The 67503-nt window shown below is 36.7% G+C and overlaps 1 protein-coding gene and 2 long non-coding RNA genes across 3 annotated transcripts in view; 2 read left to right on the top strand and 1 right to left on the bottom strand.

Annotated features, from left to right (window-relative positions):
• The first annotated feature begins 25352 nt into the window (after nucleotides 1–25352).
• LOC148064522 (uncharacterized) lies at nucleotides 25353–26356 on the top strand. The gene is made up of 5 exons (XR_015713455.1): nucleotides 25353–25468; nucleotides 25571–25643; nucleotides 25723–25807; nucleotides 25892–26055; nucleotides 26125–26356. It is a non-coding gene; the product is annotated as an uncharacterized LOC148064522 (long non-coding RNA).
• Nucleotides 26357–28826: 2470 nt separating this feature from the next.
• LOC148064521 (uncharacterized) lies at nucleotides 28827–29575 on the bottom strand. The gene is made up of 3 exons (XR_015713392.1): nucleotides 29460–29575; nucleotides 29016–29103; nucleotides 28827–28918 (listed from the first exon to the last, which is right to left on the bottom strand). It is a non-coding gene; the product is annotated as an uncharacterized LOC148064521 (long non-coding RNA).
• Nucleotides 29576–61452: 31877 nt separating this feature from the next.
• Nucleotides 61453–67503, top strand: part of LOC148064520 (NACHT, LRR and PYD domains-containing protein 3-like) — a 16946-nt gene continuing 10895 nt past the window's right edge. The window contains exons 1-7 of the mRNA XM_087808538.1: nucleotides 61453–61553; nucleotides 63504–63582; nucleotides 63654–63791; nucleotides 63875–63988; nucleotides 64182–64254; nucleotides 64535–64754; nucleotides 64877–66671. Of these exons, the coding sequence (XP_087664664.1) occupies nucleotides 61517–61553; nucleotides 63504–63582; nucleotides 63654–63791; nucleotides 63875–63988; nucleotides 64182–64254; nucleotides 64535–64754; nucleotides 64877–66671 (2456 nt within the window). The 5' untranslated portion in view covers nucleotides 61453–61516. The remainder of the gene's footprint in view (nucleotides 61554–63503; nucleotides 63583–63653; nucleotides 63792–63874; nucleotides 63989–64181; nucleotides 64255–64534; nucleotides 64755–64876; nucleotides 66672–67503) is intronic.

The following is a 67503-nucleotide window of genomic DNA, read 5'->3' as shown; positions in this document are numbered from 1 at the left end:
TATGCTTGACTGGTAGGGCAGCAGTTATACGTTACTGTCTAGTTGGTTTTCAAAGGACATTAACACCGTCACTGCTGTAGGACTAGAAGATGTTTTCCCAACACCTGTTATGATTATTTTTTCATCTTGAGCATAACCAAAGTCTATATATCCTATTTACAATATATTTACCTGTTATACCTCTGGGTCAAGTTGACCCAATCTGTTTCCTTCTTCCATCCACAATAAGTTTTCCTTCCCTTTATCACAGACCTACGTTTTTTCTTTTTTTTATCCGATTGATCTGTTCCCTACCTCTAGTCTGTCCTCCCTTTTCCCTTCTTTCCTTCCTTCAGATAAAGTTGATTAGCAAAGAACAGTTTATCAGGTAAAAAATAAAAAAAATCTCATATATATGCATATCTATCTATATATGAATTTATATATGCATATATATTCATATACTTACAGGTACATTTTCTGCCAGCAGTAGAAGGATGAGACGTCTTCGCTGCTGATAGCGGCGTAAATAACTCTTGAATATTTCGTTATTCATATTTTTCTTCATTTCTTTTTCTCCCAAAGTTTCAAAACGTGCTGCCAGCAGGTGTCGATATCGTTCCAACAGCTGATTGCAATCATCGTTAATTAGTAGAAGAAGAAGAAGCTGTCGCGTCATTTCCTGCTAGTGTGTAGCAGCAGAGTTTGATTTGAGACATACTACTACCTTTACAGGTGAAGACAATAACTAATCAGCAGGAGAACACAAGACAGGTGAAGACAATAACTAATCAGCAGGAGAACACAAGACAGGTGAAGACAATAACTAATCAGCAGGAGAACACAAGACAGGTGAAGACAATAACTAATCAGCAGGAGAACACAAGACAGGTGAAGACAATAACTAATCAGCAGGAGAACACAAGACCAGGTTAAGACAATAACTAATCAGCAGGAGAACACAAGACAGGTGAAGACAATAACTAATCAGCAGGAGAAAACAAGACAGGTGAAGACAATAACAATCAGCAGGAGAACACAAGACCAGGTGAAGACAATAACTAATCAGCAGGAGAACACAAGACCAGGTGAAGACAATTACAGTCAGCAGGAGAACACAAGACAGGTGAAGACAATAACGAATCAGCAGGAGAACACAAGACAGGTGAAGACAATAACTAATCAGCAGGAGAACACGAGACAGGTGAAGACAATAACTAATCAGCAGGAGAACACAAGACATATGAAGACAATAACTAATCAGCAGGAGAACACAAGACAGGTGAAGACAATAACAATCAGCAGGAGAACACAAGACAGGTGAAGACAATAACAATCAGCAGGAGAACACAAGACAGGTGAAGACAATAACAAATCAGCAGGAGAACACAAGACAGGTGAAGACAATAACTAATCAGCAGGTTAAGGGACCGGAAACGAAACTCAAAGACACAGAAGGGAGCAGGTTTCAAAATAAAAACAGGAAACACCAAGAAAGACACGAGACATAACAAAAGTATTAAATGATTGAATATTAAAAAAGAAACCTTTAAATAAAGTATTAAATGTTAAAAAATAAACTTTTAAATAAAGTATTAAATGATTGAATATTAAAAAATAAACCTTTAAATAAAGTATTAAATGATTCAATATTAAAAAACAAATCTTTAAATAAAGTATTAAATGATTGAAAATGAATAAATAAACTTTCTCTCCAGCGCTCCCAAGTCCTTCCTGCAGTCCGTGTCCGGCTGCACTGTGGCGGTGCCGGCACCAGAGGGCGCCACAGGCACAGTGGCGTATTGTCCTGACGGAGGCGAGAAGGACGTGAGGAACAGTGTGGAGGCTGCAGTCAAAGTTCAACCAGGGTGAGAGGACTCTATGACGTCATCCTCTTCATCTCCTTTTCTTTTTCTTCTTCTTCGTTCCATTTCTCTTCTTTATCATTCTTCATTTTTCTTTTATTCTTGCTTCTCTTTTCTTATCATTCTTTCTTGTCATTTCTTCTTCATCACTTCTTTATTTGTTCTTAAATGACCTCCTTTACTTCGTCTTCCTTCTCGTTCTCTCTCGCTCCGTCACGTTCGTTTCTCTCCGTCACAGCTGGATGAAGTGCGTCGGTGTGTTTGTTCGCACAAACAATGTCGGACTCCGTAGTGTTCTCTGGATTCTTCCCAACATGATGATATGTTTAGTCGCTATTCATCATTTAATGGCTGGTTGTCGCAGTGCTGCCCCGCAAATGGGGTTGGCTTTGTTAACAACTGGAAAACCTTCTGGGGAAAACCTGGTCTGCTTAGGAGAGACTGATCCATCCCACGTTGGAAGGAGCATCTCTCTTGTCTAGCAGTGTTGAGAGTTTTAGTGTAACGTGACTCAGAGCACAGATCAGAAGAACTGCATCTTCACCCTCTTCTGCTCCTACAACAGCCACCTGCCTTTCACCGCATAGAGAGGGTCAATCTGACCCGCTTAGTAAAAACAAGAAGAAATGTCAGTAGAAGAGCTGTTAAAGAAAATTCAAATAAATCTGAATCAAATAAATACTTGCACTACCATTGTAGAGGAGAATTAAGTGTGGATTGTTGAATATCCGATCCTCAAAAGCTGCACTAATTAATGAACTCATGTCAGATAAAACCATTGACTTATTCTGCTTAAACCTGGCTGTCTATAGATGATTATGATTATCTGATTTCTCTGATCTTGAAAAGACTTATGAGACTTCATTCCTATGATCCACCTTTGGACCCCCCACACTGCACTAAGAACTATGTCTGGGATGATGATGAACGTGATGATGAAGACAAATGGCACGATCTGGTCGCAAACATGAACTTGACTCTTGTGATGACATTTTTGTGGTCCTGATGGTGTGGCTGCTGAACTAACTACTGAACAAGGTTCTCTATGCTCTCTGACACTTCTGTCCCTCGTGTTGCTCTTGCTGTGGTTGCTGGTGGAGAAGCTAGGTTCTATATGTTTATATGTTATTGTTAATAACAAGCACTAAATCAAAGTAAAGAAAACATTTCACCGACCATTGGCGTCTTTGGACTGAAGCCATTGTTGTGAACTTGGAGCGTCTTCTCTCTCTGACTGACTGACTGACTGAGACCCTCCATTACCTCACAGTTCACAGGTGCTGCTCATTAGTGACAATGACTGAAGCAGCTGCTGCTGGTGCACTCTGGGAAATGTGGTTCTTTCACACACTGAGATCCAGCTGAACGATTGAATATTAAAAAATTAACCTTTAAATAAAGTATTAAATGATTGAATATTAAAAAATAAACCTTTAAATAAAGTATTAAATGATTGAATATTAAAAAATAAACCTTTAAATAAAGTATTGAATGATTGAATATTTATAAATAAACCTTTAGATAAATAAAGTATTAAATGATTGAATATTTATAAATAAACCTTTAAATAAAGTATTAACTGATTGAATATTAAAAAATAAACCTTTAAATAAATAAAGTATTAAATGATTGAATATTAAAAAATAAACCCTTAAATAAATAAAGTATTAAATGATTGAATATTAAAAAAAGAAACCTTTAAATAAAGTATTAAATGAGTCAATATTAAAAAATAAACCTTTAATAAAAAAAAGTATTAAATGATTGAATATTAAAAAATAACCTTTAAATAAATAAAGTATTAACTGATTGAATATTTAAAAAATAAACCTTTAAATAAATAAAGTATTAAATGATTCAATATTAAAAAATAACCTTTAAATAAATAAAGTATTAACTGATTGAATATTTAAAAAATAAACCTTTAAATAAATAAAGTATTAAATGATTCAATATTAAAAATTAAACCTTTATTAAAAAAAATTATTAAATGATTGAATATTAAAAAATAAACCTTTAAATAAAGTATTAAATGATTGAGTATTAAAAAATTAACCTTTAAATAAATAAAGTATTAAATGATTGAATATTAAAAAATAAACCTTTAAATAAATAAAGTATTAAATGATTGAATATTAAAAAATAACCTTTAAATAAATAAAGTATTAACTGATTGAATATTTAAAAAATAAACCTTTAAATAAATAAAGTATTAAATGATTCAATATTAAAAATTAAACCTTTATTAAAAAAAAGTATTAAATGATTGAATATTAAACAAATAACCTTTAAATAAAGTATTAAATGAATAAATATTAAAAAATAAACCTTTAAATAAAGTATTAAATGATTGAATATTAAAAAATAAACCTTTAAATAAAGTATTAAATGATTGAATATTAAAAAATGTAACTTTAAATAAATAAAGTATTAAATGATTGAATATTAAAAAATAAACCTTTAAATAAAGTATTAAATGATTGAATATTAAAAAATAAACCTTTAAATAAAGTATTAAATGATTGAAAATTAAAAAAATAAACCTTTAAATAAAGTATTAAATGATTGAATATTTATAAATAAACCTTTAAATAAATAAAGTATTAAATGATTGAATATTAAAAAAAATAAACCTTTAAATAAAGTATTAAATGATTGAATATTAAAAAATTAACCTTTAATAAAAAAAGGATTAAATGATTGAATATTAAAAATGAAACCTTTAAATAAATAAAGTATTAAATGATTCAATATTAAAAAAATTAACCTTTAATAAAAAAAAAGTATTAAATGATTGAATATTAAAAAATAAACCTTTAAATAAAGTATTAAATGATTGAATATTAAAAAATAAACCTTTCAATAAAAAAGTATTAAATGATTGAATATTAAAAATGAAACCTTTAAATAAAGTATTAACTGATTGAATATTTAAAAAATAAACCTTTAAATAAAGTATAAAATGATTGAATATTTAAAAAATAAACCTTTAAATAAATAAAGTATTAAATGATTAAATATTAAAAAATTAACCTTTATATGAATAAATTATTAAATGATTCAATATTAAAAAATAAACCTTTAAATAAATAAAGTATTAAATTATTGAATATTAAAAAATAAACCTTTAAATAAATAAAGTATTAAATGATTCAATATTAAAAATTAAACCTTTAATAAAAAAAAGTATTAAATGATTGAATATTAAAAAATAAACCTTTAAATAAAGTATTAAATGATTGAATATTAAAAATAAACCTTTAATAAAAAAAGTATTAAATAATAATAATAATAATAATAATAATAATAATCTCTATGATTGAATATTAAAAATGAAACCTTTAAATAAAGTATTAAATGATTGAATATTAAAAAAATAACCTTTAAATAAAGTATTAAATGATTGAATATTAAAAAAATAACCTTTAAATAAAGTATTAAATGATTGAATATTTATAAATAAACCTTTAAATAAAGTATTAACTGATTGAATATTAAAAAATAAACCTTTAAATAAATAAAGTATTAAATGATTGAATGTTAAAAAATAAACCCTTAAATAAATAAAGTATTAAATGATTGAATAATAAAAAAAGAAACCTTTAAATAAAGTATTAAATGAGTCAATATTAAAAGATAAACCTTTAATAAAAAAAGTATTAAATGATTGAATATTAAAAAATAACCTTTAAATAAATAAAGTATGAACTGATTGAATATTTAAAAAATAAACCTTTAAATAAATAAAGTATTAAATGATTCAATATTAAAAATTAAACCTTTATTAAAAAAAAGTATTAAATGATTGAATATTAAACAAATAACCTTTAAATAAAGTATTAAATGAATAAATATTAAAAAATAAACCTTTAAATAAAGTATTAAATGATTGAATATTAAAAAATTAACCTTTAAATAAATAAAGTATTAAATGATTCAATATTAAAAAATTAACCTTTATATGAATAAATTATTAAATGATTCAATATTAAAAAATAAACCTTTAAATAAATAAAGTATTAAATGATTGATTATTAAAAAATAAACCTTTAAATAAATAAAGTATTAAATGATTCAATATTAAAAATTAAACCTTTAATAAAAAAAAGTATTAAATGATTGAATATTAAAAAAAAAAAAACTTTAAATAAAGTATTAAATTATTCAATATTAAAAAATAAACCTTTAATAAAAAAAAGTATTAAATGATTGAATATTAAAAAAAAATCTTTAAATAAAGTATTAAATGATTGAATATTAAAAAAAAAAAATCTTTAAATAAAGTATTTAATTATTCAATATTAAAAAATAAACCTTTAATAAAAAAAGTATTAAATGATTGAATATTAAAAAAAAAAATCTTTAAATAAAGTATTAAATTATTCAATATTAAAAAATAAACCTTTAAATAAAGTATTAAATGATTGAATATTAAAAAAAATAAACCTTTAAATAAAGTCATAAATGATTGAATATTAAAAAAAATAAACCTTTAAATAAAGTATCAAATTATTGAATATTAAAAAATAAACCTTTAAATAAAGTATTAAATGATTGAATATTAAAAAAAATAAACCTTTAAATAAAGTAATAAATGATTGAATATAAAAAAAAAATAAACCTTTAAATAAAGTATTAAATGATTGAATATTAAAAAATAAACCTTTAAATAAAGTATTAAATGATTGAATATTAAAAAATAAATCTTTAAATAAATAAAGTATTAAATTATTGAATATTAAAAAAAATAACCTTTAAATAAAGTATTAAATGATTGAATATTAAAAAAATAACCTTTAAATAAAGTATTAAATGATTGAATATTTATAAATAAACCTTTAGATAAATAAAGTATTAAATGACTGAATATTTATAAATAAACCTTTAAATAAAGTATTAACTGATTGAATATTAAAAAATAAACCTTTAAATAAATATAGTATTAAATGATTGAATGTTAAAAAATAAACCTTTAATAAAAAAAAGTATTAAATGATTCAATATTAAAAATTAAACTTTTAAATATAGTATTAAATGACTAAGTATTAAAAAAAAAAAACTTTAAATAAAGTATTAAATGATTAAATATTTAAAAATAAACCTTTAAATAAATAAAGTATTAAATGAGTCAATATTAAAAAATAAACCTTTAATAAAAAAAGTATTAAATGATTCAATATTAAAAAATAAACCTTTAATAAAAAAAGTATTAAATTATTGAATATTAAAAAAAATAACCTTTAAATAAAGTATTAAATGATTGAATATTAAAAAAATAAACCTTTAAATAAAGTATTAAATGATTGAATATTTATAAATAAACCTTTAGATAAATAAAGTATTAAATGATTGAATATTTATAAATAAACCTTTAAATAAAGTATTAACTGATTGAATATTAAAAAATAAACCTTTAAATAAATATAGTATTAAATGATTGAATGTTAAAAAATAAACCTTTAATAAAAAAAAGTATTAAATGATTCAATATTAAAAATTAAACTTTTAAATATAGTATTAAATGATTCAATATTAAAAAATAAACCTTTAATAAAAAAAGTATTAAATGATTGAATATTAAAAATGAAACTTTTAAATAAAGTATTAAATGATTGAATATTTAAAAATAAACCTTTAAATAAAGTATTAAATGATTGAATATTAAAAAATAAATCTTTAAATAAATAAAGTATTAAATGATTGAATATTAAAAAATAAACCTTTAAATAAAGTATTAAATGATTGAATATTAAAAAATAAATCTTTAAATAAATAAAGTATTAAATGATTGAATATTAAAAAATAAACCTTTAATAAAAAAAGTATTAAATGATTGAATATTAAAAAATTAACCTTTATTTAAATAAAGTATTAAATGATTCAATATTAAAAAATAAACCTTTAATAAAACAAGTATTAAATGATTGAATATTGGACTTCCGGTTTTGATGCAGAGCTAAGCGGTCGTGATTTATTTCGACCCTCTCAATTTTGCAAATAACACTCAACTGCACTTTTCTCCGTCTACGACCACTGTTTTTTGTTTTCATTGCTTTGCTGAAATTTGTTATGGCTCCAAAACCAACAAAGAATCACCCGAAATCGGATGCAAAGGACTGTAGCCAACAAGCTAAGTTCGGAGCTAATGAAGACGACATGGCGACGCACACACTTCTGGCAACGGACACCGTTCTGGCAGCGATACGTGAGCTGAAAAGTGACTTTACAGCTAAACTTGATAGTGTGCTCAGTGTATTAAAAGGGATACAAAACGAATTAAAGTCCGTAACCGAACGTGTCGCCGCAGCTGAGGAAAGAATCGGTAATAACCACGACGACATTGCTTCCCTGATGTCCCTGAACGCAGCACAGAAAGTTACCATCGAGGCGCTAACGATAAAGTTGGACGCCCTGGAGAACCGAAGCCGCCGCTCAAACTTGCGACTGTTGGGATAACCCGAGAAAAAAGAAGGAGCGGATTTTTGTTTCTGGAGAGGTGGCTTCCTGACGTGCTTGGGGCCGAGAACTTTCCCCGGACTCTAAGCATCGACGGCGCGCACCGGGTCGGGAGGAGCGACGGCGAGCAGGAGCGACCCCGGGCTGTGATCGTCAAGTTCACTAACTTCGCGGATAAACAACGGGGGATGAAGGCGGCCAGGACGAGGGGAGCACTCTTTCTGGAGCAGGATCATGTTTTTAAAGAAGGAGCTGAGTTCTCTTTCCATCCCTGATCTGAGATACGGAGTCATACACCCGGCCACATTCCTCATCACTGTCTCCGGTAAACGTCACTCATTCAACAGCAGCGCTGCGGTGGAGCAGTTTATCCAGGGACTGAAACAGCGACGGGCCGAGCCAGCGGATGATTGACGGATGACGTAAGACAACAGTGACGTAAACGATTGACAATAACGTGCTGATCATATTCATAACGTGTCGTAGACGCAAATGATCGTGTTTATTATAAAACAAGAAAGTTGAGTTAATGTATTTTTGTTATAATGGGAGGGGCGGGAGCTCACGAGTGGTTAAGTGACTTGTTCCTATGTCGAGTGAGGGTCTCGGAGGAGCAGGGATGCATCATAGCTGGGCCCTTTTGTGGCCCCTGGGGATTCATAAGTTGGGTGGGGATAGATGGTGCTGCTGTTCTGTAGGCACTCGTTTAAGTTTAGGTTTTATTTACCTTTTTTCTTGTGTTTTTCGTTTTTGCAGCCTTATAAAGTACGACCTCTGCTGTCCACTTAAAATACCTGTAATTTATACATGACTTCAAATGTATTGTTTACCTCGTGGAATGTGAGAGGACTTAATCAATATAAAACATTCCAACAGGTGATGAAAGTTATCAAACAATCCAAAGCTAAGGTGGTGTTTCTTCAGGAGACTCACTTGACTCCAGACGATGTAAACCGAGTGAGAAAAAACTGGCCTGGTCAGGTGTTCTCTTCTTCCTTTAGTTCCCAGGCACGGGGAGTGATGACACTGGTCCACAAATCAATACCTTTTAAATTAATTCATTTTACAGAAGATAAATTCGGAAGGTTTCTCATTATTCAATGTGAAATTCTATCAACAAAATGTAATCTTGTTAATATATATGGAACCAACAATGATAACCCAGAATTTTACAGACATATTTTTCTGTCAGTAGCCCCCCTGCCTGGTCAACTGATCATCGGTGGGGACTTCAATTGTACATTACATCCAGAACTAGATAGATCTACTGGAGTTGACACATCACATCCACAAACACCAAAGGAATTGTTGCAATCTTTAAAAGATTTTAACTTGGTTGACATCTGGCGGAATCTACACCCAGATCAGAGGGTTTTCTCATGTTACTCTGGCACCTACAGGACCTTTTCCAGAATAGATTTGTTTCTACTGTCTGCTGATTTACTTTCAAGAGTTACAAAATGCTGGTATGATAGTATAATTATTTCTGATCATGCCCCTGTATCCTTCAACCTGGAATTTCCAAACATATTATATCACTACCCCAGATGGCGATTACAGTCAGCATGGTTAAAAGATCCAGAGTTTGTTGAGTTGATCGGGAAACAGATTGATACTTATTTTGAGCACAACACGCATCAAACATCAGCATCTGTGAGATGGGAGGCCTTCAAGGCTTTCTTGAGAGGACAAATGATTCGTTTTACGAGTCACAAAAACAAAATAAATCGACAAGAAATGGAGGAGCTGGAAAAATTAATAAAAGAGATTGAAATGCAGGTTTTTCAAAATAGTGACCAACAATTACTCTTGGAATTGCAAAAACTTAAGTCTCGATATAATTTTCTATCAGCAAATGCGGCAACAAAGAGTCTAATGAGACTAAGGCAGTCGTACTATGAACGGGGGGAAAAGGCTGGAAAAATGCTAGCATGGCGCATAAAACAGCAACAATCAGAGAGAGCAATAAACTGCATCAAATCAAGTGAAGGAATAACTGTTGACCCAAAAGAAATAAATAATACCTTTTTACACTTTTATCAGAATTTATACTCTTCCCAATATAACGAGATGGCTCCAAACTTGCAAAAGGAATTTTTAGATTTGCTTGACTTTTCTCAAATTGATGACAAATTTAAAGATGTGTTACAATCTGACATAAAAATCCAAGAATTAAATGAAGCGGTTACTAACTTGACAGGCGGAAAGACCCCAGGACCTGATGCAATTCCAATTGATATTTACAAAATATTTAGGGATCAATTATTGAAACCTCTATTAGATATGTATCAAGAAGCATTTCTCACTGGAACTTTATCACCCACTCTGAATACAACAACAATCACATTATTGTTAAAACCAGGGAAGAGTTCATCTGAATGTGCTTCTTATTAGTGATGGCGAGATGAAGCCTCATGAAGCACTGAAGCCTCCCAGCCGAGTAGTTCATCTTTGGAGCAAAGCCTCGTGAGGCTTCATTTGCACGACCATGCCATCATGTGGACAATTGGGAGCATTGCATATTTGTGCGCAAATGATTCTGATATTAAAAAATGTGCTTGACAACCTTGTTTTTTTTAAAATAATTATTCATTTTTATTTAAATGGTCGTCTCCAAGCTCTCATGCAGGCCCTATAATGCCTCAGCATTGATGAAGTGTTGTTGTTGTATCCAATTTCCTGGGAACACAACAGACACTTCACCTTTTCAAAATGAAAAAAAAAAAGATGGATATAAGTACAAGGCATGTCCAATGGAAACTATATATATATATACACCCATTATTATCTTATATATATATATATATATATATATATATATATATACTGTATATGTGTATATATAAAATATAATAATGGGTCTGTGTGTATATATACAGTATATATATATATATATATATATATATATATACTGTATATAGTATATATAATAATGGGTGTGTGTATGTGTCTGTGAGAATATATTAATCACAGGCTGTGATTCAAAACCTATATTCCAACATCATTATACCTTTCTAGGAGAGATCTGCTCAAAATGCTGCCACACGGGGGAAAAACGAGGGAAAAACGCCTTTTTCTCGCCGGTTCCATGATACTAGTAGTAAACCAAAGTTTGCTATAGTCAACAATCCGCCAATCCAAGAGATGTTTCATTTCCATTGCGTTTCGAGGCCACTTTTATTCTGAGTTTCGCGGGAAGTTCACGAGCGATTACCGAAACGGTCACGTGACTCGTTCAAGCAGCGCTGCTCGAACCAGTCACGTGACGGTTCGGTTCGCGAGGCCTCGAACGTCATCACTACGTCACCACCTACGTAACCAACACACGCCTCGATACACGCTTCATGAAAAAATTCCTGGATTACTCGACACACGCTTCGAAGCCTCGACACAGTCGGTAACATCACTACTTCTTATAGACCATCTCCCTGCTTAATAATGACATAAAAATGTTAAGCAAGGTTCTTGCAATGAGGTTGGAACTTAATTTAGGCAAAGTTATACATATTGATCAAAATGGATTTGTACAGGGAAGGCAGGGATTTCATAATATTCGACGAGTGTATAATATTGTCTACGAAAAATCGGGATGCAATGATAACGCAATAATATCTTTAGACGCGGAGAAAGCTTTCGACAGGATAGAATGGCGATATCTCTTTGATGTGATGGAAAGATTTTCAATTGGCAGGAATTTTCTCAAGTGGGTCAAACTATTGTATTCAAATCCTCAAGCTGAAATTTTGACAAATGGTCTCATTTCTTCCCCTTTTTATCTCAAGCGAGGTACAAGACAGGGTTGTCCATTATCTCCATTGTTATTCACTCTAGCACTTGAGCCAATTGCAATGGCTATCCGTAAACACACAAATATCATTGGTATAACAGTTGGAGATATGGAACATAAAATTGCTCTGTATGCAGATGATGTAATTCTGTTTTGTTCCAACTTAACAGAGACGGTACCAAATATACTAGAGTTGATTGCAAAGTTTTTTCGGGATACAAAATGAACAACACTAAGTCGGAAATAATGTTCTTAACAGAACAAGAGAGACTAAATCCACCAATATCAATCCCTTTTTCAACAGCAAAGGAGAGTTTTTCTTATCTAGGTGTTAAAATTCCTCCTACTATTAAAGATATAGTTCCAACAAATTACAACCCACTATTAGAATCAATCACAGAACTTATAAATAGATGGACAAAACTGCCCATATCAACCATTGGTCGTGTTAACATTTTGAAAATGACCATTCTCCCCAAAATATTGTACTTTTTCCAATCAATTCCCTTGTCTCCATCTCAATCCTTCTTTCAGGCACTGAAGAAAATCTTTACAAACTTTATATGGAATAAACGAAGACCAAGAATAAGACTCTCGCTTTTGTATCTGCCATACGACAGAGGTGGACTTCAAGTCCCAAACCTTAACATATATTTTTGGGCTGCGCAGGTTAGAGCTGTAATGTTTTACTTTGAAACAAACCCTCCAGCCTGGGTTGCAATGGAGTCCCAAACGCTCAAAATTCCCATTCATTTATACATTTACTCGGCAGCAAAGAAAACACTTTTAAAACAGACCAAAAACCCATTTTTGAGAAACTCAACTGACATATGGTACCGCACACAAACACATTTGGGGGAAGCTACAGCACTGTCACAGTTTTCACCAATATATGGTAATGATGACTTCCATCCAGGAAGGGAAGACCCAGGCTTCAGAGTCTGGGCCATAAAAGGAATAAGTACAATTTCAGATTTATATAAGGATCATCAACTAATGTCATTTGAAGAGCTCCGCCTAAAATATAACATTCCCAAAAAACATTTTTTCAAATTTCTTCAAATTAGAAGCTATATTAAATCCAAGCAAAGCTCTGGCCTGGCTCTTCCTGCCCTGTCTGTTCTGGAGGAGGTTATTGTAAAGCATTCACATCCCAAAGGTCAAATATCTCTTTTGTATAAACTTTGTGTGGATGGGTGCAAGGAGTCATCAGTGACTACCTTACAAGCCTGGAGAATGGATTTAAATGAAGATGTAACCGAAGATGAATGGAGGCAGGCTTGCACTTCAGCTCAAACCCAATCAGTGAATTCAAACTCCAAGTTGCTTCAATATAAATGGTTAACTAGACAATACATATCACCTGCTAAACTACACCGCTTTCATCCAAATATTCCAGACACCTGTATAAAATGCAATGAGCATAAGGGGTCACTATTTCACTGCATGTGTCCAAAGGTGCTTTCTTTTTGGAAGAAGGTTGTAGAATTGAGTGGACAAATGACTGGGAAGGATATTCCATTGAACCCAAAACTCTGTATTTTGAATGTCTATCCTGCTGATTTTGTGACCTCGAGAAACATGAAGACGTTACTTAACATTTGTTTTCTTGAAGCAAAGCGATGCATTGCCCTTTCCTGGAAAAATGTTGTTGCTTGCAGTATCTCCTGATGGCTGAAAGGATTGACTTTCTATGTAGCCTTGGAGGAAATAAGTTTTTGTGTGAAAGGTAAACTGGACAAATTTTGGAAAATATGGAAAATGTTCTATATCTTTTCGGAAAGTTTCAACATTGAAAATTTGATTTGACTGTAATATCACAAGATAGAGGTGTACTGGACTGGCTGCTTTTGTTTTATTTTTTCTTATTATTTTATCTTTGTTTTCACGCATGTTTGTCTTTTTTCTGTGTATATATTATTTTGTTTTGTTTTTGTTTTTTGTTTTCTTATTTCTTCTTCTGTGACTGCATCTTGTAAAGTTTGAATAAACAGAAAAAAAAAAAAAAAAAAGATTGAATATTAAAAAATAAACCTTTAAATAAAGTATTAAATTATTGAATATAAAAAAAAATAACCTTTAAATAAAGTATTAAATGATTGAATATTTAAAAATAAACCTTTAAATAAATAAAGTATTAACTGATTGAATATTAAACAAATAAACCTTTAAATAAAGTATTAAATGATTGAATATTAAAAAAATAACCTTTATATGAATTAATTATTAAATGATTCAATATTAAAAAATAAACCTTTAATAAAAAAAAGTATTAAATGATTGAATATTAAAAATTAAACCTTTAATAAAATAAGTATTAAATGATTGAATATTAAAAATTAAACCTTTAATAAAAAAAAGTTTTAAATGATTGAATATTTAAAAAATTACCTTTAAATAAAGTATTAAATTATTGAATATTAAAAAATAAACCTTTAAATAAATAAAGTATTAAATTATTGAATATTAAAAAATAAACCTTTAAATAAAGTAATAAATGATTGAATATTAAAAAAAATAAACCTTTAAATAAAGTATTAAATGATTGAATATTAAAAAATAAACCTTTAAATAAAGTATTAAGTGATTGAATATTAAAAAAATAAACCTTTAAATAAAGTATTAAATGATTGAATATTTATAAATAAACCTTTAAATAAATAAAGTATTAAATGATTGAATATTAAAAAAATAAACCTTTAAATAAAGTATTAAATGATTGAATATTAAAAAATTAACCTTTAATAAAAAAAGGATTAAATGATTGAATATTAAAAATTAAACCTTTAAATAAAGTATTGAATGATTCAAAATAAAAAAAAAAAAACTTTAAAGTATTAAATTATTGAATATTAAAAAATTAACCTTTAAATAAAGTATTAAATGATTGAATATTTAAAAATAAACCTTTAAATAAATAAAGTATTAACTGATTGAATATTAAACAAATAAACCTTTAAATAAATAAAGTATTAAATGATTCAATATTTAAAAAAATAACCTTTATATAAATACTGTATTAAATAATTGAATATTAAAAAATAAACCTTTGGGGCGCTGCTGAGCATAGCAATGGACTAGACAAGTTTTTTGGAGCTCCACAGAACGAATCAATAAAAGTAATTTTTTCAGGGCACTTTTTGGAAAATATTCGAATTTTACCTTTGCTAAGCCATATACCTTAAAAATGGAAACTGCGAAATGGCTGGTAAATCAAGCAAAGGTAGGCAAACAACGACTCAAGCCACGAGGCCTTCGACTTTAGCCTCGAGCTCCATTGAAGTAGCTTTCCTGAAAGAGTGTCTCGACACCCGACGCGTCACCGAGTCGCTCAAGATGGAGCTACTATCTTCGGTGCGCAAGGATTTAGCTTCTTCAAACAGAAGCTCGAGCAGTGTTGGAGAGTGAGATGGCGGTGATTCGAGCGGATATTGTTGCAGCGCGAGCGCAGCTCAAAGAATACAGGTCCACGACCTCTGAACTCTCCGCCATGAAAGCTACGTGGAGTGGACGGGGTTCGGTTCGGATTTGCTTATCCTGCGCGCTTCAGAATCACGTACAAGAACGTGTAGAAATCCTTCTACTGCTGCAGAGGCGCGAGTATGTCAACAAAAACATCAGTGGAGACACGTGACGCGTGAAGACACTCCGGTGAGACAGTGATTTAACAACATTATAGCAACTGATTCAACTTTTTCTACACGTTTAATACAAGTGAATGTTATTTTGATGTTCTCCTTTATCCTTGTTGATGCTGGTTATTTAAATACCAATCATGTGAGTCCTTCTTATTGTCATTAGATGTTTATGATAAATAATACTATAATTGAAGTGAGCCTTACTTGTATTAACTTCTGTTGGAGCAACTTTAGCTTCCTGAGCATGTTAGTGCAGATACCTTTTACGGTAGGTTGTGCGATCTCTCCTTTTTTTTTGGAGAAGATTGTCACGTGTGTGTGTGTGTGTGTGTTGTTCTCTTTTGTTCAAGAGCATTATGTGTTGTTGTTGTTTTTGTTTGTTTTGTTTACTCCATACAGTTACTGTATACTGTATACTGTATTTACACCCATGTTAAAATATGAGTCACAACCCACTGTCTTTAGGTTCAACACCTTTTATAAGCTGGAACGTAAAAGGAGTGAACATCCTATTGAGCGTAACAAGGTTCTTACACACCTGAAGTCATTAAGTGGAGAGATAATGTTCTTACAAGAGACACACTTACGTCCAGAAGAACACTCAAAGTTAAAGAGGGGATGATAGAACATGTTTATCACTCTAATTATGGGGATAGGTCAAGAGGAGCTGCCATACTTATTAGAAAAGGAGTCTGTTTTCAACTCACCAATGTCACATCTGATAACAAGGGAAGATATGTCATAGTCGTGGGTAGATTGTCTGGAACTGAGGTGGCACTAGTTAATGTTTATGGCCCTAACTGATCCTCACTTCTTCTCTAGACTAATAGCAACTATTCCAGATCCTAACAAATATAACATCATTTTAGGAGGTGACTTTAATCTCGTACCTGAGCCAACGTTAGATCCTCCACTGAACTTCAAAATAATTTATCAAAATCAGCAAATACAGTAAATCTCATTAAACAATCTTATGCACTTACTGACCCCTGGAGGAAATTAAACCTCACTACCAAACAATATTCTTTTTTTTTCACATGTCCACCAATCGTTTTCGAGGATAGACTTTTTTCTGATAGACAACAGAATTTTGCCGTGTGTAATAAAATGCCAATACCACAGTATTGTGATTTCCCATCATGCACCAGTCCAACTGGACATAGCATTTCCAGACAGTGCACCAGTCCAACTGGACATAGCATTTCCAGACAGTGCATCAGTTCAACTGGACATAGCATTTCCAGACAGTGCACCAGTTCAACTGGACATAGCATTTCCAGACAGTGCACCAGTTCAACTGGACATAGCATTTCCAGACAGTGTACCAGTCCAACTGGACATAGCATTTCCAGACAGTGTACCAGTTCAACTGGACATAGCATTTCCAGACAGTGCACCAGTCCAACTGGACATAGCATTTCCAGACAGTGCACCAGTTCAACTGGACATAGCATTTCCAGACAGTGTACCAGTCCAACTGGACATAGCATTTCCAGACAGTGTACCAGTTCAACTGGACATAGCATTTCCAGACAGTGCACCAGTCCAACTGGACATAGCATTTCCAGACAGTGCACCAGTCCAACTGGACATAGCATTTCCAGACAGTGTACCAGTTCAACTGGACATAGCATTTCCAGACAGTGCACCAGTCCAACTGGACATAGCATTTCCAGACAGTGCACCAGTCCAACTGGACATAGCATTTCCAGACAGTGCACCAGTTCAACGCACATGGCGTCTTGACCCGCTCTTATTGTCAAGCAAAAACTTTCAACATTTTCTCTCGGATCAAATTGATTTCTTTCTTGACATCAATATTACTCCCGGAATGTCCTACACTTCAATCTGGGAGGCACTCAAAGCTTATCTAAGGGGACAAATTATTTCATTTTCAGCAAATGTCAAGAAAGAAAGAACTAAACGCCTCAATGAGATACAGCAGAAATTATTACAATTAGATAAAAAATGTGCATCTCAGCCTAATCCATCCTTATTCAATGAAAGACAATTATTACAAGCCGAATACAATCATTTAACCACTGTCCAAATTGAGAGACTCCTCCTGAAAACAAAACAAACCTACTATGAACACAGTGACAAAGTGGCTCGACTACTGTCACCAAATCAAACAAACGGCAGCAAATCGTATAATTTCTGAAATGAATACAGCTGAGGGTTTGACATCCGTACATCCACAAACTATTAATGACCAGAAAATGTTATAGCAACCTTTATACCTCTGAGACTTCTGCAACATCATTGGAGATTGAGGACTTTTTATAAAATATATGCAAATTCCCCAAATTAATAAACAAGAACAATCTGTTATAGACTCCAGAATAACAACAGAGGAAATAACTCTAGCTATAAACTCAATGCAAAGCGTAAAAGCACCTGGTCCAGATGGATTCCCCACTGAATTTTATAAAATGTTTTCAATAAACTTTCACCTATTTTAAGTAAATTATTTGAAGAAACACTTGTAACTTTCAAACTACCACCAACAATGAATCAGGCAACTATTACAGTTATACCTAAAAAAGGAAAAGATCCGCGAGAATGTGGCTCGTACCTTACCTTACCTTACCCTACCTTACCTTACCTTACCTTACCGGCCCATAAGCCTTCTCTGCTGCGACTATAAAATTCACACTAAAGTTCTGTCTCGTCGTCTGGAAACAGTGACCAAAATAATCCACCCTGACCAGACTGGTTTTGCTCCAGGTAGGCAATCTTTCTTTAACATGCGACGTTGACTTAATATTTTATATAATTCCCATTCCACTGAAATGCCAGAAGTCGTTATCTCACTTGACGCTGAAAAAGCATTTGATCGGTGGAGTGGAAATACTTATTTACAGTGTTGGGAAAATTTGGTTTTGGTTCGAACTTTATATCTTGGATCAAAATAATATATTCCACACCAGTGGCTGCAGTACACACTAACTCAATAACATCAACGTATTTTAAACTTTACAGAGGAACAAGACAGGGTTGTTGTCTCACCTTTTCTTTTTGATTTAGCTATTGAGCCTCTGGCTCTGAGGAAAGAGGAGGAAATCTTGTTGAGGAACAAGAAATTCATAAATGTTCACTATATGCTGATGACCGTTTCTTCTATTTGTCTAATCCAGTAGTTTCAATACCTGGAGTTATTGAAATATTAAAAATATTTGGTCACATTTCAGGTTACAAATTAAATTTTTCAAAAAGTGCTGTATTTCCAATCAATGATCTGGCAAAATCAATCGACTATAATATCTTCCCCTTTCAGTTAACAAACAAATGTACCTACTTGGGTTTAAAGATTACACATGTATACCAAGATTTCTTCCACAATCACTTCAAAACTCTGTTTGAACCAAAAATGACCTTTTAAGGTGGAGCCACTTACCAATCTCATTAGCAGGAAGGGTGAACACTATAAAGATGACTGTTCTTCCCCGTTTCCTCTATTTCTTTCAAATGATTCCTTATTATTTACCCAAATCTGTTTTTAAGGAACTTGACAGTTTAATTTCTGCATTTATATGGAACCGATCTGTGCCAAGAATGAAAAAATGTTTTCTGGAAATTCCAAGGTTGGAGGGAGGACTTGGTCTTCCTAACTTTATGTTCTATTACTGGGGAGCAAATGTGTGCAAATTTGCATTTTGTGTTGGTGCATGGTGGGAAAAACGGATGGAGATGGACACTGGTTTCCAGGTCTGGCACAGTAGTGGACTGGTATTTCTAAAAGACTTGATCAAAAGAATAATTTTCTAACATTTGAGTATTTACAACAAAAACACAATCTGCATAAAAGTAATTTCTTCAGATATCTCCAAGTCAGGAGTTTTGCCAATAAATATCTTAAATTTCCACTTGTGCAATCCAACAACACATGCAATGAGATTCTTTCCTTAAATCCACACATAAAAGGTAATATTTCCAAAATATATAGGATCATGCAAAATGTCAAACCTCTGTCATGGGACAAAACTAAGCCTGGGAACAAGGTTTAAACATTAAATGATCTGCAAGTTTCTGGCAGTGTAGCTTAGAGTGTATCCATTCGTCATCTTACTGCATAAAGCAACGTCTCATACAATTTAAAGTGTTACATCGTTTGCATTATTCAAATGAGAGACTTGCTAAAATCTACCCAGACGTCAGTCCACATTGTTTAATATGTTCTCACAGACCAGCTACTTTGGGTCATATGTTCTGGCATTGTCCATCACTCAAAGGTTTCTGGAGTAGAATATTTGAATGTATTTCCCACATGTGTAAAAAAGTAATAACACCTTCTCCACACATGTGTATATTTGGAGTACCTCCACCTGACCTCTCTGTAAATACAGCACATGCAAACGCAAATGCATTTTCCTCACTGATGGCAGCAGACGTGTTCTTCTGCAGTGGAAGTCAGACAAGCCACCATCATTTAAGAGTTGGATTCAAGAATTTCTCTCTATGTTGCAGTTAGAGAAAATAAAATACAGTCGGTCAAATTGTCTGGAGAAGTTCCATGAAACCTGGTCTCCGTTCATGCAGCTGAACCTTACATAATACTTTAACAGTTTGGGTTATATTTTTATTTTTACCACCATATGTATGGAGAATTGTTTTTTCTTTTTTTTTTTTCTTTTTTTTTTGTCTGTTTGTATCAATGTATACTATTATGCATCATTGTTCCTTTTTTGAGTTGATTTGTTTTATGTGTGTGTATATATATATACAAGAATGTTTTCACCATTGTTATATTTTATTCATCTGTCTTTGTCAAGCCCTGATTGTTAAGAGGTGGGTGGGGGTCTGGATCTCTGAGACCGCGGGGTGGTTTTCTACGGGGGTGGAGGGTGGGATCTTCCTTTGTCTTTGTATTATACCTTTTATTTTACTTATTTTGTGTGTGTGTTTCAATATGTATGTCTTAATATCTGAAAATCAATAAAAAGATGTTTAAAAAATTAAAAAAAAATAAAAAAAATACACATGTAAAAACATTACCTAGAGATACACATGTATAAACATTACCTAGAGATACACATGTATAAACATTACTTAGAGATACACATGTATAAACATTACCTAGAGATACACATGTAAAAACATTAACTAGAGATACACATGTATAAACATTACTTAGAGATACACATGTATAAACATTACCTAGAGATACACATGTAAAAACATTACGTAGAGATACACATGTATAAACATTACGTAGAGATACACATGTATAAACATTACCTAGAGATACACATGTAAAAACATTACCTAGAGATACACATGTAAAAACATTACCTAGAGATACACATGTATAAACATTACTTAGAGATACACATGTATAAACATTACCTAGAGATACACATGTAAAAACATTACTTAGAGATACACATGTAAAAACATTACTTAGAGATACACATGTAAAAACATTAACTAGAGATACACATGTAAAAACATTACTTAGAGATACACATGTAAAAACATTACTTAGAGATACACATGTAAAAACATTAACTAGAGATACACATGTAAAAACATTACTTAGAGATACACATGTAAAAACATTAACTAGAGATACACATGTAAAACATTACCTAGAGTTACACATGTAAAAACATTACTTAGAGATACACATGTAAAACATTACCTAGAGTTACACATGTAAAAACATTAACTAGAGATACACATGTAAAACATTACCTAGAGTTACACATGTATAAACATTACCTAGAGATACACATGTAAAACATTACCTAGAGATACACATGTAAAACATTACCTAGAGATACACATGTATAAACATTACCTAGAGATACACATGTATAAACATTACCTAGAGATACACATGTAAAAACATTACCTAGAGATACACATGTATAAACATTACCTAGAAATACACATATACGTAAAAACATTACTTAGAGGTACACATGTAAAAACATTACTTAGAGATACACATGTATAAACATTACCTAGAGATACACATGTAAAAACATTACATAGAGATACACATGTAAAACAAGACCTAGAGATACACATGTAAAAACATTACCTAGAGATACACATGTAAAACATTACCTAGAGATACACATGTAAAACATTACCTAGAGATACACATGTAAAAACATGTACCTAGAGATACACATGTTAAAAGCATTACCTAGAGATACACATGTAAAAACATTACCTAGAGATACACATGTATAAACATTACCTAGAGATACACATGTATAAACATTACCTAGAGATACACATGTAAAAACATTACCTAGAGATACACATGTAAAAACATTACTTAGAGATACACATGTAAAAACATTACCTAGAGATACACATGTATAAACATTACCTAGAGATACACATGTATAAACATTACCTAGAGATACACATGTAAAACATTACCTAGAGATACACATGTAAAAACATGTACCTAGAGATACACATGTTAAAACATTACCTAGAGATACACATGTATAAACATTACATAGAGATACACATGTAAAACATTACCTAGAGATACACATGTAAAACATTACCTAGAGATACACATGTAAAAACATGTACCTAGAGATACACATGTTAAAAACATTACCTAGAGATACACATGTAAAAACATTACCTAGAGATACACATGTATAAACATTACCTAGAGATACACATGTATAAACATTACCTAGAGATACACATGTAAAAACATTACCTAGAGATACACATGTAAAAACATTACTTAGAGATACACATGTAAAAACATTACCTAGAGATACACATGTATAAACATTACCTAGAGATACACATGTATAAACATTACCTAGAGATACACATGTAAAAGCATTACCTAGAGATACACATGTATAAACATTACCTAGAGATACATATGTTAAACATTACCTAGAGATACACATGTATAAACATAACCTAGAGATACACATGTAAAAACATTACCTAGAGATACACATATAAAAACATTACTTAGAGATACACATGTAAAAACATTACTTAGAGATACACATGTATAAACATTACCTAGAGATACACATGTAAAAACATTACATAGAGATACACATGTAAAACAAGACCTAGAGATACACATGTAAAACATTACCTAGAGATACACATGTAAAACATTACCTAGAGATACACATGTAAAAACATGTACCTAGAGATACACATGTTAAAAACATTACCTAGAGATACACATGTAAAAACATTACCTAGAGATACACATGTAAAACATTACCTAGAGATACACATGTATAAACATTACCTAGAGATACACATGTAAAAACATTAACTAGAGATACACATGTAAAACATTACCTATAGATACACATGTAAAAACATTACCTAGAGATACACATGTATAAACCTTACCTAGAGATACACATGTATAAACATTACCTAGAGATACACATGTAAAAACATTACCTAGAGATACCAACACGTCCTCACACCCAAGGCGTCAACCGTGCTACGCCGTGCAATGTCCCCCTGGCGTCACTAAGGTAACGTTACAGGGGGGACAAAAACGTCGGTATATGCCTACCCCGGTCACCCAGTAATATACAGAGCACCCCCTGACGTCGAATTCAAACAACCCTGATTACATTTGACGCGTCGCCCACCTCTTCGTTGCCATGGTAACGTGACGTGACGTGTCGCTCTTCTCCTTTAGCTACCGTAATTCTACAACTATGAAGCGCACTTGAAATGTTTAATGTCAACAGTGCGACTCTAACCCCGATTGTGCTTTACGACCTCAAACCACTTTAAGGAGGTACAGAGTGAATATAAATCGGTAAAAATGCTTAATTTTAATTTTTTGAAGCTTGGATTGTTCACGCATCGCGGAAGTCAAGAGGCTCTCGCGGATTAATACATGCTTAAAAGGTCCTGTAAAAGTAAGTAAGTAAGTAAGTAATATTTATTTATATAGCGCTTTTCGAGACCAGGGTCACAAAGCGCTTAAACAATCAAAACAATACTCAAAAAAGTACATACTTTAAAGATCAAGATAATACTGAGAACAACACAGGAGTTCGAGAAATTCAAGGAAAAGCCTGAACAAATAGAAACGTCTTAAGATGTTTCTTAAAGGAGTCAGTAGACTCCATCAAGCGCAAAGAGAGAGAAGATCGTTCCAAAGCTTAGGAGCAACAGCCTGAAAAGATTTCTCTCCTCTGGTCCTGAGCCGTGTGCGTGGAACCATAAGTAGATTCTGATCCACAGACCTCAGAGCCCGAGCTGGGGTGTAAGGCTGGATCAGATCAGTGATGATCAAGGAGGAGCCTGACCATGAATAGATCTGAAAGTAAGAACCAGAATTTTAAGTTGATCCTGAAAGAAACTGGAAGCCAGTGAAGAGTTTTAAGGACCGGAGAGATGTGAGTTCTTCTACTTGAGCGGGTCAGAATTCTCGCTGCAGAGTTCTGAATCAACTGCGGACGAGACAACTCCTTCTTGTTAAGACATGAAAACAAACTGTTACAATAGTCCAGACGAGAAGAAACAAACGCATGGATTACAAGCTCCAGATCATGTTGTGACAACATTTTCCTAAGTTTAGAAAAGTGACTATATTGTATATTTTTAGGTGTTTCAACTCCATAATGTTGACATTGTTTTATGAATGAGTAAAATAAAGTCTGTGCTATTTCGCTTGATCCTCTTTATAATCCGGTGCGCTTTCCTATGAAAATAGAAGCTTTCATTGAGATTGCGTTTATGGACATATGTTTTCTTTTTATTTAGCTGCGATTATAAGCGTCTACGTGACGTTTGTCAACATTAATCGCGATCCTGCAGGGGTGACGTCACACATGCTAATCAACTGATCCTGCAGCGGTGACGTCACACCACAGGAATAAAATGAGATATTGTGCTTGTTTGTTTAAAAGCGCCATGAATACAATTGTAGATGTGTGCTTGTATAAAGACCGAATTAAGTTTAGTTTAAATTTAGCGTCAGCTAAAAAGTTTTCAAATTGCCGCATACGCAACTTCCGGATGATGACGTCACACTTGTTTACAAAGATCGATCGCATTTTATCCTCACGTTTGTGCATAACTTAACCAGGTGCGCGTCACTCGTCTATTGAGGTAAGATATCATTATTGCTTTAAGATTCAGAAATAATGTTTCATTGCGTGTAATGTAACTTTCTGTGGTGCGTTAACACGAGAGCTAGTTCGCTAAAACTTAGCTTTTTAAATTATAATGTAACTCACGCACGTATTTTTTTTGTTATTTTGAAGGACGAAAATATATTTATATTCCAATAAAAAGTTTTCTATATTGGTGGGTCATGGTAGGCGATTTATTTTATTAATATTCAAGATGTTGATTTCATTTATCACTTCCGCATATTAATACAGATAACATATTTATTGTATTTAAGTATATAAGTATACGTTTATTTTAACCCTTTTGGATGAGGGATTTGATCTGTTGTTGTTTTCTTTAAATGAAAGAATATATATAAAATAATAATGAAAAGTATTTTAAATTCCAGCATAAAGAGGTAAACCAGATGGAAACACAATCAAACAATGGATGAAGGAAACATGGAGAGCTTATCTCTGAATGATCACGTATACTTGCTTGTATTTATTGATTTATTATATTTAAAAGGGAGCACTAGAATGTTTTTGTTTTTGCATGGAAGTGACCTGCAAGAACTGCCCAGAACTCCAGACCTGCTTGACATGAAACATTTCTCTCTGTGGTTCCTGGCAAATGATTTCAAATGTGAAGTAAGTGAGTAATATTTGTAACATAGTGAACACAAACTTGTAAACCTACAGCACATCCCATCATGGAAATAATCTAAAATGCAATGTTATGTTCTTTTCTAGGTGAGATGGAGTGCTGCATATCAGGTGCTGGACTAACCATCGGAGGTGGAAGGGGTCAACATGTCAAAAGCAGGTGAGATGTTACATCATACACACTTTGGTCATTAAAATAGTCATGTTTGGTAATAATGATCAATACATTTCTGTGGCAGGACGCACTGACATGCTGACGCTTATGGTCAAGGTTTTCTGGCTTCTGTTGTTGGAAACACTCGGTCGTGCCTGTCAAGGTGGAAGGTACACTAGACTGAGTCTTTTTCAATAGATTTTACACTTCAAATGATCGGAATCAAACGACTTCATTAATACAATATTTTCCAGGTTCTGTTGACTTTCGGACAAAGAGGATTCGACGTTGTTATGGCAGTAAGGAGACGGCAGGAAGTGAAAGATTCTTGAGAAGGAGATGAACCACCTATGGAATTCTCTGTCAAGTCGTTGTGATTCCCTGAAAGAGTTGTCTCGCATGGCAGCGTCACAGCAAGGTAAGAGTTTATTTAGCAAGTGAAGAACAGAAGTACAGCTGATCATTCTTATTGTCTTATTCTTTTAAGATGCACCATGGGCTTGACTGGTGAGGCTTTGAAGGATCTTCAGAGCCTTTGAGGAGCAGCAGCAAGTCAGCATGACGTCACTCGAACCATGACTCGGACCAGAAACTACTACACACAAGTCTTCGATGAGGACGAGTCCATCAACGTCGTGCAGATTCACTCTGATGGTTACTCGTGACATTTGTGACGATCTGTGAACATTTGTTTGATATGAAACCTGTAATAAAGCACAATTTGACATCATTTTGAATAATGCTCGCATAGTATTCATCCCAACATGATCAATGCAGTTGTAACTTCAGAGATGCCTATAATTGATACCAATGAATGCTTAAAAAATTAAAATAAAGTTTTTATGATAACAGTTCATATCTTTTATTATGACAGGTTGATAAAAAGCAGCTCATGTACAATATTCATATTGGAGTTAATAGCTTGTCCAGTGTCAAAAGTTAAAAGTTAACTAATATTGGGAATAATTACATCTATAATCACATGTAATCAATAATATGTATTGCATAAGTACAAACATAATCATACATTGGTAATCAATAACATGTACATTAATTGTGTCATGCTCATTTTCAGACCCCCAGGGGCCGCTGGGAATGAACTGGGGCCAAAAACGTGGTTTTCATGACTGTTGCTCTTTTGCTCTTTGTGACCTCTGTGACCCTCAGACATATGAAACTTGGTCTGTGTGACCTCTGACACCTGTAAAATCATATGCTGGTAGAACCATAATGATAATCCCTCCCAAACCGGAAGTAGCTTCAGGAAGCACCTAGAGAAACACCCTTGAACATATATGTGTACAAATGGAACATGAAGAACCTCTAAAAGTTTCAGATCATTTAAATTAACAATGGTCGATTTATAGAGCTTCAAAGTCCAGATTTCTCCAAGTTTCCCATGATACCATGGGGCACAGGAAGTTCATAGCAACATCAAACCACCACAGCTCAACTCAGAATGGAGTCTAGAATAACACATCCAAATATCAGCTCTGAGGTCTGGTTAGAAAAAAAGTTGCCTAAGTCCATTCCTGAAGGATCAGGGTCTGCATATTCTGTTACACTTAGAGACCATCTTGACAGAAGAATGACAACATCTCCCTCATTTTTGGACTCATTGAACCACACTTCTCACAGGATAGTAGGAGACCATCTGAATGTGTCATATAAATATCAGCTTTACAACGGCCTTCATGCCTCTTGAAGTTAGAGAATTAACCCTTTGATGTAGCACAGGCCACTACAAACAAATTAATCATGTTGGTGTGTGTAGTTTTCTGATAGTATAACAGCAGTCCTGAGTCACCTATCAATAACATAAATATGTATATTTTAAAGTTCAAACATGTACTGTGGGTCTCACAAAGCTTTTAGACGTGCTGTCTTCTATTTCATAGTTTGAGTGTAATTTACAAATAGCTCTTCAGTTGCTATTTTAAACGATGATTACTGATGATTTAAATCATTTTTTTGCTGTTACCCATATCACATGGAATGACAACATTATGAAAGTCATTGCAAGTGTGTCGATTTCAAGAAAGCACTGGTTTATCTCTATTTATATCTTAAATATCTCCACTGTGTTTTGCTGCATGTTTGTTTGTTTATGTACTTTGGGTGTTGATGGTTAATAATTGAGTAGTGAAGGGTTAGGTATAAATGAGCTTATGCTTCATCCTTCTTAATTTGGACCTGTTGGGTAAATATTGTTTTGACTATAATTATTGTTTGACTAATGTCATTGGTTTTGTTTGTTTGTCTTAAGTTTACTTTCTTATGTAACATGTTTGAAATAAAGCATTAATTAATTCATGATTCATTAACATATGATGTCTGCTTTGCCTGAATATTGTTCATGTTGAACTCTATGTCGATCTCAAACCAGGGTAAACAGAGACTTTGTTACAACTTCTAAATCACCAATAGTCATTTTCACAACACATTACCTGCACTGATGATGAATACTATGGGATGTTATTCAAAATGAAATCAAATTGTGCTTTATTACAGGTTTCATATCAAACAATTGTTCACAGATCGTCACAAATGTCACGAGTAACCATCAGAGTGAATCTGCACGACGTTGATGGTCTCGTCCTCATCGAAGACTTGTGTGTAGTAGTTTCTGGTCCGAGTCATGGTTCGAGTGACGTCATGCTGACTTGCTGCTGCTCCTCAAAGGCTCTGAAGATCCTTCAAAGCCTCACCAGTCAAGCCCATGGTGCATCTTATAAGAATAAGACAATAAGAATGAGCAGCTGTACTTCTGTTCTTCACTTGCTAAAAAAAACTCTTACCTTGCTGTGACGCTGCCATGCGAGACAACTCTTCCAGGGAATCACAACGACTTGACAGAGACCAGAGGTGGATCATCCCCTTCTCAAGAATCTTTCACTTCCTGCCGTCTCCTTACTGCCCTAACAGCGTCGAATCCCCTTTGTCCGAAAGTCAACAGAACCTGGAAAACATTGTATTAATGAATTCGTTTGATTCTGATCATTTGAAGTGTAAAATCTATTGAAAAAGACTCTTCAGTCTAGTGTACCTTCCACCTTGACGGGCACAACCAAGTGTTTCCAACAACAGAACAGAAAACCTTGACCATAAGCGTCAGCATGTCAGTGCGTCCTGCCACAGAAATGTATTGATCATTATTACCAAACATGACTATTTTAATGACCAAAGTGTGTATGATGTAACATCTCACCTGCTTTTGACATGTTGACCCCTTCCACCTCCGATGGTTAGTCCAGCACCTGATATGCATTTCTCCATCTCACCTAGAAAAGAACATAGAATTGCATTTTAGATTATTTCCATGATGGGATGTGCTGTAGGTTTACAAGTTTGTGTTACAAATATTACTTACTCACTTACTTCACATTTGAAATCATTTGTCAGGAACCACAGAGAGAAAGGTTTCATGTCAAGCAGGTCTGGAGTTCTGGGCAGTTCTTGCAGGTCACTTCCATGCAAAAACAAAAACATACTAGTGCTCCCTTTTAAATATAATAAATCAATAAATATAAGCAAGTATACTTGATCATTCAGAGATAAGCTCTCCAAGTTTCCTTCATCCATTGTTTGATTGTGTTTCCATCTGGTTTACCTATTTATGCTGGAATTTAAAATATGTTTCATTATAATTTTATATATATTCTTTCATTTAAAGAAAACAACAAAAGAATAATAAATAAAAAGCATAATTTAAAAAGCTAAGTGTTAGCGAACTAGCTCTCGTGTTAACGCACCACAGAAAGTTACATTACACGCAATGAAACCTTATTTCTGAGTCGACTTAAAGCAATAATGATATCTTACCTCAATAGACGAGTGACGCGCACCTGGTTCCGTCAAGTTACTGAACAAACGTGTGGACAAAATGCTATCGATCTTTGTAAACAAGCGTGACGTCATCATCCGGCGTTTGGACGCGTGTGTGACGTCACCTCTGCAGGATCGCGATTACTGTTGACAAACGTCACGTAGACGCTCAATAAACTAAAGCTAAATAAAAAGAAAACATATGTCCATAAATGCAATCTCAATGAAAGATTCTATTTTCATAGAAAAGCACCGGATTATAAAGAATAAGCATGTATTAATCCGCGAGAGCCTCTTGACTTCCGCGATGCGTGAACAATCCAAGCTTCAAAAAATTAAAATTAAGCATTTTTACCGATTTATATTCACTCTGTACCTCCTTAAAGTGGTTTGAGGTCGGTAAGCACAATCAGGGTTAGAATCGCACTGTTGACATTAAACATTTCAACTGCGCTTCATAGTTGTAGTATTACGGTAGCCAAAGGAAAGCAGGGGGGTGCTCTGTATATTACTGGGTGACCAGGGTCGGCAAATACCGCCGTTTTTGTCCCCCCTGTAGCGTTGCCTTAGTGACGCCAGGGGGACATTGCACGGCGTAGGACGGTGTGACGCCTTGGGTGTGAGGACGTGTTGGTTTATCAAACGTGACATTGTTTTATGAATGAGAAAAATAAAGTCTGGATGAGCTATTAGTGTAAATAAAGTATTTTAATTTATTTTAGTGAATTGTATAATAAAGTATTAAATGATTTAATATAAAAAATAAACCTTTAAATAAATAAAGTATTAAATAATTGAATATTAAAAAATAAAACTTTAAAAATGATTAAATGATTTGATATTAAAAAATAAACCTGTCAAGTCCAACTCTTTTTCACTGTAGAAAACTGACCAGAAACTGTTTCCTTCAACTGAGAAAAATCTCTAAACTTAGGAAAATGCTGTCACAACATGATCTGGAGCTTGTAATCCATGCGTTTGTTTCTTCTCGTCTGGACTATTGTAACAGTTTGTTTTCATGTCTTAACAAGAAGGAGCTGTCTCGTCTGCAGTTGATTCAGAACTCTGCAGCGAGAATTCTGACCCGCTCTAGTAGAAGAACTCACATTTCTCCGGTCCTTAAAACTCTTCACTGGCTTCCAGTTTCTTTCAGGATCAACTTTAAAATTCTGGTTCTTACTTTCAGAGCTATTCATGGTCAGGCTCCTCCTTACATCACTGATCTGATCCAGCCTTACACCCCAGCTCGGGCTCTGAGGTCTGTGGATCAGAATCTACTTATGGTTCCACGCACACGACTCAGGACCAGAGGAGAGAAATCTTTTCAGGCTGTTGCTCCTAAGCTTTGGAACGATCTTCTCTCTCTTTGCGCTTGATGGAGTCTACTGACTCCTTTAAGAAACATCTTAAGACGTTTCTATTTGTTCAGGCTTTTCCTTGAATTTCTCGAACTCCTGTGTTGTTCTCGGTGTTGTCTTGATCTTTGAAGTATGTACTGTTTTGAGTATTGTTTTGATTGTTAAAGCGCTTTGTGACCCTGGTCTCGAAAAGCGCTATATAAATATATATTACTTACTTACTTACTTACTCTTGTTCAGGTTCAAAGGACACAAGGAAAACTCAAATGTTTAATTCAATCACTTTTATTTTCTTTCAGATTGTCAGTAATTAGGTTGTAAACCTATAAAGATAAACAAACTATTTTAATTATCCATTTAAATTAAACATTCTAAATTCATTTTAAATTCACTTAAACATTCAAACATGTTGAATTCATTCAAACAATAACATTTTAAATTAATTTAAACATCTTAAATATTTTAAATGAATCAACAAGCACTAAATCTAATTTCTTGAATTTTCCAAACTCAGTCCCTTAACTAATATTTAAAGCAGTTAAACATCCATTTGAACATATCAGAAGCATTCAATGAATACAAAATCAAAGTAAAGAAAACATTTCACCGACCATTGGCGTCTTTGGACTGAAGCCATTGTTGTGAACTTGGAGCGTCTTCTCTCTCTGACTGACTGACTGACTGAGACCCTCCATTACCTCACAGTTCACAGGTGCTGCTCATTAGTGACAATGACTGAAGCAGCTGCTGCTGGTGCACTCTGGGAAATGTGGTTCTTTCACACACTGAGATTCAGCTGAACGATTGAATATTAAAAAATAAACCTTTAAATAAAGTATTAAATGATTATATATTAAAAAATAAACCTTTAAATAAAGTATTAAATGATTGAATATTAAAAAATAAACCTTTAAATAAATAAAGTATTAAATGATTGAATATTAAAAGAATAAACCTTTAAATAAAGTATTAAATGATTAAATATTAAAAAAGAAACCTTTAAATAAAGTATTGATGATATTAATAATTCAATGTTAAAAAATAAACTTTTGAGTTCTGGTGACGCCATGACACAGGCAACAGTGTAGAACTTCAGCTCCGTCATTAAAACTAAGAAAACTAACTAAACTGAATTTGCTCGTCAAAAAAGACACGAACAACATCAACCTCATTCAGAGGAAAGGGAACGAGTCGACAAGACGAATTGGACAAGAACTTGAAAATAACATGATATCGCTGACGAGCCGGAGTCGAGGCTAATGGCGGAGCTAACCAGCCTCCGTGAAGAGAGAAGGCCAGAGTCACACCAGACTCTGACTGAACTGGAGACTTCACTTCAAGGACTCAAGGTATCAAGCAGCTGGAGGAGCGACAACACAAACACAATAAGTTGTGGTGAAGAGACACAGAAGCTACACGGACAAACCTTCCTTATCTTCTGAACGAGAAGCGAGCCTGACAGCCCGGAATGAGGAAAATAGGTCGCGAAAAAAAAATCTCCGGATATATCAAGTTCCAGAAGGAGCTGAGGGTGAGAACATGAAGAGTTTTCTGCAACAAATGTTGAAGTCGACCATCAACTACCACCATTAACTTTCAAATGAAGAGAGCGACTCTGACGCTGCACCGAGTTCGATAGTGGTGAGGTTTCTGGACTTCTCTAGCAAAGGTTTCTGGACTTATCTACCAAAGGTTTCTGGACTTCTCTAGCAAAGGTTTCTGGACTTCTCTAGCAAAGGTTTCTGGACTTCTCTAGCAAAGGTTTCTGGACTTCTCTAGCAAAGGTTTCTGGACTTCTCAACCTAAGGTTTCTGGACTTCTCTAGCAAAGGTTTCTGGACTTCTCTAGCAAAGGTTTCTGGACTTCTCTAGCAAAGGTTTCTGGACTTCCCTTGCAAAGGTTACTGGACTTCTCTAGCAAAGGTTTCTGGACTTCTCTACCAAAGGTTACTGGACTTCTCTACCAAAGTTTTCTGGACTTCTCTAGCAAAGGTTTCTGGACTTCTCTACCAAAGGTTTCTGGACTTCTCTACCAAAGGTTTCTGGACTTCTCTACCAAAGGTTTCTGGACTTCTCTACCAAAGGTTTCTGGACTTCTCTAGCAAAGGTTTCTGGACTTCTCTTCCAAAGGTTTCTGGACTTCTCTACCAAAGGTTTCTGGACTTCTCTAACAAAGGTTTCTGGACTTCTCTACCAAAGGTTTCTGGACTTCTCTAACAAAGGTTTCTGGACTTCTCTACCAAAGGTTTCTGGACTTCTCTACCAAAGGTTTCTGGACTTCTCTACCAAAGGTTTCTGGACTTCTCTACCAAAGGTTTCTGGACTTCTCTACCAAAAGTTTCTGGACTTCTCTACCAAAGGTTTCTGGACTTATCTACCAAAGGTTTCTGGACTTCTCTACCAAAGGTTTCTGGACTTATCTACCAAAGGTTTCTGGACTTATCTACCAAAGGTTTCTGGACTTCTCTACCAAAAGTTTCTGGACTTCTCTACCAAAGGTTTCTGGACTTATCTACCAAAGGTTTCTGGACTTCTCTACCAAAGGTTTCTGGACTTATCTACCAAAAGTTTCTGGACTTCTCTACCAAAAGTTTCTGGACTTATCTACCAAAGGTTTCTGGACTTCTCTACCAAAAGTTTCTGGACTTCTCTAGCAAAGGTTTCTGGACTTCTCTAGCAAAGGTTTCTGGACTTCTCTAGCAAAGGTTTCTGGACTTCTCTACCAAAGGTTTCTGGACTTCTCTACCAAAGGTTTCTGGACTTCTCTACCAAAGGTTTCTGGACTTCTCTACCAAAGGTTTCTGGACTTCTCTACCAAAAGTTTCTGGACTTCTCTACCAAAGGTTTCTGGACTTATCTATCAAAGGTCTCTGGACTTCTCTACCAAAGGTTTCTGGACTTCTCTAGCAAAGGTTTCTGGACTTCTCTAGCAAAGGTTTCTGGACTTCTCTACCAAAGGTTTCTGGACTTCTCTACCAAAGGTTTCTGGACTTCTCTACCAAAAGTTTCTGGACTTCTCTACCAAAAGTTTCTGGACTTATCTACCAAAGGTCTCTGGACTTCTCTACCAAAGGTTTCTGGACTTCTCTACCAAAGGTTTCTGGACTTATCTACCAAAGGTTTCTGGACTTCTCTAGCAAAGGTTTCTGGACTTCTCTAACAAAGGTTTCTGGACTTCTCTACCAAAGGTTTCTGGACTTCTCTAACAAAGGTTTCTGGACTTCTCTACCAAAGGTTTCTGGACTTCTCTACCAAAGGTTTCTGGACTTCTCTACCAAAGGTTTCTGGACTTCTCTACCAAAGGTTTCTGGACTTCTCTACCAAAGGTTTCTGGACTTCTCTACCAAAAGTTTCTGGACTTCTCTACCAAAGGTTTCTGGACTTATCTACCAAAGGTTTCTGGACTTCTCTACCAAAGGTTTCTGGACTTATCTACCAAAGGTTTCTGGACTTATCTACCAAAGGTTTCTGGACTTCTCTACCAAAAGTTTCTGGACTTCTCTACCAAAGGTTTCTGGACTTATCTACCAAAGGTTTCTGGACTTCTCTACCAACGGTTTCTGGAGTTATCTACCAAACGTTTCTGGACTTCTCTACCAAAAGTTTCTGGACTTATCTACCAAAGGTTTCTGGACTTCTCTACCAAAGGTTTCTGGACTTCTCTACCAAAGGTTTCTGGACTTATCTAGCAAAGGTTTCTGGACTTCTCTACCAAAGGTTTCTGGACTTCTCTACCAAAGGTTTCTGGACTTCTCTACCAAAGGTTTCTGGACTTCTCTACCAAAGGTTTCTGGACTTCTCTAGCAAAGGTTTCTGGACTTCTCTAACAAAGGTTTCTGGACTTCTCTACCAAAGGTTTCTGGACTTCTCTACGAAAAGTTTCTGGACTTCTCTACCAAAGGTTTCTGGACTTCTCTACCAAAGGTTTCTGGACTTCTCTACCAAAGGTTTCTGGACTTCTCTACCAAAGGTTTCTGGACTTATCTACCGAAGGTTTCTGGACTTATCTACCAAAGGTTTCTGGACTTCTCTACCAAAAGTTTCTGGACTTCTCTACCAAAGGTTTCTGGACTTATCTACCAAAGGTTTCTGGACTTCTCTACCAAAGGTTTCTGGACTTATCTACCAAAAGTTTCTGGACTTCTCTACCAAAAGTTTCTGGACTTCTCTACCAAAGGTTTCTGGACTTCTCTACCAAAGGTTTCTGGACTTCCCTTGCAAAGGTTACTGGACTTCTCTAGCAAAGGTTTCTGGACTTCTCTACCAAAGGTTACTGGACTTCTCTACCAAAGTTTTCTGGACTTCTCTAGCAAAGGTTTCTGGACTTCTCTACCAAAGGTTTCTGGACTTCTCTACCAGAGGTTTCTGGACTTCTCTACCAAAGGTTTCTGGACTTCTCTTCCAAAGGTTTCTGGACTTCTCTTCCAAAGGTTTCTGGACTTCTCTAACAAAGGTTTCTGGACTTCTCTACCAAAGGTTTCTGGACTTCTCTACCAAAGGTTTCTGGACTTCTCTACCAAAGGTTTCTGGACTTCTCTACCAAAGGTTTCTGGACTTCTCTACCAAAGGTTTCTGGACTTCTCTACCAAAGGTTTCTGGACTTCTCTACCAAAGGTTTCTGGACTTCTCTACCAAAAGTTTCTGGACTTCTCTACCAAAGGTTTCTGGACTTCTCTAGCAAAGGTTTCTGGACTTCTCTAGCAAAGGTTTCTGGACTTCTCTACCAAAGGTTACTGGACTTCTCTAGCAAAGGTTTCTGGACTTCTCTTCCAAAGGTTTCTGGACTTCTCTAGCAAAGGTTTCTGGACTTCTCTAGCAAAGGTTTCTGGACTTCTCTACCAAAGGTTACTGGACTTCTCTACCAAAAGTTTCTGGACTTCTCTACCAAAGGTTTCTGGACTTATCTACCAAAGGTTTCTGGACTTCTCTAGCAAAAGTTTCTGGACTTCTCTACCAAAGGTTTCTGGACTTCTCTACCAAAGGTTTCTGGACTTCTCTACCAAAAGTTTCTGGACTTCTCTACCAAAGGTTTCTGGACTTCTCTACCAAAGGTTTCTGGACTTCTCTAGCAAAAGTTTCTGGACTTATCTACCAAAGGTTTCTGGACTTCTCTACCAAAAGTTTCTGGACTTATCTACCAAAGGTTTCTGGACTTCTCTAGCAAAAGTTTCTGGACTTATCTACCAAAGGTTTCTGGACTTCTCTACCAAAAGTTTCTGGACTTCTCTACCAAAGGTTTCTGGACTTCTCTACCAAAGGTTTCTGGACTTCTCTACCAAAGGTTTCTGGACTTCTCTACCAAAGGTTACTGGACTTCTCTACCAAAAGTTTCTGGACTTCTCTACCAAAGGTTTCTGGACTTATCTACCAAAGGTTTCTGGAGTTCTCTACCAAAAGTTTCTGGACTTCTCTACCAAAGGTTTCTGGACTTCTCTACCAAAGGTTTCTGGACTTCTCTACCAAAGGTTTCTGGACTTCTATACCAAAGGTTTCTGGACTTCTCTACCAAAGGTTACTGGACTTCTCTACCAAAAGTTTCTGGACTTCTCTACCAAAGGTTTCTGGACTTATCTACCAAAGGTTTCTGGAGTTCTCTACCAAAAGTTTCTAGACTTATCTACCAAAGGTTTCTGGAGTTCTCTACCAAAAGTTTCTGGACTTCTCTACCAAAGGTTTCTGGACTTCTCTACCAAAAGTTTCTGGACCTCTCTACCAAAGGTTTCTGGACTTCTCTACCAAAGGTTTCTGGACTTCTCTACCAAAGGTTTCTGGACTTCTCTTAATGATTCAATATTAAAAAATAAACCTTTAAATAAGGTATTAAATGATTCAATATTAAAAAATAAACCTTTATATAAAGTATTAAATGGGCTTCCGGGAGAACACTGATGTGATGGCAGCGTGGTGAAGAAGCTCTCAATAGAACCTGATAAATTTACTAAATAACCACAGAAATTTCTAAAGATTTTACATTTTAAACAAAGGGGGCAAGAATTCTTCCGTGATTTGGACCCGAAAGACAAGTGTCTCAAAGGACAGCGAAAACACCTGTAGTGGCGCAGACAACGAAGCTAACGAACCAACATGGCCGACATGGATCTCATCCTGCAAGAACTGAGAGGTTCCGACAGGAGAGTAAAACTCAATTTCAATCATTAAAAGAAGATGTCGAAGCTCAAGACAAGGATGGAAGAGGCAGAGGGACGGATGGTGACGGCAGAAGAAAGGCTTCAGAACATCGAGGAAGTTGCTACAGAGATGCTAAAGCTACACACGAGAGTCGAGGAGAAGATGGTGGACTTGGAAAGCCGATCTAGAAGGGAAAATATACGGATCTATGGCGTTCCGGAGGAGGCTGAGGAGTCATCCTCCATGATAACTTTTCTGGAGAACTTGCTTCTGACGGACTTGGGACGACAGAGAGCGGAGCTGAGGATGGAGAGAGCGACGCTGGACCTCAGCTGCCCGACAGCAAGACCTCCATCGTCGTCAAGTTTCTGAGTTTCACTACGAAAGAATCGATTCTTCGCAAGGTGTGGCAGAGCAGAGGATTCTCCTGGAAAACTAACCAAATCAACATGGATCATGATTATCCTCCAGCCATCATCAAACAGCGGCGCGAGTTTGCAGAAGTCGGCAAAGTCCTGAAGGAAAACCAAGTTCAATTTCAGACTCTCTTCCCGGCCAGACTACGAGTGAAATACAAAGACGGAACCAGAACCTACAGTGGAGGAAGCAACGGAGGATATGAGAAAACGATTCGACGTCACACTGGTCAGACCAGAGTCACTGAGACACTTCCACGTCAGGATCAGAGCTACAAGGAGAAACTTTCAGAAGATCCTCACCTGCTCCGCCCATCAACTGACTCTCCATCAGCGGTTGTGACACGAATATTATTATTATTATTCATAATTAACATCAGCGGAAGGAAAACGTAGAATTGAAAAGGTTTGTTTGAGACTCTTGCTTTAAGTCATGGTGCCTCACACCTAAGGGCCCCCTGCGGATTGGGATGGGGGGGGTTTCCCTTCAAGCCACCTAATGTGGCTGAACAGGGTCAGTTCCTGAGACCCCTCCTTTGGGAGTCACTCCAATGGTTTATTAAGTTGAATGTATTATTGAGTTTGTTTGTTTTTTCTGGCTTTGTTTATTCGTTTTTTGAGGGGGGGAGGGAGCTTTGAACCAGTTTTGTGAAATTGTTGGAAAAGGACACCAGTAATGGATAAAAGATCAATAAATATTGTGTCGTTTAACATTAACGGCGTACTCAACCCAGTTAAGAGGGCGAAGATATTGTCAAAACTTAAGATAAAATTCACGTTGCTTTCTTACAAGAAACACATCTTGATGACACAGAACATGGAAAACTGAATGAATCAGGATTTAAACACGTCTATTTTGCTTCTCATAGTTCAGGAAGAAGGAGGGGAGTGTGATCCTCATAGATAACAGTAAATTACCAGCACATTTCAGAGTATAAAGATAATGAAGGTAGATTTATAAGAATTACAGTTAAAGTTGAAGAGGAATTGGTGAGTTTCTTTAACGTGTATGTTCCACCTGGAGCGACTGGTTCTATAAACGTTTACTTGAAATAATGACAACAAAAAGCCAAAGGATGTTGATTTGTGGGCGACTTCATTATTCGACTTAACCCCAAAATAGACTCATCTAATGGCAAGTCAGACACAAGAAACATCAACAAAATGTTCAACAATATTATGGAAGAAGTGGGAATTATTGATACTTGGAGAGAGTTGAACTCAAAAAACCGAGAATATACACATTACTCAGCAGCTCATAATGTTTACTCTCGTATTGACTATTTCTTCATGTTTAAAACGGATCAAAGGGTAAATAAGTGTGAAATAGGCCCCAGTAGTGTTTCCGACCACGGTCCGGTCTACATGACGGTTGGTCTGGGAAAAAGCGTAGATCTACAGTCTGGAGACTAAATTCAAACATTCTAAATAGCCACGATATTAAAGATAAACTGAAATCTGAAATTGAAGACTATTTAGAATTAAATGATAACAAGGAAGTATCACCACCTATATTATGGGATGCTCTTAAGGCTGTGTTGAGGGATAAAATAATTTCTATCTCTTCATATGAGAAGAAACTTAGACAACAAGAACTTATGGAACTAGAAGACAAACTGAGGACAACTCAAATGAAACACTCCCAGTCCTTAGATGATGACACTAAATTGAAAGTCCAAAAATTTGGAAAAGAAATAGATGAAATAAATACACAGGAAATACAAAAAAAACTACTTTTCACCAAGCAAAAATACTACGAGGCTGGTGGAAAATCTATGAGGCTCCTGTCCTACAAGTTGAGAAAACAGCAAGCTGACCGGTCTATACACAAAAGTGGAAACTAATCAACAAAACATTCAGAAATGTTTCTTCAAATTTTATGAAAAGCTCTATTCTCAACCTCAAACAGCTAATGTCCACCAGATTGACAAATTCTTATCCCAAATTGAGCTTCCAAAGGTTAACAATGAACAAAACGAAAAATTAACATCAAAAATCACAGAAGATGAACTTCGATCAGCAATTTAAAGATTAAAAGTAGGGAAATCCCCCGACAGATGGATTTACCTCCGAGTGGTACAAAATAATGCAAGATCAACTAATTACTACACTCCTGAGAACATTTAACTGGGTTTTAGAACATAAAGTTGTACCTCATGGAGCGAAGCGATCATATCTGTCATTCCCAAAGAAGGGAAAGATACTATGGAATGTGGGAATTATCGTCCAGTGAGTGTTTTGAACATTGATTATAAACTGTTCACCTCCATACTTACAAGAAGAATTGAACCAATCTTACCGAAATTAATTCATGAGGATCAGACAGGCTTTGTTGGAAATAGACAAACTCAAGATAGCATCAGGAGAGCATTACACATTATAAGACAAGCTGGGAATCAAAACTTGGAAACGTTGTTACTGAGTCTGGACGCAGAAAAGGAGTTCGACTCGGTAAGTTGGTCATTTTTATATAAAGTTTTATCAAAATTTGGATTTCATGAAACTATAATTGATACTTTTGCAGCATTGTACAAAAAACCAACGGCTAGAATTAAAATGAATGGAGATTTAACAAAATCATTTGTTGTGGAGACAGGAACAAGACTGTTGTGCGTCACCACTTTTGTTTGTCATTTTCATAGAACCTCTGGGTCAATGGATCAGGCAGAGGGCAGAAATCCAAGGGGTCATGATGTCCACGGGGGAGCAAAAGCTTGCGTTGTTTGCTGATGATTTACTGTTGACCATAACACAACCTACTCAGACACTCCCCAAAGTGATGGAGATGTTATCAGCTACAAAATTAACATTGATAAAACCCAAGTTCTAACACTGAACTATGACCCACCATCAAACATCAGGACTATGTATGACTGGAAATGGGATGCAAAACTCATCAAATTTTTAGGGGTGTCCCTATCTAGAGACGTGCTGAGACTGTATGACATCAATTATGGACCTTTGAGTGAAAGAATTAAGTTGGATTTACAAAGATGGGCAACTATACCGTATTTAAATCTCAAGGAAAGACTCCATCAGGATGAATATTCTGCCAAGAATATTATATCTTTTCCAATGTCTCCCGGTCAAAATTCCACAAAAACAATTTATAGAACGGGACAGATTAATTTCAAGATTTGTGTGGGAAGGGAAAAAACCCAGGGTCAGATATAAAACACTGCAATTAAGTAAAGAGAAGGGAGGTCTGGGCCTGTCCTGCCTTCAACATTATTACCATGCAGCACAGTTGAGGCCCTTAATCTGTCTCTGTTCGAGATCTTACACTGAAGGCTGGAAGAACTTGGAAGGTTCTAGCGTAAATGCTGTTCCATTGATTGCTCTCATGGCAGACAAGAAGCTGCAGGATGAAGTGAAGGTTGTAGATGATACTTTTACAAGCATTTTTCTAAAATCTTGGCAGGAATTGGTTAAATCATGCCACCTAGGGGATTCTTGAGGTGCTTTTTCCTCAGATTTTGTGCGCAATAAAAGGGACGGCAGATTTAAGACTTGGATCTTAAAAGGTATAACTGATTATCAATCATTTATTCACAAAGGGAATTTTCAGAGTTTTGAAAACCTTCAGAAAAAACACGGTTTAGAAAAAAAAGGATTTTTACAGATACTTACAAGTCAGAAATTATTTTAATCAAAATTTGAAAAAGCCAATTGATGCATGTGAAAAAGGATTACTAGAGATTTTTATTTCATTATTGGAGGCAAATAATAGTAATAAAATAGTATCTAAATTGTAAAAAGGAATTCTAAAATCTAAACAAGAGAACACAGGATATATAAGGCAGCGATGGGAAAAGGATGGAGATATGTATCAATCACAAATGAGAGCTGGGAAAAAAATTGTCATCTACAATGGTTTTCAACAAGATCAAATACATGGCGGGAGTTCTGTTGGAAGAATATTATTCGATTTTTTAATCACACCCGTTCAAAAAAAACACGGATGAAGCATGTTGGAGACTTTGCGGGTATAATGGAGCAAATCACTGGCATGTCTTTTGCAGCTGCAGTGGAATCAAAACTTTTTGGACAGAGATCCACAGCCATATTAACAACATTTTTGGTGTGGATCTTCCCTGTAAAGGTGAAAACATGTACCTGGTGACCTACCAACCGAAAACTGGAACAATGGAGACAAGAATTTTTTTTTTCATATTGTTGGCAGCGAGTAAAAAATGTATCACGAGGAAGTGGTTCCAAGTTGAACCACGACAGAACTGGATAGAAATCATTTACGACATCTATAAGATGGAGAAGTTATCCTTTGACCTCCAAACAGAAATGGACAAGTTCTACAGGATGTGGACCAAATGGACAGAATATGTCAAACCAACTAGAAGTGATTTCATTTAAGGAGATATGTCATTTTATTTTCCATTCTGTCTGTTTAGATGCATTTACTTTCTTTTTCTTACTCTTGAAAAATATATGTATTTTGTAAATTTTATGTAATTTGTTTTTCATTACTATTACTTTGTATTTCATCTTTCTTTTCAATCTTTACTTTATACTTGCATGTACTATTTTGTTCTGAAAAAATGAAAATAAAAAATTTCAATAAAAAAAGAAATGGTGGATCTTTAATGTAGAATATTCAGGTTAACGCCTCTAGTCAATTGTACATGTAGGATTGGTCAGTAACTGTAAACACTTGATTCTAAGATGGCCTGTTGTGTCTTTCAGTGTGAGTTCTCACACAGGTGTCCACAGACTTGTTGGGAATCTTGGATTGTTTAATCTTTCTGTGTGTGTGACCTGACCTGTGGATGTGAACCTGAGTAGTTTGAGTTTAGTTTAAGTGAATGCAATGCAAGACCATGATTATTTAATATGAATTAAATATGAAAGATTATCAGTTAATCAAGTGACTATTTGAAATGTGTGTTAAATCATCTAGATTACAGTAAAGTTGTCATTTCCTTACAGTTAAAAAACAAAACATGTTTGTTTGTGAGCACAAACTCTTCTGGAGGTGGAGCGTTGACGGATAAGGTCAGAGGTCAAACTCTGGGACTCGATCCAACATGGCTGCCGAGTGCTGCGGGACAGACTCCGGGTTCTCAACCGTTCCTCTCTCCCGTCCAGGTCACACAACAACAAGTCTCCGGCGTCTTAGACTCGTAGCCAACCGGTCCGACTCTCGTAGGGACCTTCTTGTCGGGGACCGGACCTCCCGGCGGGTCAGAACCGTTTACCTCCAGGAAAAGACTCCAAACTTCCATCTGCCTTTTTTCTCGTCGTCTCCGTGTGCGAAATCAGACAAAAGACTTTCTTGGGGGTTTTTCCCGATGTTGTACAGTCCGCAGGGGGGGGCGGCCCGGACCCGGGGCCTCCTCCCACCCGAGTGCAGCAATAAGCTACGGGGGCGACTGAAAGGTTCCAGTGTGTTTGTACAAAGAACTGTCGACTTGGTTACTTTCATTTTTTTGTATCACAACTGAAGAGTTATTGATGTTTATGGAACTTAATAAAATATGAAAGACTGACTTTTCTTCACGAGTTGAAACTTTTAACGACTGGAGCGGCTCGGAATTTTGGCTACAGAGTTTTGTATCAACTGCAGTACTGTAAGGAAATGACAACTTTACTGTAATTATGCATTAAAACTAGATTCATTGAATGCTAAGTAATCAAAACAAACATATTCACTAGCTAACTAAAATCTCATTAGCCTATATTGAAGTAAAGATTTTGTTAGAATATATATTGATATAGAGCCAGTATCCACTTCTTAAGGTAAAAAGGAAGGAGCAGCCCCGTTTTCGACGACCATGGATGTCGGCTCGTCTGGTGAGCGTTGTTGACGTACTCCCCCGTCAACAGTGCATCATTGAGCTCGTCCTGAAACATAGGAAAGAGATGAACAGCATCGCATTCTCTGGACAAAGCAGAAACAATACATTCCTCAATAATTTTTTTTCAGTAATGGAATGACACAGCAGAAACCTAGTGCTAGGACTCCAAAAACAGTCAGTAGGGTAGTACCTACAGACATAATTACCCCCTTCCATTTACCAAATAGATCAGACAGATAGTCAGACACAGGATTGCTTATACCTGATTCACGAGCTGTTTTCTCCGCCAATAATCTTAACCCATTCAACGCAATCTGGACAGAGCCCCCTTCAGCAGTGTTGTTCGGCAGAACCGTGCAACAAGAATCACCAAACATGTAACACACACCCCCTTTATTAGCCAGTAACATGTCTTAAGCAAGCCGATTCTGATAAGTCATAAGAGAATTCTGGTAAAGCTCATCGGTTAAACCTTGAATTGCATTCCGGGTGAGATTCTGCAACATCTGAATATTAAAATGGAGAAAATTGATTCTGTTGATATTCTTATTGACAGTGACCCAAACAAAGATAGACTCAAATCCTGATAGTATCTCATTAGCCATTTTACTCTTCAGGCACCCCCCTAGGTAATCCAATAGCGTCATAGTAAGTGATACCTCCTTCTGAAAGATCTAAATCTACATCAAAAGCTGCCCTTCTTGGTCTTTTGCTCAAGTAGTTATTTAAGGGATCTAAATGGTTCCAATCAACAGACAAATCAGAGGATAATTCGGGGCCAATCATAGTTACCGGCAGCATTAATCTTACAAGAGCGCACTGCCCTTCCCAATTCTTCTTAAATATGTTGTGAAGGGTACGACCACCGCAATACCAGAACAGGTCAGCTCTACAGACTGGCAAAGATGTAGCATTATTCCAAGTTGTAACATTAATATTAGTAGGGCACCAATTATCAGTTAACCAACCATAATTACGTATTCTCTCGTTCACCCATCCCACCCTATTGAGACATGTGTAATCGTTCTTAATGGGAGTAAAAATTGGAGGAATAGTACTGTCAGACACAACGCCATACAATAAATCTAGAGCGTGGCAGTTTCGGTCAATTTGAAATGTCAGATCCTTTCCTTCCTTGGTGTTGTAGATAGGAGGATAGTTTGGGGCCTGACGCTTTTGTCTTGCAGACAAATTCATGGGCTTGGCCAATACTACAGATTTTGTTTTGATCTTGGCTGTAGCAGAATCAGTGGCCTTAGTGAATGTATCTGAGATGGAGAGATTTGTTTCCAGTATGAGTATCAGAATTATTATTTTAGCTAAAATTCTGAACATTCTTGGTCTCTTTAAGGGATGCCAGGTCTTTCGGCTGTTGTCTGACATATTGCTTTTAGGTCAGATCTGATATCAGAGAGGGATCTTTTGGGATCCTCAGCTTTTGCACAGTGGCTGAGATGTATCCAATTGGAGGGCTTTCCCTCCTTCAAAACCTTAATGGAATGAGTTTTGGCTTCCAACACTTCAAACGGACCCTTCCCCTTTGGAAGACTCCAGTGAACCCTAAAGGGTTTCTGCCAGATCCAATCCACTGGCTTCAGTTGTAGATCTCCTTCCTCCAGGTCCCTCTGAAGGATTTCCGGCACCTGGTGAGTGAGAGTTTGTGCAATCTTATTCAAGGCAGAGATATAATCTGAAAGATCAACTCTAATGTCTTCAAGGGAACCGTCCGGTTCTCTAAATGGACCAGATGTTAGGTCCAGGCATCAACCTTCCGGTCAATACCTCATGAGGGGAGAGACCTAAAGTCTCGTTAGGGCAAGATCTCATTGCCATCATCGCTAATGGCAATGCATCAAGCCACTTCAGTTTAGTCCCCACACACTGTTTTGCCAACATCCTCTTGAGTGTCCCATTGGCTCACTCAACCAGACCTTGCGAAGCAGGATGATACTCAGAACCAAAACTATGTTTGATGCCAAATAAGTCTTCCACTGTTTTCAAGTCTTTGTTAGAAAAGTGTGTACCATTATCAGACCTAATGCGCCTAGGAAGGACAAACCTAGGTATCAACCACTTAATCACTTCCGCTGCCGATTCAGTTCTAGTGTGAACAGCCTCAACCCACCTAGAAAACACATCCACAAACACCAGTATGTATCTCAAACCTTTTACCCTGTTGTCAAGTCCCATGTCTGTGAAGTCAATAACAATCTCCTTCCATGGACCACTAGGGGGCGGAAATGAACCCATCCCCACTTTGAGGGTAGCTCTAGGATTGTACTTTTGACATGCCTGACAGTCCAAAACAGTCAGTTTAGCCACATCATTCAAGTAGGGATGCCACCAGAACCTTTCAATTTTCGACATCATTTTCTTGTTGGAAACATGACCAAGATGATGACTCTCTTGCCACAAACTCGTTAGTAGAACCGCTGGAGCAATAAGTCTCCCATCACTATGCCTCCAGAGTTTACCCACTTTCACAGCACCTCTGTTCAACCACAAAGATTTTTCTTCGTGACTGGCTGAAGACTGCAACTGTTCAACTGTTTCTTCAGAAATGGCGGAAGAAACCTCCCCCTGAAGGACCGGTAAAGCAACCATCAAATTAGCACGATAGCTAGCCGCTAGCTTAGCGGCCTTGTCAGCTTCAGCATTACCTTTAGAAACCACAGAAGTCCCTGATTGATGACCTTTGCATTTCAATACTGCAACCTCACGTGGTGATGATAAACCCATCAAAAAGTCATTCATTTCAGAGAGATGTTTAATTGGAGCCACTGTGGCTGTAACAAACCCTTTCCTCTTCCAATGAGGAAGATCAATATAGACAGCATGATGCTGAGTCAGTATAGATATTAGCAGTTTTTCCAGAGGCCAAAAAAAAAGAATACATTATTTCCTGTGGCTCCACCCATTCATTCCTGTAGACCCTCTGCAATGGCTGCTCAAAATCCTGACCCCTATGAAGAAGCTAAAGCTGCATTATCACGCCACTGTGTCACAGATTTTGATACAGATTTGAATACATCAAAGACAATGGTAAAACAATGTCCTCAGATAAACAATCAGATGATATCTGATATTCAAGCTCCACTTGTCACCATGGTTTCTGGGATGCTTGATTTGGTTAGCACTAATGACAGAAACCGAAACCTGAGAAAGTGGTTGAAAGCCGAATTCCAAGACGCAGAGTTGACTGAGGAAATGCCAAATCAGGATCCGACAAGAAATATACGTGCCCAAATGTCAGCTGCAAATACTTGTAGTACTCCCGCAGGTAAGGCTGAGCAAGCCTCAAGGGACCAGCTATGTGAGTTAATCCCACCTGTTGCATTTAGTTCGCGTCACATGACTGCACATGATGGTTCTCCAACTGCAAAATCGGAAGCATGTGACTTTGTTGAAGGTGATCCTGAAAATGAAGATTTTCTGGCGCCAGTAGTTACCCAACCTCCTAGAGGTGCAAAGTCTAAGACTCGAATAAGCCGAAACGTGAATATAATTTACGATCACTAAAAGAGTATGCAAGGAACCCTTCCCGTGGTACTCCTCAAATGCCCATGGTTTATTTTCCTAACAATCCTACACAAGCCCTATACTCTCCTTACACTCGTAAGGATTTGCAGTCAATAGTGGAGAATATGCCTCCACTCTCTCAGGGAGGTGCACCTTGGACTCGTAGCATTGAACATCACACTATGGGCGACAAACTGTGTATGAGAGATTTCCGCATCATCACTTCCAGGGCTGCTGGCGCAACGGCTGCAGCTAATATTGAACAGGAAGCAAATACTCAAGACGTCAATCCTGACGATCCTTTCGAAGTATCACCGCGTGGCTGTGTATAATGCTATCAGACGACAGTTTCCTGTCTGCTTCACTTCTGCTTCACAACTTTCTAATCTGCCACCGAAGCCAATGGAGGAACCTGGAGAGTACATACACCGGTGTCTCCAGATGTGGCAAGACTTAACTGGAGCTGAACCTCGCCATGATCAGTCCACCCGAATAGTGTTCCGCATGAATATGTGTTTACTATGTTGCTTTCTCACCAAATTTAATCTTTGTGTGGCACTATAGGGATGATAGTTTAGCATGCTTAGTTTATAATCAGATTCGCGATTATTTTGAAATCAGACTTGTCTTTGTTTTAAGCATCATTATTTCATGATGCAATCAGGGGGAATGTAAGGAAATGACAACTTTACTGTAATCAATCATCTAGATTTAACACACATTTCAAATAGTCACTTGATTAACTGATAATCTTATATATTTAATTCATGTTAAATAATCATGGTCTTGCATTGCATTCACTTAAACTAAACTCAAACTACTCAGGTTCACATCCACAGGTCAGGTCACACACACAGAAAGATTAAACAATCCCAGATTCCCAGCAAGTCTCTGGACACCTGTGTGAGAACTCACACTGAAAGACACAACAGGCCAGCAAGTCGCTGGGAACAGTTTCTCTCTCTAGAAAACAACAACCTTTGGTAAATTTCCACTACGACCACGTGCGACGGCCATCTTAGAATCAAGTGTTTACAGTTACTGACCAATCCTACATTCACAATTGACTAGAGGCGTTAACCTGAATATTCTACTATAAAGATCCACCGTTTTGTGAGATCTTTGCGTTCTGGCATTCGAAGACGTCTGCGATAGATCTCTCTGCTTGCTAGCGCCCATGATCACGTAAGTTCTTATCTCTGACTTTTGCATAATTCACTAAACAAGCATTTTTTCTCTTGAACTCAATACTGTGTCTGTCTTTCTTATCCACCACCACGTACGAGACTGGGGAGGGGTCGGTGTTCGAGGAACAGAGAAACCCCTAACAGTACACACCAGGAAAGCTGTGTCACAACGTTGGTTTATAAAAAGGTGTTTTTTTTCCCGGTTTTTACAACTTCTCATTCTGCTAACATTTCCTTGAGTTCACAGTCATTTTTTTCAACTTTATTGAATGAAAAAAAAATGTTGAGTTTTTTTCTGGACTTTTCAAATTTCTGTAACATTTTAGTCTTTAAGCATTTTTTCCTCCTGTTTTTAGAGACATTTTGTTACATTGTTATTCCTTTACAGACTTCAAACTTCAGAAACTCACAATTTCTCCAACATTTATTCGTGGTCACATGGTCTGCTGGGACTTGAACTTAAGTATTTGAGTCTTTTTCACGTATTTTTCTAGACATTTTTTCAACGTTTTCAATGATAAACCTTAACTCTTTTATTATTATTATTCTCTTAAGACGTTAATTGTTGGTCTTATTAATATATGTTTTCACCTGATCCACTAGTACATGAACTTGGCTCTTTTTTCTTGTTACTTTTTCGATTGAAAAAAATGTTTTTTAATTATTGTTGTTTTTGTTATTACTGCTTTTATTGTATTACTATTTACATATTCATCTTGTTATTTTGATTATATTTTAGTATTTATTATTGTTTTAATGATTGTTGTTTTATTAATACTCAAATAGCCAATCATTATTATTGATTTTATCGTATTATTGTTTTATTATTTTATTTATCTATTATAATATGGTATTCATTATTGTTTTATTATTTTATTTATCTATTATAATATGGTATTCATTTTTGTTTTATTATTTTATTTATCTATTATAATATGGTATTCATTATTGTTTTATTATTTTATTTATCTATTATAATATGGTATTCATTACTGTTTTATTATTATATTTATCTATTATAATATGGTATTCATTATTTTTTATTATTTTATTTATCTATTATAATATGGTATTCATTATTGTTTTATTTATATATTATAATATGGTATTCATTATTGTTTTATTATTTTTTTATCTATTATAATATGGTATTCATTATTGTTTTATTTATATATTATAATATGGTATTCATTATTGTTTTATTATTTTATTTATCTATTATAATATGGTATTCATTATTGTTTTATTTATATATTATAATATGTTATTCATTATTGTTTTATTATTTAATTTATCTATTATAATATGGTATTCATCATTGTTTTATTATTTTATTTATCTATTATAATATGGTATTCATTATTGTTTTATTATTTTATTTATCTATTATAATATGGTATTCATTATTGTTTTATTATTTTATTTATATATTATAATATGGCATTCATTATTGTTTTATTATTATATGTATCTATTATAATATGGTATTTATTATTGTTTTATTTATATATTATAATATGGTATTCATTATTGATTTATTATTTTATTATCTATTATATGGTATTCATCATTGTTTTATTTATATATTATAATATGTTATTCATTATTGTTTTATTATTTAATTTATCTATTATAATATGGTATTCATCATTGTTTTATTATTTTATTTACCTATTATAATATGGTATTCATTATTGTTTTATTATTTTATTCATATATTATAATATGGCATTCATTATTGTTTTATTATTATATGTATCTATTATAATATGGTATTTATTATTGTTTTATTTATATATTATAATATGGTATTCATTATTGTTTTATTATTTTATTATCTATTATAATATGGTATTCATCATTGTTTTATTATTTTATTTATCTATTATAATATGGTATTCATTATTGTTTTATTATTTTATGAATCTAATATAATATTGTTATGTCTCGTGTGTCTTTCTTGGTGTTTCCTGTTTTTATTTTGAAACCTGCTCCCTTCTGTGTCTGAGTTCCCTTTCCGGTCCCTCCCCCTGCTGATTGTTATTGTCTTCACCTGTCTTGTTTCCTGCAGCTGCCAGTGATTGCTGGCAGCCTTCATAGTCTGCTCACTCCCCCTCAGTCTTTGTCGGTAGGTCACGCTTGTCGCTCCCTGTTCATCTAGTTTGTGTTTCACGTTTTAGACTCCCTATTCGAGATTGTTTTTGTTTCGCCGGTTTTGACCCCTGGTACGTCTTCTCGTTTCTCTGCCTGCCTGTGCCCTTGACCTGTTTTCTGGATTTCGTACCTGTCGGATGTATTTTGCCTGGACTACCTGTGACGATCCCTCTGCCTGCTGTCAATAAATCTGTCAAGTTTGACAACCAGACACTTTCTGCGCCTTGGTTTCCTTCCGCACCCTGACAAATATGGTATTCATTATTATTTTATTTATCTATTATAATATGGTATTCATTAATGTTTTATTTATCGTCTTCCGGTGAGCCTTTGATCGGCTGCTTGAACATAAGCTCCTGCAATAATTGACAAAAACAATCGTTTTAACGACTACTTGTCCGGATGTTATGCTCATATCACTAAAGATATGTCTCAAGCATCTATGATCGGGATGCTCTTTTCAACATCAGAGAGTCGATGGAGGATTATAATCGCGGCCGTTTCCAACGTCCGGTGAACGTGTTTCCGGCTACGCTTCTCATCGACTTGGACTCTGTGGAATATCGTTTGATCTCTCGGGTACCGGGCGATTTCCACAAGCGATCGAGTCGGTCTGGAGTACAGGTCCGGATGAGACGCGCAGTCGCGATCGCTCGGAACAACTCTGACGTCATCGATGTTTGATCGACATTCCTCTCGCTGCAGAGCATGACGACACGTCAGCGCTGCCGTCTGTCCAGACCTCAACGAAAGTTGGTAAGATTTTTTCATTTCCACTCTTTAATTCGGCTTTTACTACCGAGTTGAACGTGAGTGACAGCTGGTACCCACGTGACCGCTGTTCGCTTCAAAATAATTCACTTCTTTTGAGTCTCAGATGACCTTGGTTGGTTCTACAAGACCTTTCTATTGTGTGTCAATCTGCCGCCCGCCTGGTCCTGCGGCGGTGTTCTTGAAAGACTTCAGTGACTTCTTATCTTCCATTATTCAAATGGAATCTGTTCTTATTCTTGGAGACTTTAATCTTCATGTTGATGACGTCACATCTTGTTCTGCTAAAGAACTTTTAACTTTAACAGAAGCCTTTAATTTTGAGCAACATGTTTCTGAACCCACTCATCAAAAAGGCCACATTTTAGACTTAGTTTTTACTCTTGGCCTGGACATCTCTAATGTATCTGTACATGATGTCCATCTGAGTGATCATTCTCTTGTCTTGTTTAACCTGGACTTCATCCCTGAACCTAAGCCTTTGAAAGTTAGGTCTCAGAGACGTGTCATCTCAGCCGATACCGACAGTTTTTCTGCTATGTTTGACCCTCTTTACTTTGATGACTGCCCAAATGTGGACAATTTTATTCACTGTTTCACTACTCATTGTGTTGAAATACTGGATCAAGTGGCACCTGTTAAATCGAACTTGAAAATTTAGAAAAAACGGCCCTTAGACAAATGAAGATCTCCTGAGTCTGAAGAGACTTTGTCGAAAGATGATGGATGGAAGTCCACTAAACTTGAGGTGCACAGACTTCACCTCAGGGATCTGATGTCTTCTTACAATGAGATGGTAGAAACTGCTAGATCTGATTACATCAGAAAACTGGTAGCAGCAAATAAGAAAAACCCCAAAGTTTTGTTTGACACGATTAATTCACTCATGTCTCCTGCTCCTCAAATCACGCCTGTCTTCTGTGAAGCTGACAGCAATGCATTGTTGAGATTTTTCATTGACAAAATTAAATTGATCAAAGAGAAAATCTCTCCCCCTTTATTTGGAACCCCTACTGTCTCTGAGCCCCTCTCCTCCTCTTGGTCCTCCTTCACTGCTGTATCTTTGGGTGATATTTCGGCACTAGTGAACAAGATGAAACCCTGCTCTTGCTCAGATGACGTCCTTCCTTGTAGGCTTTTTATCAAAGTATTTAATCTAATTGGCCCCTGGGTTACCAATATGGTGAACCTCTCCCTTTCCTCAGGGGTTTTTCCCAATGCATTTAAACATGCCATTGTGGAGCCTCTGCTCAAAAAAAGAGGCTTAGACCCAACTGACCTCAGTCATTTCAGGCCTATTTCTAAGCTCCCTTTCTTGTCCAAGATCTTGGAGAAGGTGGTGTCTGAGCAGCTGTTCCTGGATCAGAGCGACATCCATGAGAAGTTTCAGTCTGGCTTCCGTAAACATCACTCTACGGAGACAGCTTTATTGAAAGTGTCCAGTGACACCATGATGTCGGCTGACTCGGGTAAATCCACTGTTCTGGTTCTCTTGGATCTGTCCTCAGCCTTTGACACAGTTGATCACCAGATCCTGCTAAGTAGACTGAGGGATGAAGTGGGACTGTCTGGGTCTGTGTTAGAATGGTTCTACAAACATTAATATTATTGTTTTATATTATATTATATATTTATATTATTGTATTATTCAAACATTGTATGTGTGTGTTTGTATAAGCTGGCTATTACGTCATAATGGACTCTCGTAACCTCTCGTTCGTCCAGATTTCAGAGCAACTTTATAAAGTAATGAGTGTAAAACATGGTCATGATGAGAAGTTACTGCGTCTTGGAGAGAAGAACATTTACTTGAAGTTAAACTCTTAGTGAAGGTAAAGTTAAAAAACTTAAGTGTGCGAGGGTCACTGCTGGGTCACACAATCCCTGAGAGCTTCTGCCGCAGCAAAGGGAATATGAAAGCGTGACATCAGGGCCAGTGTGACCCTCACACAGCAACACTTGACGTCGCTGCGCCAGAGTGCGGACCGTCCTTCCGTCCAGGAGGTAGAAAATCTCTTCACAGCCGGAACAACACAACACAACACAACACAACACACAAACACATATCCATGTTTGTAGGTGAGTCTCATCAGAAACATTTGGTTGGTTTACTTTTATAAACTACCGATCATATAATATTTGTTTTTCACTACAAACAAAGGTTCCATGCAAACCTCTGTGCTTGACCAATCACAGCAGAGTGTGTGTGGTTATGATCAACAAGAAACAGTGTTTAGTTTCCTTCTAGTGGTAGTTTCACAGCTTGAATTTAAATTCAAATCGAATAATCTGACTATAAGATTATTATATTATTATAACAACATTTATATATATTTTTTATTTTTTATATAAATGTTTTTTATGTATTTTTATTGGAATTATAATAAAAAGATATGTTGGAAGTTACTGTATCACTCAAAGTTACTTCTGAGACTTATTTTGCTGCACCGTAAATAAACCTGACACTTGAATGAGTCCACAGAAAGTACGACTTACTCATGTATCCCTGAAGTACTACACACATCTGAGGATGTCCCTGTAAGTATGAGTGTGTCTTTGTCAAGATTGTGTTGATACGTATCACGATACAAGGATACGATATAAAGTGATATATAGTGATAGTGTAGTAAAAGGATATATTTGTAATATTGTCCAGTACTTGACTCTGGTGTTGTGATAGTGTAGTAACAAGTATATATTTCTAGTATTGTCCAGTACTTGACTCTGGTGTTGTGATAGTGTAGTGACAAGTACATATGTGTAGTATTGTTGAGTACTTGACTCTGGTGTTGTGATAGTGTAGTAACAAATATATATGTGTAGTATTGTCCAGTACTTCACTCTGGTTTTATGATAGTGTAGTAACAAATATATATGTGTAGTATTGTCCAGCACTTGACTCTGGTGTTGTGATAGTGTAGTTACAAGTATATATGTGTAGTATTGTCCAGTACTTCCCTCTGGTGTTGTGATAGTGTAGTAACAAGTATATATTTCTAGTATTGTCCAGTACTTTACCCTGGTGTTGTGATAGTGTAGTAACAAGTACATATGTGTAGTATTGTTGAGTACTTGACTTTGGTTTTATGATAGTGTAGTAACAAATATATATATGTAGTATTGTCCAGCACCTGACTCTAGTGTTGTGATAGTGTAGTAACAAGTATATATGTGTCGTATTGTCCAGTATTTGACTCTGGTGTTGTGATAGTGTAGTAACAAGTATATACGTGTAGTATTGTTGAGTATTTGACTCTGGTGTTGTGATAGTGTAGTAACAAGTATATATGTGTAGTATTGTCCAGTACTTCACTCTGGTTTTATGATAGTGTAGTTACAAGTATATATGTGTAGTATTGTCCAGTACTTGACTCTGGTGTTGTGATAGTGTAGTAACAAGTATATATTTCTAGTATTGTCCAGTAATTGATTCTGGTGTTGTGATAGTGTAGTAGCAAGTATATATGTGTAGTATTGTCCAGCACCTGACTCTGGTGTTGTGATAGTGTATTAACAAGTATATACAGTATGTGTAGTATTGTCCAGTACTTGACTCTGGTGTTGTAGTATTTACAGACCACATGACTCTTGACGAAGTCGTAACTGCTTTCATTTTTTTTCAAACCAAAATATGTACAAACATCAGCTTTAAAAGCTGCTGGACTCACTGTATCATCTCGTCCTCAGTCATCATTCTTCCTCTAGCTGTGGAGGATGTAACGACTGCTGCCATCTAGAGGTCGGAAGTTTAATTGCAACTAAAAAAAAAACAGGTTACATAATTTACTCTTCAATAGTTTGTTGTAAAAGTTTTAAAAAATGTAAGAAAAAGCTTCTGAAACATTGAACAGGTGGTCATAAGCGTTTGTGTAGTGAAGATGTCCTACCCTTGCTGTCTGTGACCTCTGACCTTCAGGGAGACGTCTCGCTCGTTGATATTCGACTGCTCTCCCCTGATGGTAGACCTGTATCTCTAAAGTCTTTGACTTTGACTTCCCAGAATCTTCATTTAGTCTCAATGTTGCTCTGTGAGTGGTATGTTTTTTACTGGAAAACTGTCAGGTTAATTCTAGAAATAACTTAAGCGAGAACTGTGTAGTATTGATAGTATTGATAGTATTGAAGTGTAGTAAATATAGGGTTAGATTTTAACAGAACGACCAGCACTCTGGTTATTACAAATATTACAATGTAATATTTTAAGAATATACCTGGAATAATGGAGCACCACCTTTGAGTCTTAGTCCAAAAGAAACGATTACATTTACGTGATAATAATTAATTAAGTGACCTTAATAATAATTATGAAACACTAGTTTAAATCAATCTCATTTACTGAAGTCACTACTTGTTGTCGTGATTAATGTTCTTTACTGAGTAAGAGGCTTCTAAATTGATTATACAAAAATATGAAAAGTTTTTAAGGCAACTGACGTACTTTTTATAGGATTTATTGACAGAAACAAAGAGAAGAGGAAGAACAGTTAAGAACAATGGAATGGAACGATGATGCTTACTTTGATATCATGGAAGGAACAATAATAATTACTCAGAACGTAACGGACTTGAAGGCTTTGATAATGGTCAACTTCTGGGAAAGCTTTACAACTTATCTTAAGCTAATCTTGCGACCTCGGATCAATTTGAAAAATCCAAACACATCAACCAATGCATGAGTGACAATGTTACAGTTTCTTACGTCGTCGAGAGGAGAGAGGAAGGAGTGATGATGACGAGGAGGTTAAGGTGAGAAGGAGGAGGAAGATGAGCAGCAGCAGGCTCAAGAAGCCGAGGCCCTGGATCCAGTTGCGTTTTGGAGTGACTTGGCAGGGACCACGGTGCAGACGGCGTGGCGGCTGGAAGCGCTGACGTTGGGGTGCTCTTGGGTCTTGACTTTAAAACTTCTTTTATTTGACGTTATTGAAAGATCTGAGGCTCACACATAATGCTAACTTATCCTAACTTTCCAGCTCTTTCTAAGGATCAGTATGATGTCAAACATTACTTCTTATGAAAACACAATATTGAGATGTATGATGTATGAAAATATGTTATTGAACAAGAAGATGACATTTAATCTTCTGAAAGACATCTTGTGGTTCTCTGAGGTCATTCTGGTTCTCCGGCCATGTGTGGCTAATGGCCGGCCTTTAGATAGCAGAAGATAGATGGGGGAGGGTCTGCATTCAAAAGTCGTAAAACGAGGACTTTGGTGTTTTAGTGGAAGCAAAATCAAACATGAAGGACTTCAATACACTAGAGTTGCATTTTAGAATCTATTTATTTATCTGACCTTTTGTGAAATCACCTCCTTTGCTCTGCAACCATCCCGACACAGCAGACACTCAAGCACACACACACACACACACACACACACACACACACACACACACACACACACACACACACACACACACACACACACACACACACACACACTCACACACTGAGTCAAGAGAAGGTGGTGAGACGAAGAGCATCGGCAGGATCTCAGGAAGAGGAGCGCCCACCTGTGGACCCGGGAGCTCCTGGGACTGCTTCCTCTGGACCACTTTGATTGGCGGCAGGTGCGTCGCAGCAGAGACCAGGAAGTTCATGAGGATGTCCTCGCAGTTGGACGAGCGGTCCACCAGAGTTCTCAGGGACTGGGGCAGGTAATGAGTGAACAGGTAGTGGTAGTACCTGCGAACATATCCAGAGTTTGAAACATGTTGCCACAGTCCTATGAAACTGCTGTTCTCAGAGCGAACACTAGAGGTCGCTTCAGACTCACAGACTTCTTGTCGTGTCACATCAGAAGTTCAACCTTTAACGTCTGAACATTTGTTTCTTTATTATTCAGTAAACCATAAAAGCAATCGATACAAAACTACTTCCAACCTTTTGAACTTAAAAAGATATATTTTTTATTATAGAAACTTTAGGATTAAAGAATTAATTTTTTACGATATTAAGGCTTAAACTAAAAAAAAGATGATTCAATAGAAGAAAACGGTTCAAATAAAGTAAAAATCTTTAAATGCATTTTTTCTTGAACTAAATATTTTCTTTTGAAAAAACTTTTTTGTATTAATTATGTTGTTTTTGATCAAAATCCACTTTCTTTTAATATATTTTTCTCATTGTGCAACTGATGTGTTTGATTGACTTTTTAATGTTAGTAAACAGTTTGTGTCATTATTTTTATTCATTTTTTATTTTATTTATGTTCTTCTGTTGAATTATCTGTGAAATCATGGTTTATTCTTGAGATTTTTCTCTTAATGATGATGTTTAAGTGTTTGAACAGTTTATAAAACGCTTGATGTGTCAGTCGTGGATCTTATTCCTGCCGTGATGAGCTTCTTTCATGTCAGAGTATGACGTGATGATGGACTAGAGCTCAGATGATGGAACCCTGGATTCAGGAGATGTTCACCCTCGACATGGTGAAGAGAGAACCACACGTTGAGCTGGAGCGACTTTACTTTCAGCCTTTTTTGAACTCTGTGGCTCTGATGGAGGTCGAGCTGACAGCAGCACATGCCGAGCGTCTGTAACGGAGACTATTGAGACTTTTCTGGACGAACAACAGCTCCACGTCGGCCTCAGATGGAAGAAGTTCTTCAGGTGGTCACCTGTGGTAGAAGGGGGTCCCAGAAGTGGCTCCTGGGCGGGTAACCCACGATCCTCTCGGGGAAGCTCCTCCACACCAGGAAGGCGAAGTTGACCTGAACGACAAGAGTCAATCCTGAAGCTCCTCCTTCTCGCCATCGTGTCCACAAACCTCACTGGTCAGCAGAACCGTGTCCTCGTCCAGGCTCAGCACAGCTTCCGTTTCTATGGCAACGTGAGGTAGAAACCAACTGGAGGCCTGCGACACAAACAAGTCAGGACGGGACATGAGCGACACACCTGTCACAGAGAGGACGAGATTCTTACCTTCCGTCTGCCGTCCGTCACCGTGAGAGGAACCAGCATGAGCGGCCACTTGCTCCGACTGGGCAGAGCTTTCTCACTGTTCCAGATGATGATGATCTGCAGGAATGATGTCAACGTTCAATAACATCCCAGAAAACTCAGGTTATAAGAGTCTATTATTTATTACTCGAGTTTATGTTGGTGTCTGAACAAGAAGGATCTGTCTCACCTGCAGTTCAAACAAAACTCGGCAGCGAGAATTCTGATTCGCTCTCGTCGAAGAACTCCCATTTCTTCGATCCGTAAAACTCTTCACCTTTCAAAGTCCATATGTATCAACACTGAAAAGAGCAGTGCAACGTTCAGAATTCCCGCAAGGTGGCGTACGCCCGATTCAGCTGGTTCGACCATGTGGCGGCCCTCAGTGACCATGTTGAGATGTTCACATCAGTTACATTAACCATCAATATTGATCATAAATGAACACACTGTAGTTACTTATTAAAGTTATTCATATGTTTTTATTCACCAAATTAATAATCAGTATTAATTAAGAAAACATAGATCATTTTATAATGAATATTTTAATCTGCTATTTTACACTATTCAGAAAAGAAATGAATAATGATTATTTTATTTTTTTTATAATATAACAAAGAAAATGATGATGATCAGGTCAACAAAAAATGAAGATTTTTGTGAAACAACGTTTGATCAAAGTGAAGCTGCAGAATGAAATTACAATGTAATATCTTAAGAATATACCTGGAATAATGGAGCACCACCTTTGAGTCTTAGTCCAAAGGAAACTATTAAAATTACATGGATAATATTATAATTATCATAATTTACTTTGGTGTTTTAGTGGAAGCAACATCAAACATGAAGGAAAAGCGCTACACAAATATTACTTACTAACTTACTTACATACAAATCCCCCTTTGGTCAATGTGGGGAAACCGTCGATGTTTATCAAGGCCAAGGTTGTTGTACGACCTTGAATGTCATCCAACTCATCTAAGATGGTCCCAGGGTGTCCATAGGGTTCCTGGCAATAGAGTCACTGATACACAGATTGATGTGTTTCACCCTTATCACCCCCTTTCCTACCATTAACCAAACATTTGGTAAAGACCATATGGTTCGTGGAATGGAGTTCAGAACATCATGTTGGTCAATTCTCTACATCCGGGCCAATGACAGGGGTGTGTCTAAAACCAGATAAAAAAAGAATACAAATATTTGCATCACGACTGAAAGTATGCAATGAAAGGGATGAAAGAGTTGACAGAGAAGAAAAAAATCACACAAAGGGGAGAAGAAAAAGAATTTGATTGTGAAAAGAAAATATTTTTTAACAAAAATAAAAAATAAAATTGAGAAAAATGAAAAAAAAAAGGAAATAGATTGTTTTGTTTGGGCTTGAACTCAGAGGTGGTATGGTGTATGGAAGTTTTAGAGAAACGTCTAACTGTAGTTATAATGTAGGTCAGGTATTATTTATTTAATTTTGAACTTTTGGTATGCTTAATTTTTTCTTTGTCGTCCTATTAATGTGATTTTGGACCCCTTTGTGAATTTTTGTTCTTGTACCATTGACAGACATTTCCAAACATCTCTTTATTTAATTTTTTATTATTATATAATATTATTTATTTATTATGTATTTAAAGTAGGGTAAGTATAAGTAGTAAAAGCAGTAGTATAATTAGTAGCAAAAGTAGAAGTAGAATTTGTAGTAAATGTATAAGTAGTATAAATAGTAAAAGGCGTAGTAGAATGAGTAGTAAAAGTAGAAGTAGAATTAGTCGTAAAACTACAAATAGAACATGATGCACAGGAGTTTACTAGTGAGTCTAGCTTTAACCACAGAGCCAGCCCTCCTGATCAACCTGTCCAACCTGTTGACACTTCTGTTCCCAACCCAACACACCTCAGAACAAAACACTGGCTACCACAGGCTGGTAGAACATGCAGAGCAGTTTCCTGCAGATTTTAAATGAACGGAGCCTCCTCAGAAAGTACAGTCTACTCTGAACTTTCTTATACACATGGTCTGTGTCAGTTTACTGTCACTGGACATGGCTTTGTCCTGGACCTCCCAAAGTCCAGCTCCTTGGTCTTTGAGGTCTTCAGCTGCAAGCGGTTCCTCTCACTCCAGTCCACAAAGTCATGTATCAGACTTCTGTACTCGTCCTTGCTGTTGTCCCTGATGCATCCAACAATGTCAGTGTCGTCAGCATACTTCTGGACGAGACTCAGCTCTGAGTTGTAGCAGAAGTCTGAAGTGTAGATGGTGAAGAGGAGAGGGGCCAGTACTGTCCCCTGAGGTGCTCCTGTACTGCACACCACAGTGTCAGAAGTGATGTCCTCCAGCCTGACATACTGTGGTGGATCAGTGAGATAGTCCGAGATCCAGGTGACCAGACCAGGGTCCACATGCATCTTTGTCAGTTTGTCCTGCAGCAGAGTGGACTGGGTGGTGTTAAAGGCACTAGAAAAGTCCAGGATCAGGATCCTCACTGAGCCACTTCCTTTATCCATGTGGGAGTAGGTCCGATGCAGGAGGTGAAGGATGGCATCTTCTACACCGGGGGGCTTGTGCGTGCTGGACATGTGGCCTGAGATGTTTGAGGACCAGCCGCTCCAGTGTCTTCATCAGCGCCACCAGTCTGTAATCATTCAGCTCGCTCGGCCGGATCTTTTTCGGGACTGGAACTATACAGGAAGTCTTCTACAGCGTTGGTACTTTCCCCAGCATCGCTTCACCTCCTGCTTTGCTGACCTCATGGCCCCTCTGTCCCTGCTCCTGAAAGCCGCCTTCTCTCTGTTAAGGACATCCTTGACCTCCTTTGTTACCAATGGCGTTAAATTAATTTATTATTAGGGTAACAGCGGACAGTCTTAGCAGGGGCGACAACGTCTGAGCAGAAATCTAAATATATAATCCGTTATATAGTGTTTCTGACCCTTGATGTCCTCTTGAGACTTCAGCAGCACATCCCAGTCTGTGGTGTCAAAGCAGTCTCTGATGGCGTCCTCCACAGCTGGCGTCCACTTTCTGATTTTCCTAGTGGTCACAGTCTGTCTCTGCACCAGAGGAGTATACTGGGACTGAAGGTGGACCAGGTTATGATCGGACCTTCCAAGTGTAGGTCATTGTGCGAGAACCCTCAGGCCAGGAACTCCTCCAGAGACCAGAGGTCTGACTGTGCCCGGGTGTACGCAATGGTGGATATTTCTGCCCCCTGGACCGGGCCTCCACCTCCCAGTTCGACAGGCTCGTGGATCGATACGGTGATTGACCTCTAAGCTTGGCTCGCCAAACTTGTAAAGGGGCCTGGGTAGCACTTATTCCTGAGCCGTTACAACTACGGGATTAACATCCAACCACCGCCATAAACACGAACAAGATGGCCGACTACCAACTCAGTCAACGTATAATGGTGATATACTACCACCCGGATCAGAACCAAGACTTGTTTGGATGAAAAGTACAAAACTAGATGAAACTGGATAATAAACAAGTGAAAGAGATAAAGCTGTGTTTGCGACAGGTGTGGCAGCGACAGGTGAACAAGACTGCATTCCTTCTTCTAGATCAAGATTGTGACTGAACTTGTCAAACGTCTTTATCCTCGTGGCACATCTTGTGTTGTTGAACTATGTTATAAAAGTGTGAGTCAACAACACACTATGTTGCACTGATGTCTCTGACAGGACACACCTCCTCACTGACGGTTGATCAGTGTTTCCCTGAGTCTGGATCACAAGCAGCTCAGCTCACCTGGAAGTTTCACCTACAAACATGGACACAAGTCTTCAGAGCAGAGAGCTGCTCACAGGTCAGTGACTTTTTTCATGCTGCCATGTTCCCCAGCCAGAGTGTGAATGCATGAGTCAAGAGTGAGTTTGTGAGGTGAATAAATTAATAGAGAGTTAGGTGAATAGATTAACCAAGAGTGAGTATGTGAGGTCAATAAATTATTCAAGACTGAGGTGAATACATGAATCAAGAGTTAGGTGAATACATGGATCAAGACTAAGGTGAAAAAATGAATCGAAAGTGAGGTGAATACATAAATCAAGAGTTAGGCGAATACATGAATCAAGAGTGAGGTGAATACATAAATGAAGAGTGAGGTGAATACATGAATCAAGACTGGGGTGAATAAATTAATCAAGAATGAGGTGAATAAATTAATCAAGAGTTAAGTGAATAAATTAATCAAGACTGAGTTGAATAAATTAATCGAGAGTGAATTGAATACATGGATCAAGAGTGAGGTGAACACATGAATCAAGACTGACGTGAATACATGGATCAAGACTGAGGTGAATGAATTAATCAAGAACGAGGTGAATACATGGATCAAGACTGCAGTAAATAAATTAATCAAGAGTGAGGTGAATACATGATACGAGAGTGAGGTGAATAAATAAATCAAGAGTGAGGTGAAAACATGAATCAAGAGTGAGGTGAAAACATAAATCAAGAGTGGGGTGAATACATGAATCAAGAGTGAGGTGAATACATGATACGAGAGTGAGGTGAATAAACTAATCACGAGAGAGGTGAATACATGAAAAGAGAGTGAGGTGAATAAATGAATCGAGAGTGAGGTGAATACAATAATCAGGAGTGAGGTGAATAAAATAATCAGGAGTGAGGTAAATAAATGAATCGAGAGTAATGTGAATACATGATACAATAGTGCAGTGAATAAATGAATCAAGAGTGAGGTGAATAAATGAATCAAGAGTGAGGTGAATACATGAATAAAGAGTGAGGTGAATTAAACAATCAAGAGTGAGGTGAATACATGAATCAAGAGTGAGGTGAATAAATGATACAATAGTGAAGTGAATACATGAATCAAGAGTGAGGTGAATAAATGAATCAATGTGAATACATTAGATTTTTTCCTTTATTTAACAGGGACACTGCACAGCTTAGCATAGTACTTCAATTATCTTAAAAGCAGGTTTGGTATAATTTGGTGCTGCTATGTCTTTAATTCTTGCACCAAATGTATGTGATAGATTCTGCACTGACTCAATAAAATAATTATTAAATGCAGAGGTAATTTCATTACAATCACTGGTTAAATGTCCATGTATTTTCAATTCATGTCCAGTTACCTGATCCGGCTCTCTCTTTGTGAATTCATTAATGTTCCTCCACATCAGTCTATTCCCTTTCCTTCTTTGATAATGTCCATAAAAAAAGTTGGCCTTTGCCTTCTTTGGTTCATTCACTAATTTGTTACGAAGTGAAAACTCGTCCATCATTAATTGATTTAGTGCTGTTTTCACAAGTTGTCATTGAACCAAGGCAGGTTGACCTTGGGGTGTCCATTTCTGAAAGTTTTGGTGTATTTTTCTTTAATTCTATTTATGGCACCTAACAATGATTCACAAGAGGCCTTTATATCATCTGTGAGTAGAACATCACTCCAATCAGTTTGGCTTATTTCTTCCTTAAATGCATTCATGTCCCTTTTCCTTATTCCATAGGAATGTTTAATTATCTCTTGCTGGTAAATAAACCTGTTTTTTGTCAACTTCCTTGCAACATGAGTCATATTGTGATCCGACAAGCCAGTGAGGAGATAATAAGATTCAATGATCCTCTCAGGCTTGTTACTGAACAAGTTGTTACATCAGTCAGTATCAGAGAGTGAACACATGAATGTGTGGTTGAGCAACAACATGTTGTTTGTACTGATGAGGTTTTATTATAGTATCAACAACACAATGATGACGAGTGATGATGCTGTTGTGTTTGTGTGCAGGTGTGGACACAGAGGAGGAAGATCCTGCCTCTGAACCTCCTCTGGGTGAAGACCATGACAGTCAGACCAGAGCTCAGAGGTGAGAAGATCACGTCTCTGTCACACCTACAAATACTGGAATCTTCTTCTCACTGAAACTTGTGTGTTCAGATCGAAGCTACGTACATCTGCTGGACCTGGACCTGGACCTGGACCTGGACCTGGACCTGCTCCCAGCTGTGAGTCTCTGAAGAGTGACAGATCTAAAGGAAGATTGATTGAATTCAGAGGTGAACAGAAGCATCAGAGGTGAGAGACAACAGGAGCAACATGACATCTTCTGGTCAGATGGTGAACGACAGAAGTGTTGATCAGAGTTGTGTCTCTTTCAGGATCTACCAGGAGAAACAAGAAGAGTCTGAACTCAACTGTGAGTCTCTGAAGAGTGAAGCATCAATGGAACATCCTATTTATTTCAAAGGTGGACAAGAGTCTTCAGGAGACAGGTGAGGTTTTCTTCTCTCTTTTCTCCACTGATACCAACTGCTCATGAACTGTTAGTCAAAAGTGCTGCAGACAGTCGTGAAAGAAAGTCAACATCCAAGAGAAGAAGCAACAAACTGAAGCCATGAAGTCTTGCTCAGATCATTGGTGACATTGTAGAAGTAGAACTTATCGACTACCTGATGTTCTTCACAGAGAGGATCAGCAGGTCTCAGATGTTCTCCAGTGTGTCCAGCAGCATCAGACAGATGTGGAGTCCACGATTCAGGTACGTTCTTCAGCTTCACCTGCGAACTACAGCAGCTGCTTCTGCTGCTTCATGAAGCTCTGAGTACTGGACACCTGCATCTGTCAGCTTCTCACTTGAGCTGTTCCTACATGAACCAGAAGGTCTGGTGTAGCTGAGACTCTTGTTTGGTTCTGGAGAGAAGATGAGATTTAAATTGAATTTTTCCTTCTATGACGTCAATAAGAGACGTAATATCACGTCCTGCTCGTGAAGAAAGTTCAGACCTGCCTCTAGTCACATGTGTCTGTGTGTGTTTCAGCTGCTGGAGGAGAAGGTCATGACCCTGGTGAAGGAGGAACTGAAGAGAGTGAAGAAGTTTCTCAGACCAGGTGAGCAGAAACACCTGGATGATGAGGAAGAGGAGGAGTCGAAGTGTGAAGAGGAGCAGATGAGGAGCAGCAGAGAAGCTTTCCTGAAGATCATCCTGAACCTCCTGAGGAGCATGAAGCAGGAGGAGCTTGCTGGTCGCCTGTGGGGAAGTAAGAGGATTTCAACCTGCTTAATATGACGTCTTGAAGTAAATTTGTGATGGAAGTTCCTGCAGCTGATGAGAAGATTGATCTTCTAGAATCTTGAGCTTCATGTGACTTCTCTTCTTCAGGAAGTCGTGCTGGAAAGCGTCAAAGACGACTGAAGAGGAGCCTGAAGAAGAAGTTCCACAGTGTGTCTGAGGGGGTCGCTAAAGCAGGAAACTCTGCTCCTCTGAATCAGATCTACACGGAGCTCTACATCACTGAGGGGGGCACAGACCAGGTCAACCAGGAGCACGAGGTCCGACAGATCGAAGCAGCCACCAGGAACCAGACCAGACCAGAAACTACCATCAGAACAGAAGACCTCTTTAAAGCCTCACCTGAGAGAGACACACCAATCAGAAGCCTGCTGACGAAGGGTGTGGCTGGCATTGGGAAGACCCTCCTGACACGGAAGGTCACTCTGGACTGGGCGGAAGACAAAGCCCACCAGAACTTCCACCTCATGTTTCCTTTCACCTTCAGAGAGCTGAACCTGCTGAAAGAGAAGAAGTTCAGTTTGATGGAACTTGTTCATCTTTTCTTTCCTGAAACCACAGATCTCATCAGTTTTGAAGGACTCCAGGTCCTGTTCATCTTTGATGGTCTGGACGAGTGTCGACTCCCTCTGGACTTCCTCAACAGTCAGGTCCTGACAGCAGCTACAGAGTCCACCTCAGTAGACGTCCTCCTGACAAACCTCATCAGAGGGAATCTTCTTCCCTCAGCTCGTCTCTGGATCACCACACGACCTGCAGCAGCCAATCAGATCCCTCCTGAGTGTGTGGACATGGTGACAGAGGTCAGAGGGTTCACTGACCTCCAGAAGGAGGAGTACTTCAGGAAGAGGTCCAGTGATGAGGAGCAGACCAGCACCATCATCTCTCACATCAAGACCTCACGAAGCCTCCACATCATGTGTCACATCCCGATCTTCTGCTGGATCATTGCCACAGTTCTGGAAGACATGTTGAAGAGCGGAGACACAGGACAGCTGCCCAACACCCTGACTGAGATGTTCATCCACTTCCTGGTGGTTCTGTCCAAAGTCAAGAAGATGAAGTACCATGGAGCAGCTGGGACGGACACAGTTTGGGATCCTGAGAGCAGGGAGATGATGGAGTCTCTGGGAAAACTGGCTTTTGAGCATCTGAAGAAAGGAAACTTGGTCTTCTATGAATCAGACCTGACAGAGTGTGACATCAACATCACAGCTGCTTCACTTTACTCAGGAGTCTTCACTCAGATCTTCAGAGAGGAGAGAGGACTCTACCAGGACCAGATGTTCTGCTTCATCCACCTGAGTCTTCAGGAGTTTCTGGCTGCTCTTCATGTTCACCAGAACTTCATCAAGTCTGGAGTCAACTTGCTTGATTCACAACAACCATCCAAACTGTCAAGAATGTTTAGCAACAAACTTCCAATCGATAGGTTCTACCAGAGAACCATCAATGAAGCTGTAGAAAGTCCAAATGGACATCTGGACTTGTTCCTGCGCTTCCTTCTGGGTCTTTCTCTGCAGACCAGCCAGAGTCTCCTGACAGGTTTATTGAAACAAACAGGAAGAAGCTCTTGGACCAATCAGGACACAGCAAAGCTCATCAAGAAGAAGATCAGTGAGAATGTGTCTCCAGAGAGAATCATCAACCTGTTCCACTGTCTGAATGAAGTGAAGGACACTTCTCTGGTGGAGGAGGTCCAACATCAGCTGAGATCAGGACGTCTCCTCACAGATCAACTGTCTCCTGCTCAATGGTCCAGCCTGGCCTTCATCTTACTGTCCTCAGAGGAACATCTGAAAGTGTTTGACCTGAAGAAATACTCTACCTCAGAGGAGGTTCTTGAGAGGCTTCTGCCGGTGGTTCAAGCTTCAAATGAAGTTCTGTAAGTGGATCATTGAAACATCTCTGATATGAACCATGAATGTTTGATTTCCTTCTTCATTTTATTCAGGCTGAGAAACTCCAACTTTCTTTCTCTCTTCATCGTTTTTCTTTCACGTTGTTTTGTAAATCCATCATTTTCTAAAGTCACTTTTTGAAACAACATCAACTTATATTTGAATTTCATGAGCAAACACTTGAACATGTGTCGTGGACACAAACACACAAACAGGGAATGAACAACTGTATGTTTCTCCCTCAGGCACAGACAGGGTTTATTTTAGGATTGTCCCCAAAATCCAGCGTGAAAACTGAACATAAATGAAGAAAATGAAAAGTTTAACCAGTGTTAATAGAACAGAAAATAACATTCAGAAACAACCTCCTTCAAAAATAGTCTCCAAACTTGACAAATGTTTCAAAAGTTGAAAGTAATTCAGTGCATGTGAAGCAAACATGGGAGAAGAAATGAAGGTGAATGTGACGGAGGATGATTGAAACTCCATCTGTGTCACAACATAGATCCACTGGATCCAAAGATGGAGAGAATTCACCTTGAATTTTCTAACTGTAAACATTCAAATGAAGACAACAATGTTGAGAGAGTGCAGGAGTGTGAGTGACAAACACACACACATTGTTTGAGCTTGTATTACCTGCAACACCTTCACACTCACACCTGACACTGTTATGAATAATAACTTTGTAAACCTGTTCATATTGAATTGAAGGTTAAAAAAACAAATAGAATAAATTGACTGAAATGAATCTTCACGATTGAATCAGTGTCTTGATTAAATTGAAGATATTTTTACTCTGGAAAAGAATTCGAC

This window comes from Callionymus lyra, chromosome 15 (assembly GCF_982586985.1).
Source record: "Callionymus lyra chromosome 15, fCalLyr1.hap1.1, whole genome shotgun sequence".
In the NCBI taxonomy this organism is placed as follows: Eukaryota; Metazoa; Chordata; class Actinopteri; order Syngnathiformes; family Callionymidae; genus Callionymus; species Callionymus lyra.
This window is presented reverse-complemented; position numbering and strand designations above follow the sequence as displayed.